This window comes from Galeopterus variegatus, unplaced genomic scaffold, assembly GCF_000696425.1.
Source record: "Galeopterus variegatus unplaced genomic scaffold, G_variegatus-3.0.2 Scaffold121, whole genome shotgun sequence".
NCBI classification, from domain to species: Eukaryota; Metazoa; Chordata; class Mammalia; order Dermoptera; family Cynocephalidae; genus Galeopterus; species Galeopterus variegatus.
The window spans coordinates 993,631-1,053,066 of record NW_007726232.1 but is presented as its reverse complement, the minus strand read 5'-3'; the positions used below and the strand labels follow the sequence as shown (position 1 = coordinate 1,053,066).

The 59,436-nt window shown below is 36.2% G+C and overlaps 1 protein-coding gene across 8 annotated transcripts; it reads left to right on the top strand.

Annotated features, from left to right (window-relative positions):
- The first annotated feature begins 15,563 nt into the window (after positions 1–15,563).
- On the top strand, positions 15,564–41,175 carry HIPK3 (homeodomain interacting protein kinase 3). Of its 8 annotated transcripts, none has more exons than XM_008588071.1 (16): positions 15,566–15,688; positions 23,946–24,065; positions 24,786–24,872; positions 25,378–25,562; positions 26,839–26,998; positions 27,524–27,647; positions 30,788–30,889; positions 32,158–32,279; positions 32,540–32,667; positions 32,760–32,921; positions 33,078–33,140; positions 33,439–33,738; positions 34,067–34,207; positions 35,697–35,932; positions 36,223–36,350; positions 37,230–41,175. In XM_008588071.1, exons 1-16 carry the CDS (start codon positions 15,611–15,613, stop codon positions 37,704–37,706), a joined length of 2,613 nt encoding a protein of 870 aa, XP_008586293.1. In that variant the 5' UTR covers positions 15,566–15,610; the 3' UTR covers positions 37,707–41,175. The 8 variants fall into 8 exon arrangements, with proteins under 8 accessions (XP_008586271.1, XP_008586286.1, XP_008586293.1 ...); XM_008588026.1 differs by having other exon boundaries at positions 15,572–15,688; positions 32,543–32,667; XM_008588049.1 differs by lacking the exon at positions 30,788–30,889 and having other exon boundaries at positions 15,564–15,688; positions 32,543–32,667.
- Positions 41,176–59,436: the final 18,261 nt, after the last annotated feature.

Below are 59,436 nucleotides of genomic sequence, written 5' to 3'. Positions count from 1 at the left end.
GGAGGGAGGGAGGTTTCGGTGATGGGCCATAATAATCAACCACATTGTATACTGACAAAATAAAAATTTACAGGAAAAAATAAATAAAAAAAAGAAAAGAAAAATTATATTTGTGTGTGTGTGTGTGTGTGTGTGTGTATGAAAGAGAAAGAAGGATAATGTAAATGGGATAAAGTGTCAATATTTAGGAATCTGGTTGAAGGTATTATCAGAATTCTTTGTACCATTTTTGGAACTTTCATGTAAGCCTAAAATTATGTCAATATAAACAGTTATAAGGGAAAAAGAAGTATAAGAAAAACATTACTATATTTGTCTAGCTGTTAAGTGATGATTTTTGCCTTTAAGAAATGGTATGCTCCAGAGTGCCATGAGATTGTATAAGAGATCACCTGGAGAATCAATGCCTAATCTTCCACGTGCCCATTAGTGCATAGGCATGTGGTCTTATGATTAAATAATGCGTTTGATAATAATGTATTTAATAGTTCATAAAATAAAAAATATTTATATGGTTTGGAGGAGCTTGGACTCTCTCTTAGACTTCCTAGGTTTATTTATAAGCCCCACTGCTCATGAGAGATCTTGAAAAGTTATGAGGCACTTCAAAAAGTTCATGAAAAGATTTATATTATCTTTTACTTCTATTTTTCCATAACCTTTTTTTTTTTTTTCTTAAAAAAGATGACCAGTAAGGGGATCTTAACCCTTGACTTGGTATTGTCAGCACCACGCTCTCCCTTAAAAAAGATGACCAGTAAGGGGATCTTAACCCTTGACTTCGTATTGTCAGCACCACGCTCTCCCAAGTGAGCCATGGGCTGGCCCGTTTTTCCATCAACTTTTTGAAGTACCCTCATACTTTTGTGCTTCAGTTTCCTCATCTCTAAAATGTAATAATGTAGTATCTACCTCAAAGGGTTTTATTAGGATTAAATGAGATAATGTAAAACATGGAATCTGTTAGCATGGAATCTGACTCTTAATAAGAGCTTAGTCAACATTTTTTGTTATTGTCAATAATTATTGTAAAGTTAGAAAATTAAATCATTTGTTGCAGTTAAGTAATTTTGTCTGATTTAGTATAAACATTTCATAAATTATGAGCTTCTATTGGCTTTTTACTGATGATACATTTTAAATATATCTCATAATTAAACTTAAGAAATAGTTGATTGTTGTGTATTCCTGTCATCACCTGTGAAATAGGGATAGTTACATTCATCTTGTAACCGTGGAATAAAATATTAGAAAGGGTTGTAAGATACAAATGCAATACAGATATGCATGGTATTAATAATATAGGGCATGTATATCAGTTTTGATAATCAGACATTAATTTTTCTACATCTAATAAAGTGTAAACCAACATGTAAAGAGCAGACACATTCAACCTCAGTTACTGACATGTTTTACCTTTATTTTCCACAGATACTTTTTCCTGTAACTCTGCCAATCCAGCCCCTCAGCTTCTCTCTCTTGATATTTGTTAATAGTGTTCTCATAGTTTTTTCCTTCGTATCACGAGAATTTTGAGTGATCTTGCAACTGTTATTGGTGGATAAAATGAAGCAAATAGTGCTGTCTGTAAATGAAATGCATTTCTGATTCCTGTTTTTATAAAATACTAGCTATTGATCATCACACAGAGAAATGCAAGTTATTAATGTATCCCTCTTTTTTGGTGTTAGGCTATAAATTATATATTTGGCATATTGGTAATAAATATTAAATCTTTGCTATTTTCTATTTTCCACCTCTCAGGTTTAAATTTTAATAGGCTTTGAAAATATTTATTATTGCTGCTGTTCTTTGTACTTGGTGCTTTGATCTGGATTACTGTCCTGCATACTTAAAAGATTAAGTGGCCTTGCAATAAGGATATTTTTAATTGTGATATTTTTAGCCTACGACACCAACTACATTTGAATGAGTGTCTATTCTGAGAGCCTGTACTTTGATTAGATTTCAACCTGTTATTGGATAGTTGCAGTTACAGTCATAAAAACAATCTGTTAATGTCCAGTATTCTGTGGTGATGTTATTTCTTATGGCAACAGTTTTCTTATTATATCACAAACATTCATAACTTAAAAAGAAAAATATTTGTAGAAGTGGTTAATCATCTCATTTGAAATCTATTTGCCTTTCTGAGAGAACTGAGGATTTGTTGTTTTAAAAAAAGCATCATTCTGCAGAACAATGAAGAGTGCTGATTAAGCTGGAAATAAATTCACTAGTAGTATTTTAAGTCATCCTTCTGTTAAAGCTTCAGTTGTAGAAATGCTCTTACATGTTTTCATAAATTGTAGTTGCATTAGGGTTTGGAAGGATTCTTAGAGGTCCTCTAGTATAAGTTGCCCTGTTGTGCTTAGAAAAGTTTGCTTTATGGTATCCCCCTACACAGTGGTAGCGCCTCTGAGGGACAACTCCAATATTCCTTCCCTCCTAAAGCCATGTATTCTCACTTCAAATACACTTATTAGAGAGTTCTTTCTTACAATAAATGGAAATAAAGGGCTGGCCAGTTAGCTCAGTTGCTTAGAGCATGGTGCTGATAACACCAAGGTCCAGTATTTGATCCCTGTACCGGCCAGCCACCAAAAAACAAAACAAAACAAAACAAAAGATTCACTTAACATCTAATTTGATGATAATAATATTAGGAAAAAAATGTGAAATTTCTATAAAATGCAGGTGACTGACAATTTTAAACATTAGTTTTTTATTATATAGTATGAGATGCTTGTTTGAGAAACAATCAGATACTGTGGAAATGTATACCTTTTCCTCCTCCTTGCCAGGTTGATTACTTATTGGTAATTACTGATAAAACTTGGGTGTGCATCCTTCCTTAGATTTGCTGTCCTTGTACAAACACATGTTTATCTGTGTCTTTGTTTTATAACACTGCTTTATGTTTTTGCTGTCTTCTGCCAAGTTTAGGGCTTTAACTTGTAAGAATTTATTGAGTGTGCAATGTTGAATCAGTATTTATGAGTAATTACACCTGCTGGCTACTATATGGTCACATTCACTGTTGAGCTCATTTCCTAATTGCCTCTGTAAAAGGATATTACAGTCATCTTTAGGAACACAGTGCCTTCCAAAATAACAGCCTTATTTTAAGTGAGAGGTATTCAGAGGGTATCTGTGTCTTTAATGTGAAAGATTATTTTTGACTAAGATGGGTCTGTAAATGCTTAAAGATCAGAAAAAGGGCTTAGTAAAATGTCAGCTAGTTTTCTTAACATAATATTTATATTAAACATTTCCTAGTTAGTTTTAAAATCAAAAGCAACACATTTAAAGGGAAAAAGAACACATTAATGATAAGTATAGCATATGAGTGGGAGAAATTTCAATAGATAAAAGTTCAATAATTTTAGTAATCCTAGGAATTATTTATTTTAATGTGTGCTCATTAAAAGCAAGGATTCTTAAGCCGTAAAACCTGGATTTGAGTCCCAGCTGCACCTTTTACTAGCTGTGTGATCTTGTGCAAGTTACTTACCCTGGTGTCTGTTTCCTCATCTGTTAAAAGGATTTGTATGAAAATCAAATGGGTTAATATTTATAAAGCATTTAGAACATTGCCTGGTTCATGGTATTATGTAAGTGCTTGATGTTATTACTATTATTGTATATTTTAAAAAGTATTTATATAGAATGGAAAGTTGCTGTTAAAAATGGCAGCAAAATTCTTTCATCTTTCTGTCTTCTTTTTCTTTTGATTGTCCAAGAAAACTAAAGACCAGTTAATTATAAAAGAAATGTAAGAGATGGTTTCTCATGTTATGAAACGATTATAAAACATAGGTCAGTTAGTATTTTCCTGTTCTGTGGAAAAGAAGAGCATACCTTTATCGAGTTGCTAAAAATGATTTCTAGGTCAAATTCTAGGTATGCTGTTAGTTTGGCTTCCTGTGTATGTTTGAGTCAAAAGATTTTATAGTTTGAGGAGGTATGATGTAGAGAAAGAGTCTTTGGAATCAAGCATTTAAATCTCAGTCCCACTGGTTTCCAGGTCACTGGGCAGTGCATATGTTATCTGTTGCTGTGTGACAAATAACTCCAAAATTGGTTGCTTCAAAAACAATGATTTATTATTTCTCATGGTTCTGTGGGTTGGCTGTACTCAACCCAGGGGTTCTTCTGTTTTACGTGGAACATTTTGTTTACCAGAATTTTTGATGTTGGAACAGGAGAACAATGCAGTAATCTGTTTTTAGAACATTTTCTTTAAATGAGATAATGCATTAAAAGTTATTCCCATGATGCCTGGCCCATTGTTAAAGCTCAGTAAATGGTATTTGTTTTTATTACATAGTCATAAAACATTTCAGTTGTCTTGAATGCAAAGTGGCTAGCATGTGAGAGTCCCTTGGTTGATATCTGTTCAGCTCATATATTTAACAAAAATTTTCTTAACTTTCCTAAATGAATGCATGTATGCTAATTTTCTGTTGGTAGATCAATTCACTGAGTCAATAATGAATGCCTACTATGTGCCAGAGTATGTTCTAGGTGCTGGGAATATAGCATTGAAAAAAATAAAGTTCTTGCGCCTATGGAATTTGTATTCTAGTGGGGCAGGGAGGAAATAGGTAATAGACATTTATCAATTGGTGACAAGTTCTATAGAGAACAATAAATCAGGATAAAGGAGGAAAAGCAAGTGACATGTATTGGTGAGGACTTACTCTTCTATTTAAGGTGGTCAGGAAAGGCCTTTCTAATATGATGACTTTTGAACAGAAACACAAAGTAAGAGTGAAGGGATCAAGTCTTGCTGTTCCCTCTGCCCAGAACCCTCATCTGCCAGTTATCAAGTATAAAGGTTTTGAAGCCTGTAAATGGGCTTCAAAGAACAGAGAATGGGGTGATGGCTGAAGGAGGATGTATAACCAAGGGAGTTTTTTCTTTTTTTTCAAGATGGGCAATGTAGAGTTATCCTACAGAGAGGGAGGTATTGGTGATGAGAGAGTGGGAAATTGGTGGAGTGATGGACTTCGATAAGTGAGCATGGATGCCTTATAGATAGAAGGGTCACATTGGTGCAAGTGGGCTAGTAAATGTAGTGGGAATGTGGAAGCTGTCTTTCAAATTACATCTATTTCAGTAAAATAGGGTGCAAGGACAACAGGATGGGGTAGAGGTGGAGGTTTGAGAAGAGAGGAGATGTGAATTAGGACAGTGGAAGTATGAAGAGATTTGGGGAATGTAATACTCCTTCACATTTTATACACATTCTTTTACTTAGTCCTTTAGATAATTTTCTGAATATGTAAGGTCAGTGAAACCCTGTTTTAAAAATGAAAATACTAAAGTTTTGGGTAAATTGCTTGTTATTGGGGGAGAGCTGTGTGTCTACTCATGAGTGTTTAAAATCTAGCTCTATTTAGATGATTTTCATTACTTGAAATCAGTGCTTCCTTACCAGGCTCCAATATTTGTCTTCCTGGTGCTTTTCTTCATAGATCTGTATTCCAAATTTTTTAGTACCACTGTAGCATAAAGTTCTTATGAAATGCACGCAAAGGGAATTGCATCCATGAGCCATGTTCTTTTATATTGGATTGCCAGTCTATGGGCAAGAGTCTATGGGCTATTTTCTTTTAGTGCTCTTGTGATTTGATGGATAAGTAGGACAAGATTAGCTCAATCGTAAAATCTGTTGCCTTGAACAAAGTTGAAAATCAACATTTTCTTTAAATACTAGTAGTACTTGCTTTTCCCTTTTGGGTATGCATTCCATCAAAGGCATATTCTTTTTTTTTTTTTTTTCTTTTTGTCTTTTTTTGTGACCGGTAATGGATCGCAACCCTCAGTGTCGTGCCCGTACTGGACCGGGACTGGCAACGGGATCGCAACCCTCGGTGTTGCTCCCGCACCTCGCTCAGCCAGTGAATGGCCGGTCTGTATGTGGGATCCGAACCCTCGGCGGGAGCGCCGCCGCGCTCCCAAGCAGTGCACTGTAGCAGTGCGCCACCGGGCCGGCCCGTTCATCAAAGGCATATTCTTCCAGCATTGGCCAGTTTTCTCTGCATCAATACTTGTTCTTGGTATAAACCGTCTCTTCTCTGACTTTCTTCAGCACTGAAGTATATTCTTGCTCAGTAGCCTGGTGAGGTGATATGGCCTCACTTGGTTAACTCCTCATTTTTCATAATAGCCAAAAAGTGGGAACACCAAATGTCTATCACCTGATGAATGGGTAAATAAAATATTATATGCAATGGAATATTATTCAGCAATAAAAATAAATGAGGTACTGGTACATGCCACAGCGTGGTTGAACATAAGAAACATTATGCCAAATGAAAGAAGCCAGTCACAAAAGACCACATATTACATGATTCCATTTATATGAAATGTCCAGAATAGGCAAATATGTAGAGACAGAAAATGTATTTGTGGTAGCCTTGGGATGGTAGAATTTGGGGGAAATGGAGAGTGACTGACTGCTAATGGATGTAGGCTTTCTTTTGGAATGATAAAAATGTTTTAAAATTGATAGTGGTAATGGTTGCACAATTCTGTGAATACACTAAGAACATTGAACTGTACCATTTAAATGGGTGAATTGTATGGTACATGAATTATATCAATAATCTGTTATTTTAGAAGTGACTTCCACACCTACCTCTACCTCAGAAAAGACTATTCTGATTTTAGTAGCTTTATAATGATTGAATTTACCATTTATTCATCCTTTCTAAGTTTGTGCTGCCTTTCTCTGGTATCTTCTTACTGTCAAAAGGAGAGAGAAGTATATAGATATACACTTGCATAGGAGTTTCTTCAAGAGAAGGCTGGACGGCTGTAACTTTCAGTCCTACTGACTGATGTTACCTCAAAGAATCATCAGCTACTGGCCCTTAGCTTTGTCATTTCAGAAATTATTTGGTCAGTGTCCTAGACTTGACCCGACCTGGGTTGTTCTCTCACTAAACTCACAGGAAGCTGAAGTATATAAGCATGATGCTTAGTTTACTAACTTTGATGAGAAATGAAGCTGTTAGGTAGACTAGATAGATATTCATGTTGGCCTTACCATTTTCCATATGTAGAAAAACAAAGTTGTGAGCCATGTTATGATAAATATTTTCTTGATGAGCATGAAATCAGCACACAAGTTCTTAGTTTAGTAGCATTTGCAATGATAACCCAAGGCTTCTACCTGTATTATAAGAATATAATTGTTCCTAGAATCAGATATGAATTCCTGAACCCAGATACCCTTTTTCCTAGGAAGGATGGGTTTCTTCTGCTAGTAATTGAATATTTGACTTAAAAAAGTAAATAAACTGAATAAAGCAAATAAAATGTTTATTAATAGCCATCTTCTTTTCTGAGTGACAGTCTTTATTTTAATACATTTTTATTCAGAACATCTACTGCCAACATTCTCTTCTAGTACTCTTCAAAAGTTCCACAAGCCATCCAGAGGCCTGCTTACCCATTAAAAAAAATTTTTTTTCAACTTATCCCCTTTACCCTATGTTTTATATCAGTGTTTCAAGATTTTAGAGAAGTAGAAAGAATTTTCTGTTAATGGATATTGAAAATTTTTTCTCTTTCTACAACATGATTTAACACTTGATTATATCTAAATATAATTCATTTGTGTACTTCCATACACACACTTAAATATTTTGTCAATTAATTGTCTATTGAATCTTAAGTATTAATTACAGCAGAGATAGTCAGGAGTACAAGATTCATTGGGCAGATCCCAAATCTGTGCTAGAAAACAAACTAATTTTTATCCTTTGAATTTATTCTGTCAGATGAGCTATGGGGAGGAAATGGGGTGGTCTTTCCACTGGTCTAACTTTTGGAGTCTAGGGCCTTGGTTCTCAAATTTGGCTATATATATATATATGTATATGAATGTGTATATATATATTATATATATTCATATATATATATGAATATATATAAGAATTTTTTAAAAATTGATTATACATATTCATGGGACGCAAAGTTGACCATCACCACCTGTGCCCAAAATATGATGATCAGATCAATACTATCAGCATGCCCATTACCACAAATTGCAGTTACGATGTCCCCCATCCAACCTCTCCCTGGCCTTCCTCCTATTTCCCTCCTCCACCCTGGCAATGCTAGGTATGTTCTCTCCTTCAAAAGTCTGATGCACCACTGTGGTCTTACCTACTTTCTTTATCTCTTAGCTCCCACTTATAAGTGAGGACATGTGGTATTTTTCCCTTTGCACCTGGCTTATTTCATTTAACATAATTTTCTCCAAGCTCATCCCTGTTGCTCTGAATGGCAGAGTTTCATTCTTTTTTATGGCAGAGTAGTAGTCTATAGTGTATACATACCACATTTTCCTTATCCAGTCGTCCATCGATGGACATTTAGGTTGGTTCCATATCTTGGCTGTTGTAAATAGAACTACAGTGAACATGGGAGTGCATGTGTCCCTTCAACATGATGATTTCCGCTCCTTTGAATATATAGCTAGAAGTGGGATTGCTGGATTGTATGGTAGATCTATCTGTAGTTGTTTGAGGAACCTTCAGACTGTTCTCCATAGTGGCTGTCCTAATTTACAGTCCCACCAACAGTGCAGGAGAGTTCCCCTCTCCACACATCCTTGCTAGCATTTATTACTCAGTCTTTTTGATTATAGCCAGTCTAACGGGTTGAGATGATATCTCAGTGTGGTTTTAATTTGTATTTCCCTGATGATAAGTGATGAGCATTTTTTCAAGTACCTGTTGGCCATTTGTATGTCTTCCTTTGAAAAATGTCTATTCTGCTCCTTTGCCCATTTTTTAATTTAGTTATTTATTTTTTTTACTTTGTAGGTATTTCAGTTCCTTGTATATTCTGGATATTAATGCCTTGTTGTATGTATAGTTTGCAAATATTTTTCTCCCATTCTGTAGGTTGTTGTTTCACACTGTTGTTTACCTTAGTGTGCAAAAGCTTTTTAGTTTGAAATAATCCATTTACTTATTTTTTTTATTTTGTTGCTTGTGCTTTTGGGCTTTTATTCATAGTCTTTGTCCAGTCCTACTTCCTGAAGTGTTTCCCCTATGTTTGGCATTAGTAGTTTTATAGTTTCAGTTCTTATACTTAAGTCTTTAATTGATTTTGAGTTGATTTTGGTATATGGCAAGAGGTGCAGGTCTACTTTCATTCTTCTGCATATGGATTTCTAGTTTTCCCAGCACCATTTACTGAAGAGGCAGTCTTTTCCCCAATGTATGTTCTTGTTTTCTTTGTCAAAGAAAAAACTGACAGTTGGCTGTCAGTCTTTGGGTTGATTTCTGGGTTCTCTATTCTGTTCCATTGGTCTCAGTGTCTATTTTTATGTGGGTACCATGCTGTTTTGGTTACTCTAGCTTTGTAGTATAATTTGAAATCAGGTAGTATTATGCATCTGGCTTTATTGTTTTTTGCTCAGGATTGCTTTGGCTATTCAGGGTCTTTTGTTGTTCCATGTGAATGTTAGGATTGATTTTTCTATTTCTGTGAAGAATGTCATTGGTATTTTGATGGAGATTGCATTGAATCTATAGATCACTTTGGGTAGTATGGACATTTTCACAATGTTCGTTCTTCTAAACCAAGAGCATGGAATGCCTTTACATCTTTTTGTGTCTTTATTTCTTTATTGATTTATAGTTCTCATTGTAGAGATCTTTCACCTCCTTTGTTAAATTGATTCCTAGGTATTTTATTTTTTTGGTGACTATTGTAAATGAGCTTACTTTCTTGATTCCTCTTTCTGTTAGCTTGTTATTGGAGGTATAAATGCAACTGATTTGGGGGCATTGATTTTACATCCTGCAAAATTACTGAAATTATTAATCAGCTCTAAGAGTTTTTGGGAGTTCTTTAGGTTTTTCTGTATATAGGATCATGTCATCTGCAAACAGGGACAGTTTGACTTCTTTTCTGATCTGGATACCCTTTATTTCTTTCTCTTGCCTGATTACTCTGGCTAGTACTTGCAATACTATGTTAAGTAGGAGTGGTGAGAGTGGGCATCCTTGTCTTGTTTCTCTTCTAAAGGGAAAAGCCTTTAGTTTTTCCCCATGCAGGATGATATTGGTGGTGTGTTTGTTGTAAATAAAGTAGGAGTGGTGAGAGTGGGCATCCTTGTCTTGTTTCTCTTCTATAGGGAAAAGCCTTTAGTTTTTCCCCATGCAGGATGATATTGGTGGTGTGTTTGTTGTAAATAGCTTTTGTTTTGTTGAAATGCTTTCCTTCTGTACCTAATTTGCTGAGAATCTGTATCATGAAGGGATGTTGAATTTTGTCAAATGCTTTTTCTGCATCTATTGAGATAATCATATGGTTTTTGTCCTTGATTTTGTCAATGTGGTGTATCACATTTATTGACTTGAATATGTTGAACCATCCTTGCATCCCTGGGATGAATCCCACTTGATCACAGTGTATAATTTTTTTAATGTGTTGCAGTTTTCTGATTGCTAGTATTTTGTTGAAGATTTTTGTGTCTGTGTTCACCAGAGATATTGGCCTGTAGTTTTCTTTTTTGTTGTGTCTTTGGTTTGGTGTCAAGGTGATGCTGGCCTCATAGAATGGAGAGTGGCCTCTGTTTCAATTTTTTGGAATAGTTTGAAGAGAATTGGTATTAAATCCTCTTTACAGGTTTCTAGGATTCAGCAGTAAAGCTGTCTAGTCTTGGGCTTTTCTTTGTTGGGAGACTGCCGATTATTGATTCAGTCTCATTGCTTGTTATTGATCTGTTCAGGTTTTCTGTTTCTTCTTGGTTCAGTCTTGGTAGTTTGTATGTGTCCAGAAATTTAACCGTTTCCTCCAGGTTTTCAAATTTGTTGGTGTATAGTTGTTTGTAATGTTCTCTAATAATTATTTTGTATTTCTGTGGTATGTGTTTTAATATCTCCTTTTCCATTTCCGATTTTTGTAATTTGGGTTGTCTCTCTCTTTTTTTGTTAATAACCTAGGCAATGGTTTGTCTATTTTGTTTATCTTCTCAGAAAACCAACTTTTTGTTTCATTGATCTTTTGTATTGTTTTTAGGTTCTCTATATCATTTAGTCCTGCTCTGATCTTAATTATTTCTTTCCATCAACTAACTTTGGGATTGGATTGTTTTTGTTTTTCTAGTTCTTAGAGGTGTAGCATTAGGTTGTTTACTTGAAATCTTTCTGTATTTTTGATATAAGCATTAATTGCTATAAACTTCCTTCTTAGTACTGCTTTTGCAGAATCCCACAGGTTTTGATATAATGTGTCTTTATTTTCACAGGTTTCTAGAAATTTTTTGACTTCCTATTTAATTTCTTTTTGGACCCATAGGTCATTCAGCAGCCTGCTGTTTAATTTTCATGTATTTGTATAGTCCTGAGTTTCACTTGTTACTGATTTCTAGTTTTAATCTGTTGTGGTCTGAAAAAATACTTGAGATGATTTCAACTTTTTAAAAAGTTATCGAGACTTGATTTGTGACCTAACATGTGGTCTGTCATGGAGAATGTTCCATGTGTTGATGAGAAGAATATATATTCTATAGTTGTTGGATAAGATGTTCTATAGATATCTGCCAGATCCAATTGGTCTAAAGAATAGTTTAAATCCTGTGTTTCTCAGTTGATTTGTTGCCTGGAAGATCTGTGCAATGATGAGAGAAGGGTGTTCAGGTCCCCCACTATTATTATATTGGGGTCTGTCTCTTTCTTTAGGTCTAATAGTGTTTGCTTTATATATCTAGGTGCTCCAGTGTTGGGTGCATATGTATTTATAATATGTCTTTTTGCTGGATAGATCTGTTTATCATTATATAGTGGCTTTTTTTGTCTCTTTTTATGGTTTTTGGTTTAAAGTCTGTTTTATCCAATATAAGAATAGCTACATCTTCTCGTTCTTGGTTTCCATTTGCATGGTGTTTCTTTTTCCATCTTGTAACTATTAGTTGTGTACATCTTTACAGGTGAGGTGAATCTCTTGAAGACAGCATATAGTTGGATCTAGCTTTTTGATCCAGTCCATCAGTCTGTGTCTTCATTGTGGAGTTTAATCCATTTACTTTTAGGGTTGTTATTGAGAGATATTGTCTTACTCATGGCATTTGTTCAGATGTTTTAATATCTTTTGTTCCTCTTTTCCCTTTTTACTATTTGTCATCAATGTTTGTTGGTTTTTTTGAGGTGGTAAGATTTAGTTTCTTTCTTTCTTTCTCATTTGCATTTGTGTTTTACCAGTGGGTTTTGTTCTTTCTTGTGTACTTGTGGTAGTGATTATTGTTTTTTGGAAGCCACATATAGGACTCCCTTGAGAATTCCTTTGCAGAGCTGGTCATGTGGTGATGAACTCCTGTAATTTTTGTTTGTCTGTTAAATATACTATTTTCCCCTCATTTCTGAAGGATAGCTTGCTGGGTATAGTATTCTTGGCTGGCAATTTTTTTCTTTTAGTATTTCAAATATGTCATCCCATTTTCTTCTTACCTATAGAGTTTCAGTTGAGAAGTCTGCTGTTAGTCTGATGGGTGCTCCATTGTAAGTGAGTTGACACTTTTCTCTTGCAGCTTTTCGGATTCTTTCTTTGTCTTTGAGTTTTGCCAGTTTGACTATAATGTGTCTTGGACAAGATCTTTTTGGATTGAATCTGTTTGGAGATCTTTGTGCTTCCTGGATCTGAAGATCTGTCTCTCCCTATACCTGGGATGTTTTCCATTATTATTTCACTGAATAGATTTTCAATGCATTTACCTTTCTCCTCCCCTTCTGGAGCACCCATGATTTGGAGCAACTGAAGGTTACATAAGGTTGTCTGCTAGCTCTCTTAGACTTTCTTTATCCTTTAAAAAATTTTTTTCCTTTTTTTGTCCACTTAGGTTATTTCATAAAGACCATCTTTGAGTGTGGAAATTTTTTCTTCTGCTTGCTCCAATCTGCTACTTAAGCTCTTGGTTCTGTTTTTTATTTCGTTGAATGCATATCTCAGTTCCAGGAGTTCTGCTACATCCTTTTTTAATGTATTAATCACTTGGTAAATTTCCTTCTTCATATCCTGGATATTTTTTCTCATTTCATTGTGTTGTCTGAGTCCTCTCTTATCTCATTGAGTTTTCTAAGACAGTTACTCAGTTCCTTGTCAGTCATTTCAGGGGTTTTCTGTTCTGTAGGATCTGGTACTCAAGAATTACTAAATTCCTTTGGGGGTGACATATTTTCTGTGCTTTTGTTTTTTTGTATTTCTGGTGTCTCTACATTGATTTCTGGTCGTCCGGTAGATCAGTTGCTTCTTCTATTACTCTAGTGGACTTTGAGGAGAAAGACTTCTTCCTCTTTCCAAGCTCCTTGAGTGACTCCTTGTGTGGATGAAATCGGATGAGCAGTGGGCCACCTGCACCGTGGTTGTGGATGTTACTGTGGTAGCAAGCTGTCCTTGCAGCAATAGAAGCTGCAGTGGTGGCTGCTGTGGTCCACCTCTGCAGATGATGTTCAAGGCCTCCCCGGTAGCAGCAGCACAGAGTCCTGCCTTCTGTGCAGGCGGGGTAGGGTGGGTTGGCCAACTTTGGCTATATGTTGAAACCACCCTTGGAGCTTTAAAAAATACTAATTCCTAAGTCCCATCCCCAGGGTTTCTGGTTTGATTGGTACAGGGTGTGACCAGGTTCAAGTGATTGTAATGTGCAGCCAAGATTGAGAAACACTGCTTTAGTAGATAATGACAACGGGTACTCTCAGTTAAGAAATGAACAGAAGGTTTATTCTGTTTAACTGTATATGTATACCGAGAATGCCTGGGAACCATCCCAACAGTAATGAGGATATATGTCTCCTTGATCTTGGTATTAAAGTACTATTCTCCACTAAAAGAAATCAGGGATCCTTGGAGAAATGGCTACTTCTGCGGCTGGAGCAGGGAAAGAACAAGGTGAGCCTGGAATATTTTGCTGTGTCAGAAAGCAAAGAAATAATCAAAGAGTGATGTGGACATGTCAAAAGAAAGTTTGAGGGAGTTCTGACTGGAAAAATTTGAGTATCAAAATAAGTAATTGCAGTAATGGATTGTAACCTATTGAATATATGAATCCATTGATCTGTACTCAAAAAGGTAAATAAATGAATAAATTGAAAGTTTGATAAGAAAAGTATTACTTACATAGTTTCAAATTGAAACCCCACAATTCTTAATTACAGAGGGAAAAGGAGGACGTTAATAGTGGAGGAAGTTAATAGTGAAGAAATATAGCAGACATCACATTAATCAAGTGATCAAAGTGAAAATTATTAGTAATGGAACATATCAAAATTACGTGCTACCTCATAGAATATAATGAGAAAACATCACTTCTGTGATATTCCTCTCAAAGATTTATAACCTGAATCTGATTATGATGAAACATCAAACAAACCCACACTGAGGGACATTTCTACAAATAACTGATCCGTAATACCTTATGCCAAGGTCCTGGAAATCAAGGAAAGACTGAGGAACGATTCCATATTGAAAAAAAGATATGACAACTAAATGCAATGTATGATTCTGAGTTGGATACTTTTGCCAAAGAGGGACACTGTAAGTAAAGTTGGCCAAACTTGAATGCAGCCTGAGGCTTAGATGGTAGAGATGTATCAGTGTTCATTTCCTGATTTTGATGATTATATTGTGGTTATGTAGGAGAATATTCTTGTTTGTAGGAAATATAAAGTATACAGTAATTTGGAAAATTATTTTCAGTGGTTTAAGAAAACAAATATTGATTGTACCATTCTTGCAACTTCTGTAAGATTGAGATTGTTTTAAAATTAAAAACACGTGCACACATGCAGACACAAATCTAGGATAACTATGATGTGTGTGACTTCCTTTGGAATTACACAGCTGTACGTGGAAACTTTCTTAGGATTTTAATCTTCTCATGGGAAATCGATTTGAAGTATCAGAGGAATTTATCTGGCAATGATATATTTTATGGAGTACATTTTCCAAATATCCAAAGACTGTTAAGTGCTGAAATGCTTTTTAACTGTTTTGCTGTTTCTTATACTTTTCTGCCTTTTAAAACAGAATACATTGAACTTAGTTTTGTCTCTTTTGGTTGACTAATGGCTCCAATTATGTGAATATTTATTATTATGTTCTGAAGTAATATTTACTTTTAGCCTTTGGGGTTTTTGTTTTGCTTTGTTTTGGTCTTATCAATGTCTCGTTTTCAGTTCTGTTAATGTCATAGTGCATGTATTTATTAGTTTGCCAATTCTCTTTCTAGTGTGTTATTTCTAACCTGCTGTAGTCTCAGAAATAAGATCTATGTGTTTTTTCTTTTTTAAAAAATGTATGTTAATAAAACTCTTTATAAGGGAAAAGGATTATGGTAATGAGACTGCATAGTGATGTTTTACTAATAGTGTCCTTTTCAGCTTAATTCAAGATTATGGCGAGGTTTCAAAGAGTTCTGAAAGAGTGGAAGAGTTATTATAAATAGAACATGATCCCTCTGTCGTTTTACTAACTTTTCTTAGAATATCAGATGAAATCATGTAATTTTAAAGGAACCCCCTCTTTTTTTTTAAATTTCAGAGCTCCAGAAATTATATTGGGGTTGCCATTTTGTGAAGCCATAGACATGTGGTCATTGGGATGTGTGATTGCAGAATTATTCCTCGGATGGCCGCTCTACCCAGGAGCCTTGGAGTATGATCAGGTAATAGAACTGTCATGGTAATCTAGTAGAATGGTAGAAAGTAAAGAATAATAATAGATTTATAGGAATGCATGGCTGCAGATATTTAATACATATGAAAATCTTTTAAAAATAAAGTGGCAAAACTTGGGGTCTTATAGAAATTAAGTTCAAGATCTCAAAATTAGTACTTGATTTTAAAAACTCTTTTATAATGCTGAAGCAAGTTTTCATAAACAAAGTTACAATTTATACGCCCCCAAAATCAGTTTTGTAAAATTCTTGGGAGAATTTTTTGCATCACATTTTTATATTATAGACATAAAAAGGCCTAGATTGTGTCCATTTAAATGAGTGTGCTTTGCTTTGGTGACAGACTTGATGATGTATGAAATGTCAGCCCCTCCCAAGGAGTAAAACCTCCTAAAAGGCATCCTAACTTTTGATCTTAAACCAATAGCCATTATTAGTGTTAAGTACCTCTGTCATGTGAACCTTCTTCAGTCTTTTCAGTGGTTTGTGAATGGTGCTGAAAGTGTAGTTTAGCACTTTTAATGATTGTCAGTAGAATCCAGCAAATTACGTTAAATGCACTTTTCATGGTAATTTTCAGGTAGGTTCATTAGCCTCTCTAAGCTATTAGATAACGTTGTTTGCTAGTGTCTTGATTTTTAATACCAAGATTCTTTTTTGGAGAAATTTTCACCTTATTCATTATTCTTTTAGCATCTCCCTTATTAGACAGATATATACTCAACTCATATTTTAATGGAAAATGTTAGTCAAAATTAACAGAGTTATTACATTAATTTTGTCTTTCTGTAATTGTCTCAGTGGATAAATGTACTTTTTATTTAGATGATACACTATTTAGCTTTTAAGCAAGAAAAAGTAGAAACATTTTAAAGCATACATGACATAATCATATAACGTGTTCTGCCTTTATTCTGATTTTCAGGGCTTAGTTTTCTATCTCAAAAGGAATAAGAGAGGTTATTAATTTGGGTGACTTAAATATTACTGAGGTGACTCTAAAAATCATTTAATATTAATTATTAGATTAGATGTTAACATTGACTTTAAACTCTTATCTTCTGATGATTTTCTACCCTGAACCTTCTTTTTTAGGTCAGATTTTCTGTATTCACTACCTTCCCTCCTCCATGTTCAGGATACCTCTTAAAAGACAGTTTATATAAAATTTTCCATTCATCCTAACTTCCTTCAGCTTTTTACCCAACTACTAACTTTGATGGAGATGCTAGACTATTATTGCCAGTTCTGAAAGAGATCGTAATCTTTTTTTTTTTTTTTTTTTTTCCTTTTTTGTCTTTTTTCGTGACCGGCAACGGATCGCAACCCTCAGTGTCGCGCCCGTACCGGACCGGGACCGGCAACGGGATCGCAACCCTTGGTGTTGCCCCCGCACCTCGCTCAGCCAGTGAGCGGCTGGTCTGTATGTGGGATCCGACCCCTCGGTGGGAGCGCTGCTGCGCTTCCCAAGCGGCGCACTGTAGCAGTGCGCCACCGGGCCGGCCCCAAGAGATCGTAATCTTTTTTTTTTTTTTTTCCTTTTTTGTCTTTTTTCGTGACCGGCAACGGATCGCAACCCTCAGTGTCGCGCCCGTACCGGACCGGGACCGGCAACGGGATCGCAACCCTTGGTGTTGCCCCCGCACCTCGCTCAGCCAGTGAGCGGCTGGTCTGTATGTGGGATCCGACCCCTCGGTGGGAGCGCTGCTGCGCTTCCCAAGCGGCGCACTGTAGCAGTGCGCCACCGGGCCGGCCCCAAGAGATCGTAATCTAATTGTAGAGTCCCATAATACCTTAGCTGCTGAAGTACTGAGGCAGTGGTCAAATGCAAGAAATATACCTTTGGTTTCCTTTATTGTAATTTATGGCATGGGCATGCATAGCACCCCGGAGCAGGACACCATCTAGTGGCAATTTCAAATTGATTTGCTATTACACTCTGGATTAGGACTTCCCATGTCTAGTCCTGGACAACTGATGTTCGCACTGAAAAGGACTCCAGAGATTATCTAGTTACTGTCCCCCCCTTCCATTTTATAAAGGAGGAAACTGAGGCTCAGAAAAATCAATTGACTTGTCCAAAGTCACAATTGTAATTTTAAAGACAAAGCCTTGACCAAAACCCAATTTTTCTGAATTCTATAATAGATTTCTTTTAAAAAAGAATCTTGGAACAGGTATTATTTTATCCAGATTAACAATATTTTTCTTTTCTTTTTTCTTTCTTTTTCTTTTTTTTGTGGCTGGCTGGTATGGGGATCTGAACCCTTGACCTTGCTGTTATCAGAACCATGCTCTGAGTGAGCTAACCGGCCAGCCTAACAATATTTTTAGAATGTATACTACTTTAATTCCAAATGGATTGGAAAGAAGTCACTAGCATATAGCATCAGTGGTTTGACAGTTATCAGTTTAGTGTTTTAAAAGTTAGTTCCCCAGATATTTGAATACAAATGAATGGGAGTGCTGGTGTGGGTATCCTTGTTTTGGTCCCAATCTTAGAGACACTTTATACTCATTTTCCAGTATGATGTTTGCTGTATAGGCTTTGATAAATGTCTGTTTTCAAGATAACAGAGCTCCCCTCTATTCCTAATTTTCTAAGTTGTTTTTGCCTTTGTTTTTAAGTCCTAAATTGGTTTGGGACTCCAAGGTGCTTTTTTTTGCTTCTCTTAAAGTGCTAGCCTAAGTTTTTTTTTTTTAAACTTTAGTGTATTTATTAATGTGTTTGATTTTCATAGATTTTCCCCATTTCCCTAGATTATGATCACCTGATTTAGGATGTGACAGGGCCACCAGTAGAAAATGCCTCTTTCTGTTCCCTGTTCCCTCTTCTAGTAACCAGCTGCCTTGATATACTTGAACAACTGAATTGGGGGATTGGTACTTTTAATTTAATTTTTTTTCTTATGGTGGCAGTGCAGTGGCCAATAATAACAGTATTACTAATTAATACTTACTGAGCTAACAGTATTACTAATTAATACTTACTGAGCTATTTTACTTATTTTATGTGCCAGGAACTTTACATTAACTCATTTAATGCTCACAATAACCCTATGAGGTACATATTACTATTGCTTCTGTTTTACAGATGAGGAAATGAGGATTTGGGGAAGTTAAATAAATAACTTGCCCAACAGCCACACTGGCCAGTTGGCCAAAAAAATAAAATAACTTGCCCAAGAATCTAACACAGGCAGTCTGAACCCAGAAGCCGTTAACATGGACCACCTGTACACTATCATGGATAGTGATATTTCCAAGGCCATGTGGCGGGGAGAGTTAAAAGGGCCCAACTAAACCCTGCAGTAGTCTATCCTCATTCTCTGGCTCTGGCCTTCTTCTGGACTCCACTCCCACCCCATGACTGCCAATATGCCATCACATGAAGAGGGTTTTTACAGTATTTGTGTTGTTTCTCCGATTCCTCAACCTCCATTGGTGTTCTAGCCCCAGCTTTGGGTTCCTCCTGGGCTCCTTCCCAGGAGCCAGCAGCTCATGCTAATTTATCATTTTGTCCTATGATAACATTGTGTACAGATATTTATCTCTCAGAATTTATGTTATAGAAGATATTCTTTTCTTTTTGTTTTGCTTTTATTAATGATTGCCTTTTATTTTTATTTATTTATTTATTTTTTTCTTTTTGGTGTCCGGCAACGGATCGCAACCCTCAGTGTCGCGCCCGGACCGGACCGGGACCGGCAACGGGATCGCAACCCTCGGTGTTGCGCCCGCACCTCGCTCAGCCAGTGAGCGGGAACCGGTCTGTATGTGGGATCCGAACCCTCGGCGGGAGCGCCGCTGCACTCCCAAGCGGCGCACTATAGCAGTGCGCCACTGGGCCGGCCCCTAATGATTGCCTTTTACAACAGGAGTGCTTCTACATTATAGATACATCACTATTATTTATAAAGAGGGGAAGCTCTCAGCCAGCTTGGAAAATTCAATTCAACATGAGCATACAACAATTTTATATTTTATACCTCTCGTAATATATTCAAAATAATATAAATCTAAAATTGACAGAACCAAAAGGAGAAATAGACACACCCACAATCATAATTAGAGATTTTATCATATTTCTTTCAGTAATTGAGAGAACAAGTAGATAGAAAATTATCAGTAAGAATGTAGATTTAAATACGATTTACTAAGTTGACCTAATGATACAGTTATAGCTGACTACAATCAACAGTACAACCCACATTGCAGAATACATGCTTTTCAAGTGCACATGGAACATTTACCAAAGTAAAGACTTCTTATGAAATAGGTTGTAACATCTCTTTCTTAACTTTTGTTGATATGTCTTATGTCTAATCTTTACTTAAACTTTTAGTACAATGTAAGTTTTTTTATGTTTACAAAGTAGGTGAAAAAAGTTCTTAACCATAGAACTGTAATTATTATAGTCTTAAGAGCCAAATTTGAGTCACCATGAAAAAATATTTAAATTATTTTACTTCTTTATTATGGGGTTTGTATTCTAGCCCTTTAATCATCTTTATCGTCTCTTAAAGCTTTTCTAATGCAATTTCCTCTTTGAAATTTACATTCTGTAATGAGGCTCTGGCCGTGTTGGGAATTTAACATGTGTCATATTTTCTTATATGGAATTTAATTTCCATTCATACACATTTGTGTATTTAGTAGTGAGTTTAGAGAAGGCCATGCCACCAATTGATACCGTTCTTGGATCTCTTCCTGTCTTAATTGTAGATATACTGTCTTATTAGTGTTCTATTTACAGTGTGTATTTAGTAGTGAGTTTAGAGAAGGCCATGCCACCAATTGATACTGTTCTTGGATCTCTTCCTGTCTTAATTGTAGATATACTGTCTTATTAGTGTTCTATTTACAGAACTTAGCTTATATTTATCAGGGAAATATCAAAAGTATTCTAGGGCATTAAGTAATATTTTAATGGATGGATAGACAATATTTACTTGGTAAATGTTGATTGCTTTTCTAAAATGTTTGTTGGAGTTTATGTAGAATCTTTCTCAGAATTTGTATTTGAATATAAATTCAGCTAAAAGCCTGAATTTATATTCAAATTATATTTGGTAATTTCAAGTCTTATGTAAGAAAAATATAGTTTACTATTTCAATCCCGGAAGAAAAAAAAAAACTCTTCTAAGATTTCTATTTTTGTCAGGCTATTGGGATTGCAAAGAGACCCATTCAAGCTGGCTCAAGTAAGGGGACATTTATTTATATATGTGGACTATCACAAAAATCCAAGAATGGAACTATGATATTACGAGGTTTTGTGAAGTTTGGAGCAGAAGGTACTTTTGGAATCAAGGCAATGCTAGAGGAATTAATAGGAGTTGGTAGAACTTCATTCTGGTACTTGACCATCAGTGTGACTTAGCTGCTCTTCAAGTGCTTTTATCTGTTCTGATCCTAACTTGCTACTCCCAGTTTCTGGTCACTGCTACCTTTGGTTAGGTTTCATAGCCATCAAACTCCAGATCTACTCATAACCCCTTCATTCAGCTCATTTCCCAACAGTAATTGGTATTTCTTAGTTCACATTTCTGACAATGTAAATCTGATTTGCTTAGCTTATGTCTAGTTGAGTTCACAAGGCCAACTTATGAATTAATTGCTTGTGAGTCAGGTCTCCACTCTTCTTCCACAGGAGATGGGGGAGGCAAAGGGTCGCACATTTCATACATTAGGGGTGACAGATGGAGCATTTTTCCTTCAAAAGACCGGGCAGTCATTATGACCAGTAATAAACTCAGGGCCAAAATAAACTCAGAGCTTCACCTGCCACTTTATTGTGTTATGTTTTGTTTTGCAAGTGCCATCCCAACTTCTCAGGTACATTAATTATTCTATTCTCTGTGCTCTTTTAGCACTTTGTTTTCTTCACAGTGACACTTACTAGCTTAATTGCAAATTATGTGCCTAAATATTTATCTAATCTACTGAATTACATGCTTGTGAAGATTGGCACCATGTTTAATTCATCTGCATATCTTTAGCATCTAACACATAATCGAAGCTGTGTTATGTTTATTGAAATTGAACTGTTGATAGCTTTCCTATCTGATGCAACATCTAGGCACTGAACTCTTAGTCTTTTACGTTCCACTTTGTTTCCTGAAAATAAGGAAGTTAGCTACTTAGTGGGTGGGAGGTGGGGAAGGTGCAGCACTTTAATGAAATGAAGCTAATTTGTAATGTGGAGATTTTCGTTATCATTTCATGTAAAATTTCTTATAAATTTCATGTAAAGCCAGGGATACAAATATGGATAAAACATATAGACTGTGTTGTCAAGGAGGGTCACACTATAGTAGGAAAAATAGAAATGTGAATAAAATTGTAATATCATGTTATAAATACATTAAAATTTTTATATTCTAGGGGTGGTGGTAGCACAGGAGAGTAATTACCTCTGGTTGGGATGGTCAGGGAGTCGGTAAGAGTAATTAGGAGGCTTGTGAAATTGTACAACTCAGAATTGAAGAAGACCTGAAATAGGTATGGAGAAGAGGGGACAGTTATGAAAACTGTTAACGAGGTAGCACTTTTACGGTTTGAATGTTGGGGGAGGGTGATGAGGAAGAGGTCCTTGTCTGGCATAAATTTCAGGTTTCTGATTTGGGTGGATGATGTTGCTGTTAATCAGGGGAGGAAACATTAAAGATTAGCAGATCTGAGGGAAAATCAACTTAGCATATGTACCTGAAGTCCAGCCAGGTGTGGAGAGTTTCAAAATTCGTTGGGTCTGGAGCTCCAGAGCTAGAGATAAAGATTTAGATATAGATTTAGAGATAAAACTGTGGGCAGTTGGGACTTGGAGAAGGAAGGAAGAATGACAAAACTCTGGAGAGCAATGTCATATGAAAAACAAATGGAGGAAGCCAGTTAAAGAGTGTCAAGAAATAGGAAGAGAACCAGAAAAGAATGGTGTCATGGAAATTGAAGGAGCAGAGTTTTTAAGTAAAAAGGTGATAGCCATTAGTTTTAAAGTTGGAAAAGGACTACCTGTGACCATTAAATGTGTCTGTTATTAACAGGTCATTATTTATCTTATTGCCATGTCATGAGGATGATAAGAGTAAAATTCAGATTGTACTGTGTTGAGGTGTGAATGGGAAGTGAAATAAGATATGTTATATTTTATGGCTCTTAACTGAGTGAGAAAAGAGGTTTAAATATTTAAGGGAAGTTTTGTGGGGTTTTTTTGAGGATAGAAGATATTGAACATTTTTTTTGTCTGAGGGGAAAGAGCTCATGGATAGTAAGAAATACAAGATGCAGGAGAGGATGGACTAACTGGTAGAGCAAATAAAAAGGGCCTTATATTCATTCTCGAATACAGGTTAGAGGAGTTGTCTTAAGAAGAATGTATGGAAAGACCATTTTAGCCCGCAGAGATTTCTCTCTTTTTTAAGCTTCTGTTTATTCCCTATTCTACCCAATCATTAAATGGGTGAACCAGTATTTGAGGGTCTCCTATCTACCAGGCATGGTCATGGGTGCTGGAGATATTTAAATAAACAAAACAAAGTCCTTTTCATGGTGGAATTTAAGATTCTACTAAGAATGGGGAGAGTGGGGTAAGAAAATGGAAAGTAATGCTATAGAATATCCATGGTAAAGAGTAAGGTAGAGAAAAATGCAGTCAGGACAATGGGGGTGCTGTAAAGGTCAGAGCTTGCTGTTATTTATTGGTGGGTCGTGGAAGGCCTCATGAATAAGGTGATATTTGAGCTAAGAGCTGAAGGAAGTAAGAGAGCCCTGAGGCTTGAGGGTTGTAGTATTTTCCTTGGAAGAGCTCATCTACACCTAGGTCTCTTCCTCTACAGACACAACTACAAATATGCCAGTGACTCATAGAAGTATCCCCTCCAAACTTTCACAGTAATAACTCACCCAGTCTTTATCAATCTGAATCTCTCTTGAATCCACTCCTTCTTCTCCCCACTCAATCACTTAATTCAGACCATTTCTCCTCTGGCTTCATCCTCTCATTTATACTTAGACATGAAGGGACAGACTATGTCTTTTCATTCTTGACCTAACATCTGGCTAATGCCCACTCAATCACTTAATTCAGACCATTTCTCCTCTGGCTTCATCCTCTCATCTATACTTAGACATGAAGGGACAGACTATGTCTTTTCATTCTTGACCTAACATCTGGCTAATGTCTGATATATGTCCAATTAATGCCTATTGTATGAAAGAATAAACTTTTTTGTAAATTACTTTTCAGATTCGATACATTTCTCAGACTCAAGGTTTACCAGGAGAACAGTTGTTAAATGTGGGTACGAAATCCACAAGATTTTTTTGCAGAGAAACAGATATGTCTCATTCTGGGTGGAGATTAAAGGTAATTCATTAAAAAAAAAATTTAGAAAAACAGTTTTGTGAGATGCCTCTTATGCATGAATAGTACCTTCCATGACTATTGTATTTCTTTTTTCTTTTGAGTTTTCTTTTTTGGGGGCAGTTGGCTGGTATCGGGATCCCAACCTTTGACCTTGGTGTTACAAGACTGTACTCTAAACAACTGAGCTAACTGGCCAGCCCCTGAATTTTCATCTTTGAATCTTCCTTCTTTAAGAAAAGAGCCCTCTCAGAATGACTTAGGTCATTCTGTAACCTAACAACATAATTATTAACTCATCTTAAATGGTTTTTGAAACTTTTATGTATATAACTTCATTTGTAGTATGTGCTTATCTTCCCTACTCAGTTCTACATTATTAAGGTTTATAATACAGGGACTGAATCTAAGCACCTTCTACGTATCCTAAGTATGCTAAAAGCCTTTGGCGGATCAGTAAATCCTCAATGATTAATTTTATAATTAGTTATTTTAAGGACTTGTTATATATGTAATATTTTTCTTGGCCTGAACCAAGCTCTTTTTTTTTTAATACTTTAAAAAATGTATTTTTGACAGTTACTCTTTTGAAACTACTACTAATTGTCTAATTTCCTTAGGATATTCAGTATATTAGACTAAATGTGCCAGAATTAAAGAAATAGAAATTTACAACTTGTAGGTAATAATATATTATTTTTCCTCTTTGATACATGCGATAAGACACTGGAAGAGCATGAGGCAGAGACAGGAATGAAGTCTAAAGAAGCCAGAAAGTACATATTCAACAATCTGGAAGATATAGCGCATGTGAGTACCACAGTCACATTTGCTTAAGATGGTAAACTTGAATGCCAAGAGGGCCAAACCATGTTACTCATTTTCTAAATGACTATAGAGTACTTGCTGTTTTTAAGTTCTCAAACAGATGTATAGACTGATTCTAAGTTTTCAGCCTTTCAGGAACTATATCACATTTGTCTTTATCAAATTTTTAATTTACATATCCTGTTATTTAGTAAACAGTATTTGCTTTAAAAGGAAAAATACTAGAAAACAGATTTCTTTTCCCCATATCTCATTAGAAATGGATATTTGTTTAATTTAAAAAGTTTTTTTTTCCCCTGCTTTGAATCTTATTTGATACCTCAAAACATTTGGAGGATTCTTTAATCTCAATTTTTCTTGTTTCAAAATAATTGTGGTTCCCTGTTCTTTCCTGTGTTACAATTTTTATTTTTAACTGTGAGACTTTAACATGTACTACTCTCCATGGCTTATTTTTAGTTGATGGCTTGAAATTTTCATTTCTTAGGTGAACACAGTGATGGATTTAGAAGGAAGTGATCTTTTGGCTGAGAAAGCTGATAGAAGAGAATTTGTTAGTCTGTTGAAGAAAATGTTGCTGATTGATGCAGATTTAAGAATCACTCCAGCTGAGACTCTGAACCATCCTTTTGTTAATATGAAACATCTTCTAGATTTCCCTCATAGTAACCAGTATGTTATTTTAAAATCTTTTATAGTGGTTTGGGAAAAAATAATAATACTAGGTCTGTTGAAAATCAGTATGTTAGAAAAATGATTTAATTTCTTCATTAAATATAAGTAAACTGAATCAAAAGAGGTTAAACTAATTCAGCCAAGTTCATATATATTAGTAAGTGGTAGAGTAGAACTAGAACACAAATCTGAATTGCAGTCTAATGTTCTTTCACCACAGTACTATACTGAAAATAAGACTGTTTCTTTTTAAAATTTTTTTGTTTCCTTTTTTTTTTGTTATGGCACCTGGCTGCAACACGGATCAAACCCTGGACGTCAGTGTTGTCAGCACCACACTCTTACTAACTGAGCTAACCAGCCAGCCCCATGGTTTTGTTTTTACATGACATTCTTACCTTAATAACCAGGCATACATAAAAGGGAATGTTAACATTTCACTTTTCATAGACCTTAGAGTCTATCCTCTTTTGAGTCCTACAAGCTTCATTTTCCATTTTCCTTCATACCTTTTGCTTTCTTTTTTTCCTCATTTTCTCCTCTGCATTGTGGAAGGAAAGGAGGTTTTTTTTAATGGGTTAGTAGAGAAGAATATATGCTCGAATTCCAAGGCCTTATCAGAATTACCTTAGGCAAATCTTGTGAATTCTTTTAGCCCCAGACCTCTTTTTTTATGGGATGAAGAGAGTAAAATAAGTGACTTAAAACAGCTCTCTGTAATATATTAAGAATATTAAATGAAGAATTATTCTAAAAGTTGATATTTTTATAAAGCCCAATTACATTTTCTCCCCCAATACTTAAACGTCTTAATGGTTTCTATACACAATTATTTTGAAAACAGCATGATGGCCACATACTTGGTACCATTAATTTATGGTGTGGAGATCTAGAAATTTAGGAAAAATTATTTAGGTTAGGGAATCATAAAAAATTATTGTGTGTTTACCAAATTATTGTGTACTATTGCCTTGCTGTCTTAAAAAAATATTGCAGGTATAATATATACTTTTATTTTCTTTGAAATTCAACTTTTTTGGGTAGGATTTCCTGTTAGAAATAGTATTTTCTAACAGGAATATACTATTCCTGTTAGAAATAGTATTTAAATGTTAGAAATAGTGTTGGAAACAAGCAGATTAATTGCAAATCATAGAATTCTTTTCTTCTGGAAATAATTTTTTATTTTGTTAATGAAGTTATATGCATTAATTTTCAACCACTTTAAGCATTTAAAATAATATTACAATACCTTTTACTTTTTCTTTTGCAGTGTAAGGTCCTGTTTTCATATTATGGATATTTGTAAGTCCCACCCAAATTCGTGTGACACAAATAATCACAATAAAACTTCATTTTTAAGACCAGTTGCTTCAAGCAGTACTGCTACTCTGACGGCAAATTTCACTAAAATAGGAACATTAAGAAGTCAGGTAAGAACTTATTGTAATTAATAACTTAATATCTTCTTTTTTTTTTTGGATGATGGACTGGCATGGGGATTCGAACCCTTTACCTTGGGTGTTATCAGCACCATGTTCTAACCACGTGAGCTAACCGGCTAGCCCCCCCCCCCTTTTTTTTTAATGGTTGCTCATTTTTGCTTTTGAAGTATACAGAAGTTTCGTGTTGGCTGTTAGAAGGTACAGTGTTGGTGAGGTCTTTCTATGGCCTCTGTTAAATCTCTAAAATTTCAGGGTAACAACTGGAACATATCTACTCAAATTCATTTTTTTCCTTTCCTCTTTAATTCTCTTAATATCTTTAACCTGCCCTTCTATGGCACAATCAGTTTTTAAATTTTAGTTTGGTCAGCTTGTTTTTGTTCTCATTTTCTGGATCCATTTTTATTTGTAGAGTTATGATTTCAAGAAATGTGTTGGAATTCTGCTTATATAGCATGTATGTAGCAACTAGAAGATGTCTCTGTATAATGAGCTGTACACCGATTGTTTCAGGCATTAACCACATCTGCTCATTCAGTTGTGCATCATGGAATACCTCTGCAGGCGGGAACTGCTCAATTTGGTTGTGGTGATGCTTTTCAACAGACGCTGATTATCTGTCCCCCAGCTATTCAAGGTATTCTTTCATTGAAATTATACTTTGAATTTAGGCATGCGTTATTTTAAAATGAGTTTAGGCATCTATTCATTAAATATATTGCATAGTTTTGGTTGGATTTGGTGCTACATTTGAATTTAATTTGAGCTGTTTAATAGCCTTTAGATCAATGACACTCATTTCTTGACTGGAGCTCCATTGCAGTCATCATTAACAAAATTGGTCATAGGACAATTGTATTTCCTGTAGAATCTAGTATGATAGAATACTGTAATAGAAATTAATGAGCTTGGAAAGCTATAGGTTGCCCTATACTAGGTATCACTGCTCTAAATGTTCAGATAAGTATATGAGGATACTTCAAAAAGTTCATGGAAAAATAGAATTAAAAGATAATACAAACCTTTTAAAGAACTTTTCAAAGACCCCGTGTAAAATGTCTATTGTTACTAAACATTAAAATGACTGAGAGCTCAGTTCTTTTCAACTTTTGTCAAAGGAGTTTTGTCCCAAAATGTTGAAGCCGCCTTATTCTTTACCCACAGCTTAGGTAAAAAGTAAATTATGAATTGATTCAGAGTAAATTAGCTTGTGTCCCTTCTTTAGATAAAAATAGCAAATTAAATCCTCAAGTGGGATGGGTGGCAGAATGCCTTTGGAGAGGCCATGCATTCTCAAGTGGGGAAATCTCTTAGTGGTTCTTAGAGGGCGATAGCAGCAAACCTCGCTACAGGCATAAACAGAATAAAACCCTACTTTCTAGATCCTTTCTTAGAATTTTGTCCTTGCTAGGCCTTACCATTTAGTTATATCTTAAAGCAAGAGGTTTATTATAAATGGGCCCCTAAACGCCTATGTACAACTCAGTGGTAATACTGTATGGTGTAAATGAAAGCAGTTGGTGTTAAGTCGGGACACCTGGAATCTACTATTTCTGCTATTTGCTGTGTCATTGTAGGCAAGTCTTTACCTGTTTTAGCCCTAGTAAAAGGAAACACTGTACAGGTAATATCTTGGTCATTTCTAGTTCTAATATTTCTGGATTCTGAAGGTCATTTGAATTTTTTATTTGATTTAAGTATTTCAGCAACTTTAAAATTTTTTATTTTAATATCTTCTACAGTGCCTAACAGAGCACCAAGAATATGTTTATTGACTTGATTGGCTGGTAATAAGAGATGTGAAAACAGGTCAAATCTTTAGCTACTGTTGTTCTATCAGTATAGCTTTACTTTCATCTTTTTTATATATTGGGTTTTGATATAAAGTTTCATCGGGAGAATAGTTTGTACCACTGAAAGTATAAAAAACAACAACTTAGATGGTTGCCTCTCAAGATGAAATTGTGATCCAGTTGTGGTCTCTTGAGTATCTGTGACTGTGACCAAGGGCTGATTTCTGGTAATAAAAATGCCTGCGTCATCATATTGCTAGCACTCCCAAAAGATGCTGTTGTGTTTTTCTCCAAATGTTTACTATAAAAATTTCAAACATATAGAAAAATTAAACAAATAATACAAGGATACTTCAAAGAGTTCATTGGTAGAAAAATAGAATTAAAAGATAATATGGATCTTTCCATGAACTTTTTGAAGACCCCTCGTATAATGTCTTCTACCCTAGATGAAACAAGTGTTAGTATTTTACCATATTTGTGTTATCTGTCTATCTATTGATCTATCTACACGTACATATACCATTTGAAAGTAAGTGGTAGATTTTATGACATTTCACTTCTAAATATTTGAGCATGCAACACTGATGCTATTTTTTGTTTTTTCATCAGTTATTACTTAAGTGGTGTCTTGACAAATGCGTTTTCAGTTCCTTTTCACTTAGATAAGTTTTTAATCTACACTAATTAATAGGTTCTTTGATTCTTATTATCTCTCCCATGTGCCAAAATCAGTTTGTGTCACTCACCTACACTGTTATATTTCATGAAGATGTGGAATAGCTTTTTCTTTTCAAGAGTCTACCTTCTGTTTATAGTGAAAACTTAGGAGACTTATGAGACATTTCTAAACAGGAGTTGCATATCATTTTAAAAATATTTCAATGAGGTTAGACAAATCTTTTATCTTCTTATGTGTCTTATAATTGATAAAAGTAAGTAATCTTTCTGTGCATATGGTAGCAACTATATGAGTGGTTTATAATAAGGATAAATGAAAGAAAAGGATTAAATACTCTCAGACTCATTAAAACATTAAATGTCAAGAACAATTCCTTTGAATTAGAATTAGTAGTGAGAGGAAGCAAAATATTTGTTAGCTTATGTAACAAGTGCAATTGCAGCAGTAGGACAGACAGGCTCTGTAATATGTTGTTTCATTATTTCTCACCCTAAATGCTTGCCTTAGAAATGAAAGCTTCCCTCTTATCTCTGTAGAAAACCTCAATATTGGCCATATTACCCTTCCCCCTCATATGTGTCAATCCATTTACAAGAAATATTTTAAAATAATTATTGGGCAGCTTTTGGGTAGTAATTATAGTACTATTATGAGTTTTATTTTAAAATAAATTTTATGTTTATCCCCTTAAAATTTTTATTTACTTTGGGACTATAGTGTTTAGGTCATACATTTCATATATTTTAGATATTATAGATACAATATATAGGTATAGGTATATAGATAGCATATTAATAAAACTATGCTTATTTAAAAATTTTTTTTTGGTACAGAAAACTTGTCAGGCTTTTACTAAAAAAATCTGAGAGTAAGTTCTATATATTAAACAAGCATTTAAAATTATTTAGCAACCTGAAAAGTTAGTTATTCGTCCTCTCTGGATGAAAACTATTATTTTTAGAATCAAATACATTTCAGCAAAATTCTCCTCTGTTGGAACTAAAACAATCTTCATAAGCTTTTTGTGCCCAGCTCTCCAAGTATTAAAACAAATCTAATCAAACAAAGATAAAATTTCAGCTAACCTAATAACTATATAAAAACTTGGAATTGTAACCCACTGTTGAATTTGATTAAAAATTAGATCTCATGAGGAGAGAAGAAAGATATAGGAGAATTATTCTCATCTTAAGGCATTGGTTATGGAGAGAATTTAAGGGCAATGTGATTTTTTGTTTGGATTTGAGAATTCGCTTTGTCTTTTCATCCTTGTCAAAGTGGATTCTGCTTTTTTTCTTGAAGAGATTGTCTATTGCTGCAATATATCTACACTGCCTGGGTGTGCTCTCTACTATAGTCCATTTCTTGGAGAATTTGCTGATCAAGACATGCTTTTTGGAAGGGGTAAGAAGATCAGTTTTTAAAAAAAAATCTGTAGATTTTTGTTAAACTTAATTCATACCTAGCTCTTCAGGTGAAGCACAGAGTGTAGAAGAACACCCTGGCAGTAAGATAAAAGTCTCTGTGAAGAAAATAATCAGAACAAAAATTAATATTCTCTTTAAGGTTAACACATATATTTGTGCAATAAAAATTTTAATGTTGTTTTTCAGTAGTAAAAGAAAACAATTGTAGTATCTTTCTCTTACGACCAAAAACATCACTTTTATCCCAAAACTGATTGTATTATGTTGAAATAATCTGCCAGCCCCCCATTTTGAAAGTAATTGCTAAAATAGACTGGAATTATGAAGTAGTAAATTTATTCTAGTAAATGAGCTTTGTGATTTTAGGGGATGTTACTAAAATCTGGTTAATCAAAGCTCCAGTTGGGATGTGATTAAATGTTGCTGTCTAAAAGTTTAATACTGTAAGACTTGTATTTGCAAGGTGCTTTGTAATATATGAAACAGAAATATTCACATTAACAGTTACCAGCGTGGTTGGTAATCCTGCTTTCTAATTTTCCTAGTGGGTAAGCAGGATGGTAACATTTTTGTTCTGGAGTTTCAGCAGCATCCCAGGAATACTAGTTGATTAAGCCACATTGGGCAAAGCTTAGTTAAGTCATCAAATTAGGCAGAATAGGCTATTATTTGCTTTTCCTTCAAGGATTGAAGTGAATGTGCCACCTCTGAATTTTTGTCTATTATGTAAACCATCATGTCCATTGAATTGTGAAGGTGTGATGCATTCCCCTTTTGCTGACAAGTGTGTAAGATCCTATCACAGTTTAAAATAAGAAAATAGTAAGCATAGCTTAAAGTTTGTATGAATAGCAGAACATTTGCCTGGTAGATTATCAGGATGTTGAGCCAGGTTCACCTTTCCATGTCCTTTATCATAGTGGCAGACCTATTTGAAAAGGAAAATAAAATTACAATAGTAAACTTTAAAAGGAAGTGAAAGGTCTCAAGGAAAATAAATGGTTCAACTTGTATGCATTTTAAAACAGAAAGAGTAGCTTTATAACAATTTTTGGAATGATGTACTACAAGGTAGATAGGAAGTACCTCGCTTTCTAAGTAGATTGCTTTGTTAGTGTTATGAAAATTTTATGTAGGGAATGGTTTTGTAATCCCAGTCAGAATTTAAGCACATTAAAAATAAATTTATAAGTTAAATCAGAGAAAAAATTTTTTCTTTTGTTTAATAACTGTTCTATTTCACAGGTATTCCTGCAACGCATGGTAAACCCACTAGTTATTCTATAAGGGTAGATAGTACAGTTCCACTTGTAACTCAGGCCCCCGCTGTGCAGCCACTACAGATCCGACCAGGAGTTCTTTCTCAGGTTGGTAATAATTCGTTATTTTTGCATGTTTGCTGTCTTGCTTACACATAAATAGAGGTGCTGATCCATTCGTAGTATATCAGCCTGTGCTGTAGGGAAAAAATGAAAATGACCTGGATGGGAATTCAATCTTTTACATAGGTTATTGACTTGAACTTTTATAGTTGTTAGTTTAGTTGTTCCTTTAATATAGTTCTGAGTTTCAGATGTAGTAAAGTTGAATTACTTATTAGTTTTTGTTTTGTTTTATTTTGATGCAGCAGACATGGTCTGGTAGAACACAGCAGATGCTGGTACCTACTTGGCAACAGGTAACACCCATGGCTCCTGCTGCTACTACACTAACTTCTGAGGGTGTGGCTGGTTCACAAAGATTTGGAGACTGGGGGTAAGTTAAAAACAAAAATACTTCTTCGTGAATAGTTTGCAGAGTAGATCTTGATAAGGAAAGGATTCAATTTTTCTGAATTTTTTCCCTAGGAAATTGATTTCACACAGCAATCATTATAACTCAGTGATGCCACAACCTCTTCTAACCAATCAGATAACTTTATCGGCCCCTCAGCCAATTAGTGTGGGCATTGCACATGTTGTCTGGCCTCAGCCTGCCACTACGAAGAAAAATAAACTGTGCCAGAACAGGTTGGTATTGGTGTTTTAACTTTTTTTTGCATTTTGAGAATTAATCTTTAAAGTGAATTTTGCATGTACACTAAAGGGTCACTCTTTTGTATTCAAAATGACCTCTTTGATAGCTTTGTAACAAACACTAAGCTAGCTCCCTTCTCAATTTCTCAGAGGTATTTTGGTAAAACTAATGGAATGGGAGCCAGGAAGAGAGGAAATAAATACTTTCAGTTGGTAAGATTGTTTTTATTGCCCTTTTGATTTGTTGTCTATCTATAATGTAGCAATTGTAGACACTCACATATCACATTTACCAAAACAACGACTTAAATGTATTTAAATGCAATATACACTGATATTTCTAGAGATAATATTTTATATTTCACAAAAACTCATGATCTGTATGTTAGTGTTTATATACATGAACTTAAACAAGTGAAGGTTCCCATTGTTCGGTTTAACAATATAACTTAGAAAAATATTATGTACATATTTTGCTTATAGAAATTACAAATTATTTCTTTGGTTGCAGGAGTAATTCATTGCAGAATACCAATATCCCACATTCAGCATTTATTTCTCCAAAGATAATAAATGGAAAAGATGTTGAGGAAGTAAGCTGTATAGACACACGGGACAATCATAATGCAGAAGGAGAGGCAAGAAGTTGCTGTGAAACATCTATCAGACAGGACTCTGATTCATCAGTTTCAGACAAACAGCGGCAAACCATCATCATTGCTGACTCCCCGAGTCCTGCAGTGAGTGTGATAACTATCAGCAGTGACACTGATGAGGAAGAGTCGTCATCACAGAGACATTCACTCAGAGAGTAAGTTGTTGAATGCTGCATCCTTAAAGAATAATGAAGGCGCCCTCTGGTGTGCTGAAAAACAACTTCCTGTGACATTCCTTGTCTGTCAATGTCCTTTGAAGTAAAACCTTCAAATTAGATAATCAGGTTCTAGATAGAGGGAACTTCCTGAATAGTATTTAGCATGATTATTATAGCATTTCCCCTGAATTTATAAGCTTTTCATTTTTGTCAATGTAGATTATTCTTAACTGTTTCATATCCTTAATTAAAAATGTAAATTTTGGCTATTTGGAGAATATCTTCTCATTTTTGACCCATGTTTTTCCCTTCCCTCTTCCACTAGATGTAAAGGTAGTCTAGATTGTGAAGCTTGCCAGAGCACTTTGAATATTGATCGGATGTGTTCATTAAGTAGTCCTGATAGTACTCTGAGCACCAGCTCCTCAGGGCAGTCCAGCCCATCCCCTTGCAAGAGACCAAGCAGGTAAAAGAATTTCAACAGTAGTATATAATAAATACTAAGTCTACTAGAAATTCTGTCATTTCTTTTTGTTGTTTTTTAAATTAATAAGTACCAGCCAGTTTACCACAGTGACTTTTGTCTTGAACACAATTTTTGAACTAGATCACTTTTTATAAACTCAGATTTTTAGTAGTCATGTTCTTTACTGATATCAAACAGCTTTAAATGAAGATTTGAGGTTCTAATAATGATATTTAAAGAATCATCTGTTTCTGAAAGGATAAAAAAACTACATTCTCAACTTTAGTTCCACAGACTACTGTTATAACTTAAATTTGGAATAAAAACATACAATTTAGCAAAATAAAAAAGGACTGTTTTGCATAATGAAGTGCTGATTGGCCCACTGTCTATAGAGTATCCACTATGATATTTTCTCCCATTGGTGTCTGATTTGCATGGTTTCCTCCATATTTCTTTGCCCAGCCTTCCTTTTGGCTAGGGACATGTACTGCCACTAAAATAGCAAGCTTCTAACCCACGTGATGTACTAACACATTAAGAGATAAGCCACAGAAATTTCTGTGAAATTCATTTGATTTCAGCTTGTGGAAATTCTTTTTTTTAGTAAGCAACAACATTTGAAAAAATTGTCTTAATTTTATACATTTGTTTTCTCTTTTTGCTTAGTTAGGAAATATAGTATCAAATATGTATAGCCAAAGCTCTGTGAAAGAAATAAAGAAGTTTTGATAATTCTCTTTTTATAAGTTGCTTAGAATGTGGTCTGAAAGTTGATATATATGTACACATACATAAATACACACACAGATATAAAATATGTATATACGTATGTACATATAAGATATATAAATAAAAATAAAATGTAAGTATTAAAAAAGATGCTTCAAATTGCTAAATATGAAAAGAGAGATTAAAACAGCCAATAAATACTGTAGAAATCCCAAGGAGAGAGAGATTGTCAGGGCCTGAAAGGGTCAGGAAGAAAAGAGAAATATGGGACTATGGCTAGGACTTCAGAGAAGTGGGGGATACCTGGTTAGTTAATAGGACCCATATGCTATATGTACTGTGAAAGGCATATATCCGAACATTTGAATTTAATTTGTAATATTCAAGTCACATGCTTTTGTATGTTTGTGCATTTCATTTAAATTATCCAGAGCCATGCTTCTTTTTTCATCTCTTGATGAAATTATTGGAATTTTTAGAGAGGAATTTTATGAATTGCTGCTAAGGATCAAGTGGGAAGAGAAAAGAGAAAAATTAAGTGATATTCTTGAAATGGGAAAGGATTAAATTTAGTAGTTTGAATAGAGAATTAATTTGAGGCCTGGAAATTCTGTGAAAAAAATGCTACTGGACAAAGAAGGTGTAATTATAAATAAAGTAACTGAATAAGATTCTTATCAGTTTGCTGGAGTCTGGATATTACTTTAGATTTAAAGTTGGAAAAAATGTCATTCATAAAAATGCTTTCTTGTTGTAGTATGTCAGATGAAGAGCAGGAAAGTGGTTGTGATACTGTGGATGGCTCTCCAACATCAGACTCTTCAGGGCATGACAGTCCATTTGCAGACAGTAGTTATGTGGAAGACACTCATCAAAACACAGAACTGATAACCTCAGCTGACACAGAAACCAAGCCAGCTGTTTGTACGGTTGTGGTGCCACCAATGGGACTAGAAAATGGATTAAATGCCGATGAGCATATGGCAAACAGAGGTAAACTGAGACCTCCTATTTCCCTGATTATCCTTTGAAGGGACTTAATTAGGAACACCAGAGAACAGGACTGCCAAAAGTCATCTCTGAATTTCTAACTCGCCCTGCCATATCTATTATACAGAAGAAATCTCTTCTAATATCATCCAGTGCTTGGGAACCACGAGCTCTCTTTTTATTTAATTTTAAGGTTCTCAAATCACTATTGTGTAAAATATCTAAAGACCTTTCTAATTTTTATTAGAGATGGAAAAAAACCATCAACTCTCTAATATTGTGTTTGTTGCTAGATTCTATATGCCAGCCATTAATAAAAGGACGATCTGCCCCTGGAAGATTAAACCAGCCTTCTGCAGTGGGTAATCGTCAGCAAAAATTGACATCAGCATTCCAGCAGCAGCATTTGAATTTCAGTCAGGTATGTTTATTAGTGTATTTGTATGAGCCTTTGGGATTCATATTTAATGTTTTTGTTTGTTTTGTTTTTTCGCACTTGAGGGGAGAAAGATTCTGAAAGCAGATGCAGTCTTAATAAATTTTTCCCTTTTCATTATTGCAAGTGACTAAAGAGTACTAGCCTAGTAATAGGATAATTAAGCTAATTACTCATAGAATTTGTATTCTTATTTAGAAAGATTAAGCTCTTAGATTCCCTCAGATAACTTTTTAGTGTATTTGTTGTCTCAGACCCTTTAAAGCAGAATGTACACTAGTGGAACGATGGCTACATTTCTTATGTGTTAGTAGTAGCAATCATCTAACCTGATGAGTTCTTTCGATCTGTTCAACACTGTGCTTGGCAATTGTACTTCAGTTGGGGAAAGAAAAGATCACAGGAATGGAGTCAGACCTGGATTTGAATACTACATTTAAGAGCAAAGTATTTGCTATATACTGTATAATACCTTGGCAAGGTCTCTTCAACAAATCTGGAGCACAGTTAATGGGAATAATATTGTATCAGGGGGTTGCTTTGGAATTAAATAATGTCATGTTTGTAAGGTGTTAGCTTTACATATAAGTGCTCCACAAAAGGTAATTATTAATAGTGATGGGGATAGCGTTAGCAATAGTAGTGGCAGTGTTAATATTATAATAATATGTGGTAATAAATATTAAAATGTTAGTACTAATATATATAAAATCGGTATTTTTCTCTCCTCTACTTAGTATAAGCTAGTCCTGAGGGATCCACTATGAGTTATCAATCACAGAAAGTATATTGTAATATCCCTTTCTTTCTTTCCTTTTATCTTATAAAATATGTTATTCAATCATTTTTTGTGTGTGTGGATAGGTTCAGCACTTTGGATCTGGGCATCAAGAGTGGAATGGAAACTTTGGGCATCGAAGACAGCAAGCTTATATCCCTGCTGGTGTTACAAGTAATCCATTCACTCTCTCTCATGGAAGTCCCAATCACACAGCAGTGCATGCCCATCTGTCCGGAAGCACGCACCTTGGAGGACAGCCTACTCTACTTTCATACCCATCATCAGCTACCTTCAGTAATGCTGCACCAGTGGCCCACCTCTTAGCCTCTCCATGTACCTCAAGACCTATGTTACAGCATCCAACTTATAATATCTCCCATCCCAGTGGCATAGTTCACCAAGTTCCAGTGGGCATAAATCCCCGTCTATTACCATCCCCAACCATTCATCAGACTCAGTACAAACCAATCTTCCCACCACATTCTTACATTGCAGCATCACCTGCATATACTGGATTTCCATTGAGTCCAACAAAACTCAGCCAGTATCCATATATGTGAAAACTCAAAAACAGTATATTGAGGAAGCTCAATGATACAAACATTTGATTAAAAATAAAAACATGGTATTTAATAAATATTAGCCATGGCACAAGAAAATTATTTTTGAATCATGTAGACTTGGGTGCAATTTAAACAACTTTGAGCTTTAAAAAAACTCACTTTTGATGTGTTTTGCACATTTGGTATAACTTGTCTTTGGTCATGTTATCTTCTTATGTAGTAACTCTAGACAGGTGACTTATGGGGGCAGAAGTCCAGTTTTGCTCCTGCTATTTTTTATAAATTGCCTTCTAACTAGTGCAAGACACGTCCACATTTGGGAAGCCATTCTGTATACAGACTTAGAGCAACAGATGCACATATGTCAGAATTACAGCATACAAGTGAATTGTATTATCTGTGTCTTAGTGTATAAATGTTGGTCACTTACCTAAGAAATTGAGCTATTGTTCTTTACATTTGCATGTGTCTTTTGCATGGGCAAAATGTTGCCTAGACTTTGCTCTTAAATGTTGTTCTAATAATCTCAGCTGCATTGTAAACCGTTCCCACACATAGTGCCTTAAATATTTGAGGTTGTTAATGTTATTACCTATATATAAATGTTGAGGACTGCAGCACTTAAATTCAGACCTACTCTTTAGTTTTCTTTTGATAGAGTAATGTTCATTTCTAGTTTTGTGTGGTATGATTTCAGGTAGTAGCTGTTTTTTCCTTATTAAGAGGGCAGCATGTTTGCTGTAGCTGAATTCTGCTGTCTGATTTTTCAGAATGATCTAGCTTCAAGAAAAGCAAGCAGTTAGTAGTGCTTAAGAAAAATTGATTCAGTATCTAATGGATAGTTGATAACTGTCACAGCACAGCATTTTATATACTGTTAAGTGAAACTGCAATACAATCTAAGTTTATTTTGGGAGTGTTTGCCGTATAATTGGACTTAAAATGTTTAGAGGTACAGTAGGCATGACTTTGAGTAGATAATGAAAGAAAATGCAAAATGCTCATTGATTCATGATGTGGTTTCATCTTAGCTTGGGCAAACCATGCAGTATTTAATAAGTAGTAGCAGAATATTTACTATTGAAGCTTGAAAAGATGTGAGTTCTTTGTGTGCAATTTTTCATTTATGCATGTTAAAAGGGTTTTTTTTGTTTTTTGGGGTTTTTTAAAAGTATTTTTACATTGTAGTTCTTGTTTTGCTTGTTGGTGGTGTTTGCTTATTTAATACATTCCGTCAGGGACAGAAATTACATGCTTTTTTTCCTTGGAAGTGTGTCTTGGTTTTTTCCTTCCTTTATTTTTTCTTCTTTTTTTGGTGGTGGTGGTGGTTATGTTTAAATGAAGTTGCTTTTACAGCACCAAAGACTTAATCATCAATTTCGTATATAAAAGGTAGCTACTTTTTGCATAGACCTCAAGTATATTGTAGAATAGAGGTGGAATTTAAGGAAAGGTATTAAACAGAGGCTGTGTTTTAGCTTACAGGCAAGTAATAAATTGTATCATTTATCTTGAATGTATCATAGATAAGCTGCTATATAACGATTGCCACTTCAGATAGCTGTGAAATTAGGTGATTAACTAGTTGTTATTTAGCCTTCTAATTTCTGTATAAGTCAAATTACATGAAATAGAAGTTGGGGTTTTGATTTTTTACTTTGCTTTTCTGTTTGGAGTGTCATTGTAACTACTGTATTGTAAATGATGGAAAATAATTGCATATGTTATTTTGGGGTGTGTTATTTGCATCAGTATTTTATCTCTATTAATGTTTGTGCTCATCACTGCATATAAAAAAACTTGGATGTATCAATGTAACTTAATTTTTTTATTTTCATACTGGCATTGTAGACACTTGAGAAAGCTGTATCTTGCAGGCTTGACTTAACTTTTTTTCCTTAAAAATCTGGAATATAATCTTATAGCATTTACTGGAATAAACAGTACAAAGCATTTGAGTGTAAAACTCTCCAAATGTTTTGGATTTACAGCGTTTCTTTGATAAATGAATTGCATACCACTAGTACAGCTCTAATACAGTGTTGACAATAAGCTAATAATGGATAAACTTTTCTTTACTCCATTAACACAAGCAGTGTTTTATTTAATGATCATCAGTGAAATAAATGTGCCTGAAATTGATTTTAAAAATTACAGTATTAGATCATAAAATAAAAACCAGCAGTACATTTTTAGTCACACTGAAAATGAAGGACTTAATTTTCCCCACAAGTTTCAGTGTTTTTAGTAATCAATTCTATGCATTTTATATAAATAGAAATATATATATATATATAATACACATACAAAAGGAGTAGCCTAAGATTAATTTAAAAGATTATTTACAGATGACAAATTTATGGAGTCACTATTTAAGTAAATTTGCTGCCCTCCACAGCCTTCTAATTTTATTTATATGGTCCAGCAGATTATTGGTATCTGCTCACTTCTTGGAAAAGAATCAATGCTGGCAATGGATGTTTCAGAAACACCAAGTGTAAAGATTGATTGTATCACAACAGGTACAAACTAGCGCGTTTTTTTTTTGTTCAGGGCCATGTTTACTACCCTGAAATGTTGTATTTTCTGTATATAAGTTTGAAGACTGAGGTAGTCTTGTCAAATTGACAGTAAATGATAAACTTCAGCATTTTCATATTACGGTAGTAATGTTTGGTAAAGGCATATCCCAGTTCACTGCTTTTAATTAATTGCAATCATGGGCTTTTTAATGTGTTTAAAAATAAATTCAAAATTCTGCTGAAGTCTAAATTTAGCATATTGACAAAAATCTGGGTTTTTTTTAAACCCTCTTTAAAACAATTTTTACTAGTTTTCTTTGGTTTTAATGCTTTCTTAAATAAAACACTGCATAATTTCCAAGTTGCGTATTTGCATACTATTTTAATTTGCAAATTATTTTTTGTCAAATAAAGTGATATTTAGTTGTTTTTTCTTTCCTTCAGGGTGTTTAATTAAATATGTTACTGTATTAGCAAAACCTTTTCATTTTTTAAATACCTATTGCTAATATTAAACTTGGTTTGTTTTAAGTAAAAGTTAAATCATACACTGCAAGGTGTAGGAAGATTTGTTTTAATGAACCCAATGATATAGATTTGATTACTAAGTTCGAACTGTCAACTATTTAACAATTTTAGACTTGTGGCTTTCTTTCTTTGGTTTGTTTTTGCTTTTATTTCTATGCTACACTAGTTTGCCATGTAGCAATTGCACTGTGCAATATTACAATAAGGACTGGGAAAATTTTTATGGATGTAATGTCTATTACGGTTTGCGATAGTATTTCTCTCTAGTTCTCAGTGATTTAAATGTGACCAAGCCTTCTGTACTTTGTCACAAAAAGCGGGTTTTCCAGGTGACTATTTTGGTGAGTGTCAAAATAAGAATTTATGGTGTATTACTGTCGATTCACTTTGAATTAAAATATATATATTGCAGCAAACAGCCTGTTGACTTTTTTTTTTCACCACCAGTACTGCCTTCAGGGTAGGGAAGGGAAAGGTTAATAGTCTTGAGTACCTAACTTATGTCATCTCATTTGTCTCTTAAAGCCACCTTGTGAGATAGGTATTATTATCTTTGTTATATGAATGAGGTCATAGGCACAAAATATTCAGGTAACTTGCCCAAAGTCACATTTTTTTTTTTTTTTTTTTTTTAAAGATGACTGGTAAGGGAATCTTAACTCTTGACTTGGTGTTGTCAGCACCACACTCACCCAGTGAGCTAACTGGCCATCCCTATATGGGATCCGAACCTGTGGCCTTGGTGTTATCAGCACCACACTTTCCTGAGTGAGCCATGGGCCGGCCCCAAAGTCATACTGTTAGTGAGTATGAATCTGAAATATGAAACTATCTAACCATAACTAATGTACTTTCCATTATAACTACTTTCCCACCAGTTCTTCTTTTATTTTTATTTTATTTCAACTCACCAGTTCTTTTTAAACCCAAGACTTAGGCAGTGTGCCAGAAGTACCTGTAACCAGCGGATAACCATAGCTCATTTCCCTTGAATATTAGGTTTTCTTGAATATTTGTTGATGGAAATATTTCTGTTCAATATGCATCAATGAAGAAAAGGGAATTCACGTGCATTTTTAAGATATAAAACATGAGACATTGTAAGTGTATAATTGTAGTAGGCTAATTTAAATTGTTTCCTCAAATACCATCTCATATCTAAGGATCTAACTTTAGAGGAACATCAGTAGGAATTTTTGGGAGAGGACTCCACCAGAACACAGTGGTAAGAACACATATTTTGAATCTTTTAAATTGAAGTATATAACGTATGCACGCTTTGACATTTGGCTTCTTTCATTCAACATTTTATTTGTAAGAGATATCCATGTTATTGTGTGCAGTTGTTCATTTATACTCACTGCTATATTAGTGTTCCTTTGTGTATGTATACCACAATTTATTTTGTTGATAGGCACTTTAATAGTTTCCACTTTTTGGCTATTGTGAATAGTGCTGCTATGAATATTTTTGTCCATATCTTTTGTGAACATATGCATGCATTTTCTTTGAATATATATGTATGGAATTACTAGGTCATATGGTATACATATGTTTCACTTTATTAGATACCACTAAACTGTCTCCCAATGTAGTTAAATTAATTTACACTCATCAGCAATATATGAGGGTTCTAGTTGCCTTACATCCTCACTAATACTTCTTTTTTGGTTTCTTTTGTTTTAGTCATTCTCATGAGGGCGAGTTGCTCAAAATATCATGAACATTTTCATTTAAGCCAAAGCACTGATCCTATGTATAGATGAAATCTAGATTTTGTAATTTACTTGAAAGTGAATTGGCGTCTTAAGAATACTAAGAAGTATTCAGCTATTTAAGTGGATCTAGGAATATAAAATATTTTTTTCTAAAGGGAGGTGGTAATAAGATGGAAGAAGTCTTTGAACAACACATTTAAACCATTAAGCCAGTAAGTACTGAGCACAGTGCCTGGGACATAGTAGGTATGCGGTGAGTCATACTATGTTCCAAGCACTATATGCTGAGCACATATACCAGTGGACAAAACAGAAGGTTCTTTAGCTCATATGATCTTACCTTTTGTGGGGGAGACAGACTAAACAAACAGGTAACTAAGTTCAGGTAGGGTGGTGAAGAAAATAGAATGTAGTGCTAGGGTAACTAAAGGGGGTATGTCAAGGAATGTCTCAGTGAGAAGGTGACATCTGAGCTGTGACAAGGAGAATGCTAGTCAGCCATGCAGGAGAAGAATATCTCTGGCAGAGGGAGCAGCAAGTACAAAGGCCTTTGTCAGGAATGAGCTTTTAATATGAACAAAACAGGAAGGTGGCCGGTATAGCCAGGGCATAGTGTGTGAGTAGGGGGCAGGAGATAGAAAATGCCACTATACAGATGGGCATGAAGGCTTTTTGCCAAAGAAAGAAGTGTAGATTTAATTCCTTTTATTGTGGGAAGCCATGGAAGGATTTTAAGTAGGCAAACAATGTGACCTAATTTTTATATTTTAAAGATCGGTCTGGCTGTCATATGGAGAATAGATTGCAGGTCCAGAGCAGAAGCTGGAAGACTAGAGAGGAGGTTGTTGAAGTAGTCCAGATGGGAGGTGGGTAAATACCAGTCTTCTATTTGTACTACTAATATTTTCTCCTAGTCTGTGACTTGCCTTTTTATTTATTTATTTATTTATTTATTTATTTATTTATTTATTTATTTATTTATTTATTTATTTATTTATTTATTTATTTATTTATTTATTTATTTATTTATTTATTTATTTATTTATTTATTTATTTATTTATTTATTTATTTATTTATTTATTTATTTATTTATTTATTTATTTATTTATTTATTTATTTATTTATTTATTTATTTATTTATTTATTTATTTATTTATTTATTTATTTATTTATTTATTTATTTATTTATTTATTTATTTATTTATTTATTTATTTATTTATTTATTTATTTATTTATTTATTTATTTATTTATTTATTTATTTATTTATTTATTTATTTATTTATTTATTTATTTATTTATTTATTTTTTTTAACAGGGTATTTGGAAGAACAAAAGTTTTGAATTTTGATGAAGCCCAATTTATCAGTGTTTTCTTTTGTGGTTTGTGGTTTTTGTGTCCTTAGACATTTTTGCCTGTGACAAATTTGCAAAGACTTTCTCCTATCATGTTTTCTTCTAGGAATTTTGTAGTTTTAGCATTTATTAGATCCATGGTCCATTTTATGTTAATTTTGGTGTCAACCTTTTATTTATTTTTTTCCTTTTTGTCTTTTTTCATGGCTGGTAACGGGATCGCAATCCTCAGTGTCGCGCCCGCACCGCGCTCAACCAGTGAGCGGGCCGGTCTCTATATGGGATCCGAACCCTCTCTATATGGGATCCGAACCCTCGGCGGGAGCGCCGCGGCGCTCCCAAGCGCCGCACTCTACCGAGTGCGCCACCGGGCCGGCCCTCAACCTTTTATTTTAATGGCATTATTTTATCCTATTGAAAACCTACAGTTACACCTAATTAGAAGCATGGTTATTTGAAGTAGAAGGATAAGATGTTAACATTTCGTATTATTCCATTATAGAAGTTATACTTGAGGGCCAGCCCGTGGCTCACTTGGGAGAGCATGGTGCTGACACCAAGTCAAGGGTTAAGATCCCCTTACCACTCATCTTTTAAAGAAAAAAAGAAGTAATACTTGAATACAGTATGCATGGGAAATTCAAAAAACCAGATTTTTAAAAAATGTATAAAAATGTAAATTTTCAGATAGTTAAAATAATGTACATTTAAGCAATTTTACTTTATTTTTTGGTGGCTGGCCGATATGGGAATCCGAACTCATGACCTTAGTGCTAAAAGGCTGTGCTCTAACCAACTGAGCTAACTGGCCAGCCCTATGTAAGCAATTTTAGATACTAGTATTTTCTTTTTTTAAGTTTTATTTTATTTTGTCAATATACAATGTGGTTGGTTGTTGTAGCCCATCACCAAAACCTCCCTCCCTCCTCCCTCTCCCAAGATCCTGATATTTTCTATTTTAGTTTATGACATAAGCATTTTGCATGTTTTACAAAGTTCAGAAACAATTGAATCCAAAATGTAAAATTTAAAAGTGGTCAGCTTTATTCTAATCATTGCTTATTTCCTCAGTGACTATGAAGAATCCAAAGAACTCACTTTTTTCTTATGTAGAATTTCCATACTTACTTTCAATCAATTTTTTGTTAAAAAATGCAAATAAAGAATAATACGATGAACACGTATATAGCCTTCACCTAGAGTCACCAGATCACGTTGCCTCATTAACTTTATATATTTATATATAGTGTTTTTTTGTTTGTTTTGGCAGCTGGCTTGTATGCAGACCTGAACCCTTGACCTTGGTGTTAGCAACACTGCTGTAACCAACTGAGCTAACCAGCTAGCCCCAATATGTAGTTTTTTAATTGTGCCACAATTAAAAAATTGTAGTTTTTGAATTTGTGGGGTACTCATACTTTGCCTTAAAATACTTAAGCATGCATCTGTAAGAACAATGACATTCTTCAACAAACCATGAAACGTAAAATCTAGCAAAATTAACAATTTTATAACATTTATCCAATTTTCAGCCTATATCAAGTTTTCCAAGTTGTTTCAAGAATGTCTTTTATAGCTATTTTACCCCCATTCTAGGAGCCAATCAAGATTCACTCATTGCATTTGGTTATGGCATGTCTCTTTGACTACTTTTAATTCAGAACAGTCCCTCCATCTTTTTTCTAATGATGTTTTTGAAGAGCTTGGACTAGAGTATCATATGTTCTGGATTTGTCTGATTGTTTCTTCATGTTAACTGGTTCCTCTTTATATCTTCTGTACAGTAGAAGCTGGGTCTAATGCCTTGATTGGATTCAGTGTTTTGTTTATGTGCAAGGGTAGTTACAGGAGTTGTGTTCTTATTATGTCATATTAGGAGAGACATAAGGTCAGGTACACTGTCAGACACTTGTTTAAAAAGATGACTAGCACATCTCTCCATTTTCATCCATGGGGTGACACTTTGGCATCATCAATTACATTTTACTCAATGTTTTTGGCACCCATTGATGATTGTTGTCTGAATCAGTTACTACATTGGGGACTGCAAAATTGTGATTTTCGATTCTATCATTCCTTCTACACTCATGACCTGGCATCATTCTTCTATAAAAACAGGCTTTCTGGCTTTCTCCCTATACACACAAAATCTCTCTCTCTCTCTCTCTCTCTCTCTCTCTCTCTCTGTCTGTCTTTCTATCGTCACTATGGATTCATGGATTTTGTTTTATTCAGTAAGTTTAAATTACCAATTATCTTCAAGACTTCTGAATCTTTTTGACAGCACTGCATTGGTCTTTGAATGTTTCCTTGCTTTCTGGCCCAACAAGATGTCTTAGGCTCACCTTGTACCTTTCCTGCCTCAGATCTGGAATCAGCCATTTGTCTAAAGAGCCCAGGTTTCAAAGGACCCAGTCTGAGTAATTTTTATGAGTTAAATACAAAGCTATTTTCTTTCTCTCGTACTACTGTCCAGTTATGGAGTCATCAGTGTTGTTGACCATGATTAGTTTCTACTCATCAGTTTAGCTGTAATCCCATATCCCCATTACTCAGGCTCATGTCTGTTTCCAGTTTCTGCAGAGATGTCACTTGCCCAGCAACTACTGCACATTCCTTTAAATATTACTGATCTTGATTCCCTCTTAGCATAGCGCATTGATTACAGATGGTAATTCCAAAGCCAGGATGAACAGGGAGAAGGGTGAGTGACTATTGTAGACAGTATGCATGGAAGAAGTAATCTAATAATTGCAGTGTTTACTGCTGTTTCCCTAAGGTTTAACACTTGAGCCCAAACCCCAGGGTTTGAGGACATTTTTTAGCAAATCTTAGTAATACTTGTATTATATTCACTATGATGATAACTTGAGCCAGGTGAGAGGTGAGAGCAGGAACTGTGCTGCAGTATCACCATAGTCCCCTATCTCTTAACACTTTTAGCATACAAGGTACTTCGAAAAGGTTGTGGGAAAATAGAATTAAAGGATAAGAGGAATCTTTTCATGAAGTTTTGAATTGCCCTTGTATTTCTTGTAATTATCTGTCTGCTCTTCCCACTAACTGTAAACTCTGAATGCAAAGACCATTTTATCTTGTAGAATCTGTATCTTTGACACTTGCAATGTGCCTGGCCATATTAGGCAGTAAAACATTTGTTAAATAAATAAATGAATAAAATTAACAAACATCTGTTGAATGGTATTTAGGAGGCCTAACATTATCTGCTTTGCTACTAATTTGACAGTATGATTTTGAGTAAGTTTGGGTTTCAGTTTACTCGGTAAATTAGAGAGAGCTTGGGGTTGCAAACTCAAAAATGGCAAGGGCTGGGCGGATGACATAAGTAAGTGAACCATACTGAGTAGGGACTATGGCAGAGTGGAGAGGAAAAACACCATCCAAGGGAATCAGGAACCACATGTAGGATGGTAGACCCAAAGAGCACCAACTTCTAGTTTTTTGAAAAAGCACATATGAACGTTGGTGAGATGTTGGCAAATAATTCAAATTAAAAAATTTTTCTCTTTAAATATGGTATATGCCGACACAAGTTGTCTGCAGGACAGAGGTGGTCTGTGGGTAGTCAGTTTGCTTTAATAGTTATTCTGAGTTTTCTTCCAGTTTTGACATTTGTTAATTGTATTATACAGTATTGCCATGTTGCATTATGGCCAGTAGGGGGAGAAAGAGTTCTAATAATTTTTCTTTCATGTGTGGTCCCCGTAATAACTAAAGAAAAATAAAGCAGAAATGGGGGCAGTGTAGGAAAAGTCCCATGAACATTGACAGTATGATGTGAAAAGTTATTTTTTAAAAGAATTTTAACTAAAAATTTTTTAAAAATCTGTAAGAAGATTTTGAAAAAGGAAGGATTCCAAGCTTCAGTGAATTCTTAAATTACTACTTACTGATTGATTTATCATGGAATAAAAGGAAGACATTTATTCATCCATCTGTTCATCTGCTGCCATGTAGACCTGCTATGTACTCCAAAAATGTGCGGATCATTTTATCTCCAGCAAAGGAAATAAAACTTATGGGATTTGGCAGTGGGAAGGAGAGGGAAAGAGTAAGCCACTCCACGTGTAGATTGTTCCAGAGCATTTTGTATACCTTATTCTCACAACAACCCCTTCCTATGCCAAAATCCCTCTTTATTATTTTATTTTGCAGAAGAAGGAAAAGGCTTAGAGAGGTTCTGTAGTTTGTTTACAATAACACAGAAAGAAGCAATGCTGAAATGGAAGGCCCTGTTTGATTCTAAAGCTTGTGGACATTCTGCCTTTAGATTCTCTAAATCCAGTGCTGATAAAGGCTTACCAACTAGCTGGGGTGGGGAAAAGGTGGGGGAATGTATGCGTATGTATGAAGGTACTTCAAAAAGTTTCCTAGAAAAGTAGAATTAAGAGATAATACAAATCTTTCCATGAACTTTTTGGAAGGCCCCTCATATTTACACAAGTTTGTCATAAATTACATTGATATAAAGATGTGTAGCACATAATTTATAAATGATAATAAAGTATAAACACTTTTTTTTTTTTTTTGTCTTTTTCCATGTCCGGCAACGGATCGTAACCCTCAGTGTTGCCCCCGTACCGGACCGGGGACCGGCAATGGGATTGCAAACCTCGGTGCTGCTCCCGCGCCTCGCTCAGCCAGCGAGCGGGAACCAGTCTGTATGTGGGATCTGAACCCTCGGGCGGGAGCGCCGCCGCGCTTCCCAAGCGGCGCACTATCCAGTGCGCCACCGGGCCGGCCCAAGTATAAACACTTTTTATTATAAATTCCATGTGGCCAATTAGTTTTCATTGAATGCTTTCATTGAGTTTTGCCAAACTCATATCTATCTCTAGCCTAAGGTTATAATGCAACCATGATTTGACGAAATCAGGCTATGACTAAATGCTTGATTATGATCTGATTTAGCAAAGAAGTTGTTCATGTTATTGATGAACAAGTGTAGTTCTGACGTAAATGTTCATTGGTATTTTCTTTCACATTTAAGACCAAAGTGAAACAAGAAAGACGTGTTAAAACTCCACTTGTTCATCAAATGACATGAATGAATTCTTTGCTCAATCTGATAATAGTTTCCAAAATACTGGAAGAATAAGCTTTCCCTCAGTTTATTTATTTATTTTTTTGCTATTCACAGTGTATAGCTATAGATATGATACACTTAAATTTAATTTGCATTAACATTTCTCCCATTACTTTTTCTTTAAAAGATTTTAACATTATTTGTACGTATTTGTGGGGTACAGTGGATAGTTGCAATACATGCATATACTGTACACTGATTCACTTAGAATAGATAGTAGTATAGCTTTGTATCTGTAAATCCACCACTTCCCCTCTCCTTGCCCCCTCCCCTTCCAGCCTCTGGTAACCATTATTCTACTCTCTACTTGTGTGAAAATCATTTAAAAATTTTTTTAGATTCCACATGTGAGTACGTTCATGCAGTATTTATCTTTCTGTGCCTGGCGTACTTCAGTTAGCATAATGGTCTCTAGTTCCATCCATGTTGCTGCAAGTGACAGAAATTCATTTTTTTTATATAGCTGAATTGTATTCCATTGTATATATGTACCTTTTTTTTTTTTTTGATCCATTCATCCATTGATGGGCATTTAGGTTGATTCCATGCCTTGGCTATTGTGTAGAGTGTTGCAGTGAACATGCGATAAGTTCTGAGTACAAGCAGTCCTCTCTTTGGACAGTGTGGGTCCATAAAAATGGCTGTGCAAGTGGAAAGCATACAAAATGATTTTTTTTTTTTTTTTTTGGTGGCTGTTCCATACAGGAATCAAACCCTGGACCTTGAAAAGTGATCTTAAATGGGAAAAACTGCAATTTTTCTATGACTTTTAAATTTTTTTGTTAAAGCAATGCCTTTTACTGTTGGTTATAAATGTATATAGGGAAATGAAAAAATAGTAAAGCTAATGTTTATATAGTACACTAATTTAAAACATTAGAAACATTACAAATTAAAGAGTTTTATTTCTTTGTGAAATATAGTAGTTTAAACAATGCTTGTATTCTTCTCATCATGTTACCCAGGATGCATCTTTTCTGTACCATGGCAAATTGTCATACTCCTTAGTTTGGACCAGCTTCTAGCATTTTATCTTTTGTGCTTTCAATGTTGTGAAATATCTCTGGGAATTCCTCTAATGTGAATTTTTTTCTGCATCACTTCCTCTCTAAAATATTTTCATCCTTTTTGTCAGAACCACTTTGCTCATTTATTTTGATTAGTTTGCCTTCCCTGAGTTCCTCTGGCTATATTGGTAGGGACTCCCTAATGGCAGCGTATCAGCATTCCCACTATCAGCTATTTCTTCTATAACTCCTTTTATGTTTGAATCAAACTTTACTGCTGGCATTATCACTTTTCACTTCTTTTCTGTACTTTCATATTTGTCGGCCGGTTTCTTCTTTTGATTATCCATTTTTGTAAAATGTCATTTTGGTTTGTCACTGGAAGACAAGAAGGTAATACAAGCACATGCTTTGCTGTCTGTGTGAGCTGAATGACAGGTGAGCAGTGATCAAGCACTGACAGTTTTTAAAAGGAGTAGCGTGATTGGTCACTGTAAAGCACATCTATTTTTTTTTTTTTTTTTTAAAGATGACCGGTAAGGGGATCTTAACCCTTGACTTGGTGTTGTCAGCACCACACACTCCCGAGTGAGCCAAGGCTGGCCCGTAAAGCACATCTATTATTTACAAAGTGATTTGTGGACTGAAGAGCTAGCAGTGAAGTTTGTACTTTATGCAATCACTCACAGTTAATATACTGTGGTAACTAAAATTTAAACTGTGTTGTTGGCAGTCTGGTGTTATTTAACTGAACTATGGTAACTGAAAATCATGCATATTGGAACCATGTAAAGCAAGGGCTGCCTATATTTATCTTTGTTTTTAATATAATTTAACTGTGACTTTATATAATTCAGTTTTTAATAATGACTGTGTTTAACAACTGATTCACAAAATTCCTGAAAATTTAACAATTGGCTCTCACAAGCTTGTACAAGCCAGATCTTGCACATCACTGCAAAACCCCATAAAACATTTAGTACTTCCCATTTATATTAACAGCAGAGTGACTTGTTTAGGTTGACTGGAAGAATGCCATAGCCAGAGCTTTCATTCCAATGTTGATATTCTTTCAACTCTCCAGATAACTTGCATTCACATAATCTAAAGGGTTACAATAAACGTTAAAACCTTATTCTATATCTTCCTGGTATCCGTAAAGAGGATATATTTGAAAATTTAATAACTTTCTAAGAATGCAGCATTTATTTGAGTTCTTCTGTTTCTTTCCAGGCCTTATTTCTTTCATTAATAGCTGAGAGAATGTTAGTCAGCTTTAGCTAGATTATACTGCAGTAACAGATGACCCCCAAAATCTCAGTAGTTAAAAACAATACAGGCTTATCTCTTGTTCTTGTTATATGCTGGTCCCAGATTAGTAGCAGCTAAACAGGTCATGTATATACACCATAGGTCTTCTTCATTTTAGGATCCTGAGAAGAAGTCATAAAAATTGGAATGCTCTTCTAATGGAAGAGGGAAAAGATGCAGAGTTGGACATTGCAAAGGTTCTTAAAGCTTGTGGATGGAACTGGCACACTGTCATTTCTGTCACATACCGTTAGCCAAAAACTTACATGGCCAAGCCTAATATCAGTGGGGAGGGGAAAATAATCACAACAGGAAGGCACTGCAAATCACACATGGTAGTTGGTGGGGAAGTATATATAATCATCTCACAGGGAAGCCAAGAGAAACAAAGCGTTTTTTTTGTTTTTTTTCTTGTGACCAGACAGAAATGGTTTCTCAAAAACTACCAAAGTTCAAGGATTTGATTTTTTAAAAATTCATTTACTGGGCCGGCCCGGTGGCGCACTGCTGCAGTGCGCCGCTTGGGAGCACGGTGGCGCTCCCGCCGAGGGTTCGGATCCCACATACAGACCAGTTCCCGCTCACTGGCTGAGCGAGGAGCGGGCGCGACACCGAGGGTTGCGATCCCGTTGCCGGTCCCGGTCCGGTACGGGCGCGACACTGAGGGTTGCGATCCGTTGCCGGACACGAAAAAAAAGACAAAAAGGAAAAAAAAATTCATTTACTAAGATAAGGTATAAGCCCTGTGTTCAATGGCCTAATGTCCTGTTACTCAAAGTGTGGTCTATCAATCAGTATTGCCATCACTTGGGAGTTTGTTAGGAATACAGACTCTTGGGTGATTCCAGATCTAATAAGTCAGAATCTTCAGTTTAACAACATTCCCGTTTAATTCATGTGCACATCAAAGTTTGTGAAACTTGGGCCTGATGGACCTCTCTGCCTGGATACCCTTTTTAGCTCTTTGCTTTCCCCCAAACCTACTTTTCCTATGCAATCTTCCCAGATACTTCCGCCTGACATCATCCCCCCCCCCCCCCCCTGTATCACTGCCCCTGTCAGATCCACTTCAGCATCGTTTCTGTCTCCCCCTCACCATCCTTGCTGTACTGCCTTGGTTCAGACCTAGGAACTCGTCTAAACTAATACTCTTACTTGACTTCTGTGCAAGACAGTAGCAGTGGAGGCAACAAGGAGATGCCTGGGGCAAGGGAGGGGTACAAGTAAACATATAATCTAAGTGAAAGCAGAGTTCTGCCCATCAAATTCAGCTCCAAGGCAAGTCTGACCAGTTTTCCCAAAGCTTCTCAGATGGGAAGCCTGGAATTGGCATTGGATGCTAGCCTCCTTTACAATATTGACTATCACTTTCAGAGTAATGTCCAAATCTCTTAGGAGGACATTAAATTCTCTATTATATGTCCCTCATCTACCTCATCAATAGGCTATTTTACTGCTCCTTGTACTAAACAGCCATATTAGCTACCTGGTCTTGTTTGAAGATACCTGTTGATTTATAATTCTGTACCTTTGCATGGCTCAAATGCCTTCTTTCTTGGCCCCAACTTGTTTGCTTGTCATGTTCCAGCTCACAAGTCACCTCCTCTGTAAGCCTTCCCTGGCCCAGGGAGAGATTGAGTATCTCCTTCCTTGTGTCATTTTCACCTATGGCATAAATAATTGCTTTATAATCTTATTTCAGCCTTACTTTATCCTGAGACTCTTCAGGGCATAGATTTTGTCCTACTCATCTTCATAGCCCCAGTGAGCTGAGTGTGGACATTTATAGTAGGTGATGAATAATGGTTTATTGAATGAATGGAGTAAAGATTCAAATGATGGCTTAAATCAGGCATTGTGGGGAAATGATAGATGTGATCAGGTTAATATACGAAAACTGTCTACTGTCAAGCACATGATGGGTACTCAAGAATGGAACATGCTATTATTGTGCATGTTGCCTCTAAAGGAGTGATGGTTTTATCCTAGGCTGAAGATGCATCAGTTGGACCTCCTAATAAAACAGAAATGTTTTTGGCAAATGAAGAGGGTCACCGGTTGTTTGCGGGAGTTGACATTTCTTACTAGTGGGCAATGTCCTTGTTAGAATATGTGTTCTTTATAATACATTTCTTACAGACCTTTCAAAAGTGATAGAACTTTTAAAATGAAATTTTAAGTAGGAATTTCCTTTCCTTTTATGTGCTTGAGAAAGACTTTATGTAATGATAATATCTAAAGTTTATTGAGCACCTTGGGCCAGGTTCAGTTTTTTTAGAACAACAGTTTTATTGAGATACGATTTACATAACATAAAATTAACTAGTTTTAGGTGTTCAATTTAATGAATTTTAATATATTTTAAAAGTTGTATAGCCACCACCACAATCTAATTTAGAACATTTCTATCATCCTAAAAAGAAATTTTATGCTCATCTACAGTCACTTCCCATTTTTACTCCCCAAGCCCCAGGCAACCCTTAATCTACTTTCTGCTTCTTTGGGTTTGCCTTTTCTGGACATTTCATATAAATGGACTCGTACAATGTGTGGCTTTTTGTGATGGGCTTCTTTTATTTAGCATAATATTTTCAAGGTTCATCAGTGTTGTAGCATTATCAGTTCTTTGTTCCTTTTTACTGATGAATAATATTCTGCTGTATCACATTTTGTTTATCTTTTCACCAGTTGATGGACATTTGGGTTGTTGCCACTTTTTGGCTATTGTAAATGCTGCTATAAATATTTGTATAGAAGTATTTGTGTGGATATATGTTTTTATTCATCTTTCATAGATTTCTCGATATCTTGGGTAGATAGCTCGTACTGAGTTTTAAAATTTTCTCAAGGTTACTAGTTATTAAGTGATGGAGTCAGGACTTGAACTCAGGTTGTAAATCACCGAGATTTTCAATGGCCAATCCTAATCCCCACCATACAAGGCCTGAGAAAAAGGCTTAAAAGAACTGAGCAAGAACTTGAGGGCAAAGAGATACCGTGAAAATGAGCTAGTCCCACAGTGCCAGACACTGCTACATGGCTATCTCTGCTCTGTGATGAGCCCCAGAAGCAACAGAAATCTTAATCAGAGACAAATTGGCCATTGATGGTTAACCTCCCCCGCCCCGCGCGTGCTCTCTCTCAGTCTCTCTCTCTCTCTCTCTCTCCTTCCTCTCACTGGAGGATTGAGAGGAGAATAAGCCAGAACCTGGGGGAGTTAAAATGTCATCAATGCAAGTCAAGTTCCAGTAAACAAACATTGAGTTGCCAGGCTGCTATGGGGGCCACCCTGAGGACTGAAACCAGCCTCACCCACCTGGGGCCTGGGGGCTGATCCTGGTGGATGCTGTCACTGTCTTGCTGGGCCTGTTGTCCTGGGCCTTGGAGCAAGCTTGGGAAACTGTGTTTAGAAAAATAGGTTGAGATATAAGAGAAAAGGGAAACCAAGATGACCTACATTTCTGCAACAGCCTTAATTTAGTTGGCCTCCTCTCTCTGTCTTACCCCTCCTGTAGTCCATTCTACATGGTGATCAGAGTGATCTTCCTGAAACACACATTCTCCACTCCTTTAAAACCCTCCCATGGCTCCCTACTGCCCTTTGGCATTGTTAATTCAACTGCACCTCTTTGTCCTCTGGGACAGTCCCATCTTCAGGGCATTCATTGGCTATGTTAAGCACTTTTCTTAGGGCCGGGATAAGTGCAATGCAGGAAAAGCCTAATGAATGTTCCATCTCAGTCATGTCTAGTGTTTTTTCAAGGGCACTGGAAGCAAAGAAAACTGTGTTTAAAATTTCATTTTAAATTTCTTATATATATATATACATATATATGTTTGAGGAATCTGTGAGATGTTTGAAACATACAACATGGCACTTTAGGCCACCATGGTTTATAGAGATATATTTTAACTCCTCGACAAGGCTTATGTCCCTTGCTCTCCTCTCTAACCTCCCCTCCTAGCATTCTCCTCTGCATTAGCCCCCAGCATCTTCCACCCCCTCCTTGGACAGCATTTGCATAACTGTGGCATAATTGTGTGTTTACTCATCTTCCTCACTTGACTCTTTTTAAAAAATATTTATTTATTTATTAAGATTATTATTTTCTTACATTCTAAGACGTGGAGCAGTTGGGGGGAGGGGGAGAGGAGAAGGTGGAAGGAAATATGGTTGGAGAAGGAGGAAGGGGGCGTGGTCAAGACCTGTGGCACCCCCTCATTCCCACCTGACTCTTAAGTACCAGCTCCGTGAGCGTGCGGACAGGGCCTTGTTCACTGTAGGAACCCCAGAACCGAGAACAGTCCTGGGCACGCTGAGAAGGAATTCATTGTAGACTTGGTCCTTGTACCAGCAAGGAGTGTCAGTAACAGAGATCAGGACAAGAGGAGAAACATCCGCTTATTGCAGAAAGAATGAAAGCAGAGGCCCAAATATTTCCACCCTACAATAAGAGCAGAAATTTCAACCGATAGCCTGAAACCATCCCCAGAGATTGCTTTTTCCCCCCTGCCTAACCAAATGCTTTGTACAAAAGACACTGACTTTTTAAAGCTATGCAGCGATAAATTTACACACAGAGAAATTTCTAAGACCCTAAATTAACAAAAGCATTAATGGTTTAAGAGGATTGCATTGTCATATAATATGTAATAAGATTGATTGCTTACTGTGTGTCAAGTTTACTTTGGAATGCTTGTCATGTGTCAACTCAGTCTTTAAAACAGCCCAATGAGGGAGTTATTCTTATCATTTCTAGTTTTATGGATGAGATATATAGAGATTATGTGATTCACCCAAAGTTATCCATTTAGTAAATGGTAGGGCCTGAATTAAAATCTAAGTAAAACTGCGGAGTCTGTACACTCACTCATCAATCCAGGGCTCATCAGTCAAGAATCCCATCAAGCTTCCTGCTCCAGCAGAAAACCCTTCTAGAGTTGTTCCTACTGGATAAGGAAAAGGTAAAAACTTTCTACCATGGCATCTCAGTTCTCCACATCTACCTCCACCTTGGCACTCCCGCCTTGGAGCAAGATCTCCTCAAGCCCCTATATTAGTCCATTTCTGTTGCTTATAATAGAATACCTGAAACTGGGTAATTTATAAGGAAATGAAATTTATTGCTCACAGTTTTGGAGGCTGGGCAGTCCAAAGTCCAGGGAACACATCTGGTGAGGACCTACTTCTTAGATCTCCTCAAGCCCCTATATTAGTCCATTTCTATTGCTTATAATAGAATACCTGAAACTGGGTAATTTATAAGGAAATGAAATTTATTGCTTACAGTTTTGGAGGCTGGGCAGTCCAAAGTCCAGGGAACACATCTGGTGAGGACCTACTTCTTAGTGGTGATTCTCTGTAGCAAGTCAGTGTACCACATGGTAAGAATGAGTGAGCAAGACAGAACTTGCTTACTAGCCCTCCTTACAAAGCCATTAGAACCATACCCATTACTCCATGAATGGTCAATTCATTCACAAGGGCACAGTGCTCACAATGTAATTGCCTCTTAAATGCCCCACATTTCAAATATCATAACTGGATTTCCCACTGTCTTAACAATCTCATAATGGGGGTCCAATCTGTAATACATGAATTTTGGGGGACACATTTAACCCATAGTACCCCCTCTGTGGTGCCCTCACCAGATACCTTTCCCTTCCCTGCAAAATGCTGCAAACTTGCGTGCCTCTCTGTCTTGCCATTTGCTGCACCTTGCAAACTCCAACTTCAAATGTTTCCTTTGTTCACCTCTCCTCCTCAAGGCAGAACTAGCCCATATTCCCATGATGATGGGTGATCTGCACATATCTCTATTGCATACTCTCCACGTTGCTCTGAAGTTATCACTGCATGTGTCTGTCCCCCTCACCAGACTGTGGGCTTCTTGAGGGAAGGGATGGTGTCTGGTCTTGAGGCCAGCCTCATCAGGGAGACGAATTCACCAAAACACCAGTCTAACACCCCAAAACTGAAAAGTAATTTATATCTTGTCTAATTATTGCAAAAAGCGGTGAAGGGAAAATCCCATTTACAACACAGAGGAAAGCTTTTTGAGATATACATTATCTATCTCTCAGCCCCATGGCAGTTGCCACCCAAATCTCTCTCCTCCCTCTCTACACTCTCATGGAGAACCCAGCCGTGGTTGAGTCTTGTGTCTCTTGCTTCACACACAGCCTTCTCCTGCTCTGGATCTTTTCTTTCTCTTAGACCATAACTCTGATCCTTCCCATATAAATTGGGCCAGCCTCTCCAGCTTCTTCAGTTCTGGGCTTGTCCCTCTACGCATCAACACCATAATAGTCCAGGTGCAGAAAAGGGCTGGGGATGGGGAGGCAGGGACTGTGGCTACTAAAGAGTTCATATTTCCCCTCATCAGACCCAGCTTTGTGTTCTCAGCTCTTATCTCAGAGCCTGGTACAGGATTGCTGCTCCTGAGAGTGACTGAGCTTTCTCTTCCCCTTCCCCTCTCTTTGGGAAAAAGCCCAAATGTATCCAAGGCCATCCACAAATTGGTCTCAACATCCCTTCCCCTCTGCCTCCTACTTCTCCTTGGTATGAGTGCTGGGGAGCCCCACCTCTCCAAGCCTGCATTTTCCTGTCTCCCTCTGCTCAGCCCACTTCACTCTTCATGTGCTCCCTGGTCCTCAACACCTGAGATGCTCCGAACCCTGCCCTTCCATTTGACTTTGTCTAGATATCATCATCCCCCATCTCCTTGTCCCTGGGATCACCACTTGCTGCAGGACTAATCCTCTTGTCTTGTGATGCTGCCCGAATCATGGCCTTGGACTGGCTTTCTCATTAGTGCCTCAAATGGATTTCTTGAATTGCTTTATTGCCTCAACTGCCAAAACAGCAGCGCTAATTGAAGAGCAAGATTAAATCATAATCCCAACAAGCTATTACTATATTTCAACAAATCGTAGGCACATTATAAGACACATCTGACTTCTGAGAAGTTAACACGTTAAAAAAATGTATCTTAGATGTAATATGGTGTTATTTCTATCCTACACATGCATAAAACTGACACTCTTCCAGACGCACTGGCTAGCTTGCTGTGCCTTGAACATACCAGCCACTCTCTGCCTCGGGGTTTTGCCCTTGTTGTTCCCTTTATCTGGAATGCTCTTCCTACATGGCTTGTTCCCTCACCTCCTTCAGGTCTTTGCTCAAATATCACCTTCTCAGTGAGGCCTTCCATCACCCTAGTTAACATTACAACATCCCTCCCTACTTTTCCTCCTTCAAAGCGTTTATCACTGTCTGATATTCTATTACTTATTTGTTTAGTGCTGGTGTGCCGCCTCCACTAGAACATCTGTTCCAGGAGCGCAGGGATTTTGTTCATGGCTGTTGTCCTAGTCTCTGTAACAGGGCCCGGCACCTAACAGGCGGTCAGTACGTTACAGTCTTGCAGCATGGTTAGAGCGTGCGCTTCACCAGGTCAGGGACGTGTGTTTTTGCTGATCACTTGCATCCACAGTGCCTAACATAGTAGCTGGCAAACAGTGGGCGCTCAATGAGTAGTCATTGACTGAAGGACGTATGAAGCTCCCATGAATTAGGTAACTTGCTTAAGGGCATCGAGTCTGACGAGAGGAAGAGCAGGATGCCGATCCAGCTGACGCCGGGGCCTTTTGTCCCAAGGGGTAGTGACTGCCTAATTCTCCTACTGGCTGGTGGGGCTTTTTTGGAGAAGGCTTTCCTCTGGTCCTCCCCACGCAGAGGGCACTGCTTTGCACGTAGTATGGCTGCAACAAATATTTATGGTGTGTTTGAATCCAGCGTTTTACAGCAACTCGGCCACAGCCGCTTCCGTTCCTCAGGGGTAACGTGGGCACGCAGGTGTCCGCCGGCCCCTCAGAGAGGCAGTGAGCGAACAGCACGGGGCGCGCCCGCCCGTCTACAAGGAGCTTTCCCCAAATCCAGGCTGATGAGCTGTCTGGCCGCCTCAGCACGTCGACCGTGACCGTTTACCCCCTTCCCGGGCCAGACGGCCTCTCCCGCTGACCCTCCCCTCCTCTAGATGGGGGACTGGAAGGGAAACGAGGGGGAGGGAAGTCCCCCCACGGGGACCGCCTTGGCGCGGGAAGAACCCGGAGGGGTCTCCCTTCTGGGCCGGGGGCCGCCGGGCGCGCGGGAGCGGGGGGCGCGCGGAGGCTCCG

What these genes read in the sequence shown, in the direction of transcription:
- HIPK3 (XM_008588071.1), top strand. Translation starts at nt 15,611, where the DNA reads ATGTGGTCATTGGGATGTGTGATTGCAGAATTATTCCTCGGATGGCCG. An exon ending in TAGGAACATTAAGAAGTCAG is followed by an intron (nt 26,999 to 27,523) that starts GTAAGAACTTAT and finishes CGATTGTTTCAG; the next exon opens with GCATTAACCACATCTGCTCA. An exon ending in CCTTGCAAGAGACCAAGCAG is followed by an intron (nt 34,208 to 35,696) that starts GTAAAAGAATTT and finishes TTCTTGTTGTAG; the next exon opens with TATGTCAGATGAAGAGCAGG.